This window comes from Pinus tabuliformis, chromosome 8 (genome assembly GCF_031772625.1).
Source record: "Pinus tabuliformis cultivar Carrire ecotype Pingquan chromosome 8, CPIR1, whole genome shotgun sequence".
Lineage (NCBI taxonomy): Eukaryota > Viridiplantae > Streptophyta > Pinopsida > Pinales > Pinaceae > Pinus > Pinus tabuliformis.
Window position 1 is genome coordinate 1,435,108,856 of NC_142294.1, and position 72,089 is coordinate 1,435,180,944.

Genomic DNA, 72,089 nt, shown 5'->3' on the forward strand with positions numbered 1-72,089 from the left:
GATGACGAGACCCCTTCCACCTGCTGTGGAGATAACACTCGTCGAGCTGCTGCAAATAAGGTCCTAGGACCTCTCTGATAGGTGACCCGAGGTGAAGAAGCCATATGTCTCGGAACAATAATCTCGGGCTGGTGTGATGGACCTCCCTCCTCATAAATGGTCTCTGGCTCTGGCTGTGGCTGTGTAAAGAACTCACGGGAAATGAAATCTGCCCATGAAATGCCCTGCTGACTCAGCTGATGGGAAACAATGAGCTGGATAAGACCATGATGGCACAAACTCCTATGCTGCTGAGCTGGGGTCTGCCTCTGAAACACGGACACCATCCTCTGAATGTCCTGGAAAAAGTAAACCGGGATGTTCATCATCCTCACCCGGGTAAAGTGCATCAACAGGCGAATGTGACAAGCAAAGACTCGTGAAAACCTTCCCTCGCATGTGAAGTAATGCATGATAAGCCGCATGATAGGAGCATACTCCCTCCGGAGGAATCTGAAAGGAAAGTTCCCTGACAAGTTATGTGTGAATGCTGGCCTGACATATGGCTCAAAATAGACAAAATCCAGCCACTTGCGCTTTGGCCACACCTCACCCACATTGGGTATCCCGGTAGCCTGTGAAATCACCTCTGGGGAAAACAAAAAATTCACCCCTGCAAGAGTGACCTGCCCATCATGAAGGTGCAAAACAAATAGTCGAGCCAACTCCCTGTGGTGCTGAATCTGGGCAAGCCTCTCACAAAACTGAAAACATGACATGTACTGGAAACAAGTCACTGCCAAAGGGCATGCCTGTAATTCTGCTAAAGATGTGGGCTCTTCTCTCCTATGATGACCACCTTTGCCACCCCTACGAGGCCTCTGCTGTACCTCAACCTCCGTAGAAGAAGACCGGTCATCACCTTGCTCATTAGTTTCAGTGGTTGACATGATGTTATTGAGCAAGGTGGAGAAAATAGGCAAAATTGACTGCTGCCCTGCCTGCAAAATGCTGAGAAGTATGTTGTTTTCAAGGGGAAAAACCATGAGGGAAATGCTAGGGGAGGGATTTTATCATAAGGAATGGGAAAATATATAAAAACAGGGAACTTTTAAGGAATAATTCACACAATGTCAAACATGCTATCCCATCTCTCATCATTGGGAAATCATTTGCAAAGACATATCTTTATTAGGGAAAACATGTAATAGGGTCACCAAGGGAAAGGACAATACAATTTTCAACAGGGGGTAAAGGATAGCATGATTACAGGGGTATAAGGAAACAATGATAACTAGCATCAACAGATTGCTTTTCAATTATGTCCTTTGACTGTACATTTTGAAACATACTCTGTTTTTCCAAGGGACTGATATGCTTTTGATGCTAAGGGGCAATAAGGGATTAATTTGCATTTGTCATAAGGGGAGGGGAAAGGCTTTATTTGACAAATTCAAAGAGAAAGGAGATATATTGCATCTAGGGGAATAGAAGGAAAAAAGATACATAGGTTTGGGTCTGGAAACACAATAATCTTCCTTTACAAACAGAATTTCAAGGCAACTTGTCCTTTAACAAATAGGTACAACTGTATTTACTTTGTTTTTGTTATGAATAACAACCTCCTTTTCACTGTTTTTATGAGGACTATACACAGCAATAAGTTTCTTTTGTCTTTGCAATAACTTGGCTACACATAGTAATCTTTTTTCTCTGTTTTTTGTCCTTTTGTTTTATTATTGCAATTGCTCTTTCATTTTCACATCACTATTTGATCTTTGCTGTGGTTTTACATATTTTTATAATGATATTGCTGTGGGGAATGAATTAGGGTTTTGGGACAGATTTGTATAGAGGGTTTAGGTTTTAGGGATGCATATGAGAGGGATTAGGGTTTTAGGTGTAGGGAATGGGGAATTGAGATTCATTCTTTGCAAATGAGATGAGATTGAGACACATGATGACAAGTGTAAATCTAATAGGAGTAATGGAGGGAATAAAAAGGAATTAAAAACCTTGAAATCAAACATAACCCTAGCAAAATTGCCTACAAGAACAAGCAATCACTTAACCTATTTCTCTTCATAATTTTGATGATAAAAATGCACAAACACAAGCTCATCATCCTTATTTTCAACATTCAAAACATTTGAGAGGCCTACCTCGAGCAATTTACAAGTCACAAGGCAATTCGAGTGAGTTTGGGCCGGTTCTGCAATTTACAGCTCGAGTGGTCGCGCGCAGGGTTGGAGTGGTCGCGCAAGTGTAAAATTTGCACTGCGGAGGAGGGCTCGAGTGGTCGCGCACCGCCCAGGTGGTCGCGCACCCTGCCCGAGTGGTCGCGCACCAGAGAAACTCTCCAATTTCACTGCAATTCGACCTCCTTCACTATTTTCGCCCTCTTGCTCCTCTTTGTTAGCTCATAGAGGCATAATGAAATGTTTAGAGGGAAATTTAGCTCTTGTAGGTTGAATTTGAAAAAATTTAAATTATAAAACCCACTCTCTAATGTTCTATTTTGACATTCACTTTTAACACTGCTTTTTGAGTTGCTTTGTCCTGAATTTAGCTTTTGAGGCGCTTTAACTTCATTCTTTTTGCAGGTTGACCATCTGATGGACTCTGGCGAGGAGACCAGGGTTATTGCCGGCATTTTGAAGACTTTTGAAGATTTTCCTTATTTTTTGCAAATTTCACATGACCTTGGGTTTAAAAACAGGGTTTTTAAATCCAAGGTATAAATGAGCTGTACCTGATGAAAAATGTTAATGAAGCATATGTACATACCTCCTTCTGGCTTGCTGGGGACTATTAGACCTCTGACTCATGACCTTGCAGTGTTTTTTGACCAAAACCCTAGACCTAAGACTTGGGACTTCAAGACAAAACAAAACAAGTATGACACAAGCTTAATACCTGACATGACCTGATGCAACAAAGCCAAGAAGGGGACAAGGACCAGCTCCTCCATCAGTGTTATGGCATGCCTAACGGGATGCAAAACTGACACTGATGAGACACCTACCTATGCATATGCAAAGAGCTTTTGATCACCGATGGAGGGCTCAAGACCGACACTAACACCACCTAGGACACATTTATGTTCCTTTAAGTGAGCGTTCCAACATGATTTGGGAGGCGCACTACAACGAGTCTCTAGACATTTCAGAGTAGAGAAAATAATGGCAATATTGCAAAAGTATTTTTATTGGCCGAAACTTCGTCGGGATGTTGGGAAGTACATTAGATCCTGCACCGCCTGCGCCATTGCCAAACCAACCATCAAGAATCAAGGCCTGTATACTCCTCTACCTACTCCTAGTTGACCTTGGGAATCTATCTCCATGTATTACATGTTAGGCCTTCCTTCTACTAAGCACGACAACGATTACGTTTTCGTAGTTGTCGACAGATTATCTAAGATTGCCATCATGGTGACTTGCAAGAAGAGCATCATAGCATAGGCTAGTGCTAAGATCTTCTTTGAGAGAGTGTGGGTACACTTTGGGATCCCACAGTCCATTGTGTCAGATCGAAATAGCATATTCTTGAGTGCATTTTGGTCTAGTCTCTTGTCGATGCTGGATACAAAACTTATTAAGTCCACGACTTTCCATCCCCAAAATTATGGCCAAATAGAGGTTGTCAACAAGATGACCATACACATTTTGTGCATGTACAACTCAAAGCATCCATGCATGTGGGATGAAAGTCTCCCTTATGTCCAACATAGCTACAATGAATCTCTCCACAACTCAACAAGCCACAACCCCTTTTAGGTAGGGCTATGATTTCAACCATTATGTCCCATTGAGGTGACGATATCATTTGCAGCCACTCAGGCATATTCGGCTCACATTCAGTCCAAAGCTGAAAGGGCTAACAACTTCATTGAGCACATTCAACATGTCCATGATATATTGGACATAGCCAATGCTAATTAAAAGTAGCGCCATGATCAACATCGAGTGTTCCACAAGTTCTAGGTGGGCGAAAAAGTTTGGCTACATTTACAGAAGGAGCGCCTCGCTGGACCCCACCACAAGATTCACCTGCTCCGATATGGGCCATATACCATCACCAAGATTGTCGGTGACAATGCCTTTGAGCTCAGCATCCCACCGTTCCTTGGTCCACACCCAATGTCCAATGTAGACTGCCTTTGACCATACTTTCCACCATTGTTTGACACATACGACATTGTAGAACAACTCACACCAATAGAGCTCAACCTAGACTACATGGAATAGGCCACAACTGACCAAATCATGAATACACATATTAAGAACACTCACCAACAGATGTTACAACTATATCAAGTTGTCAAAGAAGGCCAACTCCTTCACCAATGCAAGTGGTTCACCAGGGACCAGGTTCAAAAGAAATTTCCTCATCTCATGGAGGCTCTACACGCAATGGGTACCATTGCTTCATAAGGGGGGAGGAATGATTGACCAGGTGCTCAAAAAATAGCTCAAAATTCAAAGTTGTTGGATCGGTGTAGAACCTAGAAGACCACGTAGTGCTCATCATCCTGAATCTAGCGCAATTCGTTTTGCGCGAAATAGAAACCATATGCTCCCAGAATCATGTTCTCTTCACTTTCCCAAACATGCGATTTTTTGTAAAAACTTGACAGCCTAGTCAACAGTCTGTACTGTTGACGTGGTGTTGACTGGGCAGGTTTATGTGGCAGATTGACTGGTCAATATACTCTGGTGAATTGTATTGTGCCAAGTATCACGTTCTCATGGGTGCATTTGGCAGATTTTTAATGGTTGGTTGGTGGCCAACCACGGGCTGACACGTGGCCCAGCTAGAGGTTGCCACAATATAGCTCGCGGGCCACCAAAATATTGGGTCAACATCCGAGCAGCAGCAGCGGGGGTTGAACCGCAACCTCACAACACAAGTCCAAAGCCTCCACCAATACACCATTCCTCTAGAACTTAATATATATAGTTCTCAACGTATATTTAAAATATATGTGTGTGTCAATCGGAGGAGGAGCTAGCCCACATGGGCTGGTCCTTGGACATGCCACAACATGTGACCACCAAAGGAGGGGGATCGGGGGCTCGAATGGTGGGGGCGGGCCATTGGCCTTAGCCCCGGGCACGTGGCCCCCATATGGCCACGAATTTTAGATTTAAGGCATTAGCGGACATTTAAAGTGTACGACAATTTCACTCGAAATTCGATGAAATTGTCGCTACGTTAGCACGTTTTGGGGAAAATTTGTAGGATGGTGCCAGATTTTTGGGAATTTGCGGTGTGATTAGACGAAAACATGGAAAGGCCACAACTTCTTCAGTTTTTGACCAAATCAGGAGCAGAAAAAGGCTACACAGGCATTTTTGGGCATTTTGGAGCCATTAGAACAAGTTTCAGAGATTTTTGAGCATTTTAAACTGATGTATTCACATTTTTGAGCATAATAGAGAGGGCCAAGCCATTGGAAGTTGGACCAAGGAGACCTAGCCTAGGAGGGGTGAACTCCTTCATCATGTGCTGTTGTGATATTTTTTTTTGGTGATGTTCATGTCTGTTATATGTTATTGTTCAGTTATTTGTTTATGTTAATTTGCACATAAATTTTACATAAAATCACTCAAAAGCTCATGTTTAAACTTGAAATTAACCTCATGAATCCTTAAGCACTTTTAACATATTCTGAAAAGGAATTTAGCACAACAAAATATTTTTCCCAATCAGATCAAGTTTGGTATCAGAGATCTTGGTTTTCTCTGTGCAAGAAGGATTTAACTCTTTGCAAGTGAATGTCATGCTTACAATGTTGAAGCTCAAGAGGGGAGAAGTGAAGCTGGTTGAAAGCCATGAAGTTGGGTCAAGGAGAAGGAGTGCGAGGTTGCCACAATCTCCACCACCAGTTCTTCCTCAAGTTGCAGTTGAGACTTCAATGAGCATGTCTCATGAAGGGGAGCCTGCAAACATGACAGAGGGTGATAAGGTCTTTAGGAAGGCTTTCTTTGATATGACAGAGATGGTGAAGGTCCTCTATGAAGAGAGGAATACCAGATTGCAGGGTTGAAGCTCCAAGCCTCCCAAAGGAGAAGGTTCTTCAGGAGGAGGAGGTAATGGAAATGGAGGGTAAATCTCCACCATCTTATTTATATTCTTCTTCAATTGCATCTTCACCCTCTTCCACTAATACAACCCTTACTCATACTCATCAACATACCTCAAAAGGAACTGGTAAATCACCCCTGTTAAAACTTGATGTTAAATTTGAACTGCCCATGTATAATGGTGAAGTGAATGTAGTGAAGCTTGAAAATTGGGTTCGTTAGTTGGAGGCCTATTGTAGAATTCAAAACCTTCAAAAGGATGACAAAAAGATTCAGATAGCTTCCTTGAGGCTGGAGGGTGCAACACTAGTATGGTGAGTATCAAAGACACAAGAAGAGATTAAAAAACACGGTAAGATCTTGATTTCTTGGTCTGATTTCATTGCTACAATTAAAAGAAAATTCTACCCTCTAGCATATATGCATAAAGCCATCATGAATTGGCAGAACTTCACGCAACTCAGAGGTCAAAATGTGCAAGATTACACCCAAGAATTCAGAAAAAGGTCTCTAATGTTAGGTGTAGATTTGCAATCACAAGACATGTTGCTGAAGTACATAGGCGGTCTACACAATTACATTATGCATACTATCCTTATGTTTAATCCTAATAATCTAGATGATTTGTGTTTGCAAGCCACTCATCTTGAGGCAAGAGGGAAAAATACCCCATAAGAGGGTAGTAAAAATCCATTTAAGGATAAATAAAAAAAAGGGTTTCAAAGGAAAGAAAAATGCATCCATTAAAAAGGAAGGAGAGAAAACAATATGTAAACATTGTTCCAAAGAGGGTCACGATGAAGCTAATTGTTGGAAGCTTCATCTTGAGATGAGGCCTAAGAAATTCAACAACAAAAGAAAAGAAAATACAACTGCCATCATTCAAGAGGATTTGGGATTCGATTCGGGTGATGAAACTAAAATTATAGCCATGGGTATAAAAGGAAAAGAATCCATTGCTAGCACTAGTATATCAAATTGTCACACTAGCACTCCAAATGAAGAAACAAGGATTGAATTATTTAATGTGAGGGTAACCTCAAAACATACAAAAATCGACACACTATTTGATAATGGGTCTCAAGCCAACTTGATATCTGATGACTTAGTCAAGAAACTTAATCGTGAAACCATTTTACATCCCAATCCATATCCATTGGGTTGGATATGCAAGGAAACAAACTTACAAGTTACAATAAAATGTATTCTTCAGTTTGCAATCACAAAAAACTTCATTGACGAAGTTGAATTAGATGTTGTACTGCTTGATATTTCATGAATTGTTTTGGGTAGTCCATACCTCTATGATAGAAAAGAAATCTTCTATCATCATGAAAAAGTACCACTTGTTCAAAGATGGTGTGGAGTATATTGTGAGAGCTCATTGCAAGAAACTAAATATTTCATTAGTTAATGCAGGGAAAATGAAAAGACTAGTGAATTCAAGCAAGAATTTAGTGCTTCTTATGATCAAACCCAATGTTGATGTTGATTATGAAGCGTTTGATGGTTGTAATTCAAAATTGAAAACTGATTTGGTTGATGTAGTTAACCATGATGATGAGGTGTTTTAGAAAGCAAAGGGATTTCCTCCCAAGAGGAGAATCCAACATGAAATAACATTGCAACAAAAGTGTCTTCTTCCTAACATTGACATGCACCAGATGCCAAGAAGGAAAAGTGCACAAATAACAGAGCAAATCCAAGGGTTGTTAAACAAAATGATCATTCAAACCATCTCCTTCACCATGTGGTGCACCTATTGTTTTGGCGCCCAAGAAGAATGGAAAGCATTTCATTGAATGAGATTCAAGGAGTGGCTATCATCAAAGTAGAGTTGTTGAAGAAGACATATGGAAGATGATATTCAAAACCAAGCAAGGTTTGTGTGAATGCCTTGTTATGCTTTTTTGTATTTTCCATGCTCCTTCTACTTTAATGCATATGAAGAAATATGTATTGAAGCCATTTCTAGACATGATAGTCTACTTGGATGACATTTTCATTTTCAGAAAATTTCATTATGAACATGTCATGTGTGAGAAAAAAATACTTGATGTCGTATGTCAAGAACATTTGTTATTGAAGATGTCAAATTATGAATTGGGTAAAACTTCTTTGATGTACTTGGGCCATAATATTGGAGAAGGTGAGATAAAGTTAGACCTCTCCAAGATTGATACCATTATGGATTGGTCAACACTCAAGATAGTCATCTGGATAAGAGGTTTTTTGGGAGTAGCACAATGTTGGAGGAAAATTTTTGTTAAATTTTCTTCTATTATAGCTCATTTTCATTCTTTGGCAGTTGGGCAAAAGGCCTTCCAATGGGGAGGCAAACAACAAGATGAATTTGATGCTTTGAAACAAAAGACCAGTTCAACCTTTATACTTGCTATTATATACTTGAAAAAGTCATTTGAGTTTCAGGTTGATGTATGCAACTATGCCATGGGCGCACTCCTTATGCAACAAGGTACGCCCATCTCATTTCATTCAGCAAATTTCAATGGTGCAGTGATTAAGTTGCATCAACAAAGACACTTTCATTGGATGGGTTTTCTTCTACTATTCCACTTGGTGAAAAGGAATAAGAAAGATATAAGCGAAAAGTTTTTTGATATGCTTTCTAGGCCTATTGTTTGTATAACTACTTTCCTCAAGCATCATTTTGTTTTACATGAAAGTTATGATCAACAAAATACATACTTTCAAGATGTACATTCAAGCTTGAGTGAGGGGAATCAAGTAGAGGAATTTGTTTACCATTTGCATCATAATGTGTTGTATCATCTTGGTAAGAAGGATGTTGCTATTGATGGTAACATGGAAAGATCCAAGGAGTTCATTGAACGAATCCAAATGGTACATCAAACAGTGCAAGATCCGCTTGAAAAGAGCAAAGGCAAGTACAAATCAAGGCACGACAAGCATCACGTAGATCACAAGTTCCAAGTTGGTGATGAATGGATCAAGATTGGAAAGGTGAGGGAACTATACCCTCACCTGATTGACAACTGAAAGTGATATTTTGGTGTCCAAAAGGCTTCCAGTGGGGAGAAATGATCAGTGCTAAAAAAATAGCTCAAAATTCAAAGTTGTCAGATCGATGTGGAACCTAGACGACCACATAGTTCTCATCATCCTAAATTCGACAAACTCGTTTTGCATGAAATGAACACCGTATGCTCCCATAATCATGTTCTGTTCACTTTCCCAAAAAGGCGAATTTTTGAAAAAATTTGACAACCCAATCAACAGTCCATATTGCTGATGTGGCGCTGACAGGGCAAGTTGACTGGTCAATATACTCCAGCAAACCGTATTGTTCCAAGTGGAACATTCTCATGGGTGAATTTGGCAGATTTTTAATGGTTGGTTGGTGGCCAACCATGGGTTGACACATGGTCCAGCTAGAGGCCGCCACATGGCATCCCAGGGGCCACTAAAATATTGGGTCAAAGTTCGGGCAACAACAGCGAGGGTCGAACTCACGATCTCACAACACAAGTGCAAAGCCTCCACTAATACGCCATCACATTAGAACTTAATGTATATAGTTCTTGGAGTATATTTAAAATATATGTGTGTGCCAATCGGGGGAGGGGCTAGCCCATGGGGGTCGGTGCTTGGACACGCCACAACATGCAACCACCAACGAAGGGGGAGTGGGGGTTTGTCCAGCAGGGGTGGGCCGTTGGCCTTAGCCTCGGGCACGTGGCCCCCATATGGACACGATTTTCGGATTTAAGGCATTAGCAGACATTTAAAGTATCTGACAATTTTTCTTGAATTCGGCGAAATTGTTGCTCTGTTAGCATATTTTGGGGCAAATTTGTAGGATGGTGCCGAATTTTGGGGAATTTGCAGTGCGATTAGCAGAAAACTTGGAAAGGCCATAACTTCTTCAGCTTTTAACCAAATCAGGAGCAAAAAAGGCTACATAGGCATTTTTGGGCATTCTGGAGCCATTGGAACAAGTTTCAGAGCCTTCTGAGCATTGTAAATTGATGTATTCACATTTTTTAGCATAATAGAGAGGGCTAAGCCATTGGAAGCTAGACCAAGGAGACATAGCCTAGTAGGGGTGAACTCCTTCATCATGTGTTGCTGTGATACTATTTTTAGTGATGTTCATGTTTGTTATATGTTGTTGTTCAGTCATTTGTTTATGTTAATTTGCATATAAAATTTACATAAAAGCACTCAAAATCTCATGTTTAAACTTAAAATTAACCTCATGAATCCTTAAGAACTTTTAACATATTATGAAAATGAATTTAACACAACAAAACTAATTTTCCTAATCAGATGAATGATCGAGGTGGATATTGGTGGCCACCCACCTATTCCAGCTAGATCCTCCAGTTAGTTTCATATGATTCCTTATTTATTTCAGCATTTACTATTTTTAGCAGTTTTTTGAGTCCTTAACTTCTGGAGCAGTTTTGACCCCCTAAACGGTGTTTTTTTGATGTCCGTTGCAAGTGCATAGCAATGGGTAGGGTCTCGTGGCAAAAACTATAGTACTCGGAGAGACGTTTAAAACAAGGTATCGTATGCGCCAAGCAGAGATAATATGACCAAGTTACAACCCCGAGAAGTTGGCTTCCCAACTAATCCCAACAGGGCCCACAAACTCTTGGTGTTACATCGCCTGGGGTTATGGTTTTGGTTGTTTAGGGGTTTGTCATGTTTTTCAATAATAAATAGGCCCTTGAGCCTCATTGTAACACAGTTCAGAGACATGCAGCCGCCACATCTCTTCTCATAGATAAGATACCATCGCCCGAGCTATCTTATTTCCATTCTATTTGTAAGCATAGTTCAATATTTTTCTATTAATGAAATGAAGTGTTTTTCTGTTGCATCTCTGTATTTATGATTATATGTATAATTTGTTGCATTCCGTTTAAGTTTAGATCAAAAGAGCATCTAGGGTTTTACATTAAGAAACATTTTTTTAACAAAATAAATAAAAAAATTCAATTACAATGGGAAGTGGATCAATGGCCACAGATGAACATGCAACTCAGTGAAATGATATTGACAAACAAGAGAAGGTTGAAATATTAATGATCAAGATGACAACATGAATTAATGGATGACATAACACCTAAAAAAATAGAAAATAGAAAATAAAAAATAAAAAATAAAATATTAAATCTAAAATTAAATTTAATCAAATTACTGCTTTCTATGTTGTCACCCAGGACATGGAAAACTCCAACGTAAGAAATTGAAACAAATGAATAGGAGTTAACAAAAAAAGTATTTAAATATATTGATGCAGTCACAATACTAGGCAACTAGAACATATGGCGATGACTTTTGAGTTCTCCTTCATGTGGAAAAAATTCTTTGCATTTGAAGGGCAGCTAGAAGAAACGATGATGAGTTTTGTCATCTCCTTATTGTGGAAGACATTGTTTGCTTTTCTCGTTCTCAGGTTGCCCATATTTATTATTATAACAAAGACATATTGAATATATGAGCACCAAATTTTGCGGTGACTAGATTATCCATACATTTTCCACTACCTTGGGCACAATTACAACATTGAGAATAGTGCATAGGTTCAAAAAACTTCTAGGGAGTACATGTCAGGTGACTTCGTAGCGGATTTTATTGCTAAGTTTAGAGGGTGTTTAGACGAATCCATGATCAGGGCTTAAACTCGTGGTATCCTATGAGGAATCTATTACCTGCATGGTCAAGCGATTGTGCATTGTGATATCAAGGGGAATAATATTCTTGTGGGTGCTAATGGTGTGAAGATTGTAGATTTTGATTCAACTAGGAGGATTGTTGATGAGGAGAAGGATCAGGGGGGGATACAATTGAGGGCACACCTCAGGGGATGGCTCTAGAGGTGGTGAACCAGGTGGAGCAGGGGCCCGCTTATGATATTTGGTCTCTTTCTTGCACTGTGGTTGAGACAACCATTGGGAGGCCTCCATGGAGCTATGTTTCTAGTGCCCTCGCCGCAATGTATCAGATTGGATAAATAGAGGACCTGCTGTGTTGATTGCATTTATTTTATCTCATATCAAGGATTTCCTAGAGAAATTATTTCAGAGAGATCCTAAGAAGAGGTGGACATGTGCACAACTATTGAACTGTCCTTTCTTAAATGAGGACTGTTTTCCCATGGAAGCAAAGGAGGCCATTAGGGGTTTGGGGTTTCCAACAAATCATTTGGATTTTAGGAATTAAGTACGAGATTCCTACTCTTCTTAGACCACTCTCATTCTGTCACTTAGCATCTCGAGCCCAACTGAGGAATTCAATGCAAAGGTTAGTAGATCAATTGAGAAATACGCTACGACTCTCCTACGGATAGAGTGATGGCATTGGCTGCAACCTATAAATATATAGAAGTTTCTAACATGCCTAAGTGTAAAAAGCCCTCATGGTCAGTCGATTGTTGTGAAATATTTTAGAGGTGACTCTCCAACTTCACATAAACCTCTATCAAAACCAAACATTTCTAATGGCTCCTCCATCAAGGAGATTCCATTAAAAAAGGAAACATATAGTTCTAGCTTAGAAGCTGTCAATTGGGAAGTGTTGCAGCCCATATGTAAATTAGATGAATTCTTGGAGGCCGCGATCTCTGCATCTTGACGTGTTTTCAATGATGGCAACATCCGATTTGATTAATGAGGCTTCAGACATGTATGGAAATCCATCTAAGAGCATTGGTCCTGAAATTCATAACATATCAATGATAGGAGAGGCATTTTGTATTTTTGATGATAGGGGGGCCTTTGAGAATCATGCAGGAATAGTTTGTTGCCCCTGTTGGAGTATGTGCAGTAAACAATATTACCATATAAGTATCATAAAGATGTAATTGTACATTAGTTGCAATACTTATTATTGTATTTTTTTTATTCAAAATTAATTCCAATTGAGTTTATTTTGCTACACGATTTGTGTCAATCCTCCTGTGAAATTATATTTCCTTTCATTTTGAATAAATCGTCACATGTGGTTACTAGGATTATCATTTGTGAAAAAATTCCTTTTTCTAACTTTTTGCAAATCATCATATCTCAACAAAGATTATCACCTACCTTGTTATCTTGACATGTCACTAGAAACTACTCCAAGCTACTACGAAAAGGACTCCAAGTTACTACAAAATTATTTTTCTCTCACAACAATCAATTGTTTCCAAACTAATGCTTAATGCCTCTCGTTGAGTTTTTAATTTTTCTCAACTACATGTGTTTTTCGTAACCAACCCTCATAATTAAATTACCATTCACCCTGTCTTCAAAACATGTTTAAAAAGCAATTTTGATTTTACAAAACTCCATTCTCTCTAGAGCCTCTGGCTCAAGTGCGCTTAACTGTGGAGTTTTCCCCACAATCAAGCCCACTTAGATTGCTACCCCATTTGCAAAACCTTAGCAAGTATTGTGCCTCATGAACCATTCAAGTAGAGATGCCTTCACTCTTTTTGAATTTAAGTATTAAGGGGTTTACGCAGTGCATTATATTAGATATCATTTTTGGGATTCAACTGCGTTAAGTAAGTCATTCACGTATGTCCATTTCCATGAGAGGTTGTCATAACTGACTAATTTCTCATGATGTTTTAATAGTTCACTTAGCATTCATTGCATCAGGTGATGCTCACTGGGGTGAATAAGTGGGATTGAAACTAGTGAAACGAATCACATAGTGTCAATCATCACTTCCGGGGCTTGCACCTGGTAACCAGGACTTCGCGGGAGGTCACCCATCCCAGATCACCTCTGGCTCAAGTGCGCTTAACTGTGGAGTTTTCCCCACAATCAAGCGCACTTAGCTTGCTACCCCATTTGCAAAACCTTAGCAAGTATTGTACCTCATGAACCATTCAAGTAGAGATCCCTTCACTCTTTTTGAATTAAAGTATTAGGGGGTTTACACAGTGCATTATATTAGATATCATTTTTGGGATTCAACTGCGTTAAGTAAGTCATTCACATATTACCATTTCCATGAGAGATTGTCATAACTGACTAATTTCTCATGATTTTCGAATAGTTCACTTAGCACTCATTACATCGCGTGATGCTCATAGGGGTGAAGAAGTGGGATTGAAACTAGTGAAATGAATCACATAGCGTCAATCATCACTTCTGGGGCTTGCATCTGGTAACCAGGATTTCCTGGGAGGTCACCCATCCTAGATCGCCTCTGGCTCAAGCGCACTTAACTATGGAGTTTTCCCCACAATCAAGCCCACTTAGCTTGCTACCCCATTTTCAAAACCTTAGCAAGTATTGTGCCTCATGAACCATTCAATTAGAGATCCCTTCACTCTTTTTGAATTTAAGTATTAGGGGGTTTACGCAGTGCATTATATTAGATATCATTTTTGGGATTCAACCGCGTTAAGTAAGTCATTCACGTATGACCATTTCCATGAGAGGTTGTCATAACTCACTAATTTCTCATGATTTTTGAATAGTTCGCTTAGCACTCATTGCATCGGGTGATGCTCACAGGGATAAGAAGTGGTATTGAAATTAGTGAAATGAATCACATAGAATCAATCATCACTTCCGGGGCTTGCAACTGATAACCAGGACTTCCTGGGAGGTCACCCATCCCAGATTGCCTCTGGCTCAAGCGTGCTTAACCGTGAAGTTTTCCCCACAATCAAGCCCACTTAGCTTGCTACCCCATTTGCAAAACCTTAGCAAGTATTGTGCCTCAAGAACTATTCAAGTAGAGACCCCTTCACTCTTTTTGAATTTAAGTATTAGGGGGTTTATGCAATGCATTATATTAGATATCATTTTTGGGATTCAACTGCATTAAGTAAGACATTCACATATGACCATTTCCATGAGAGGTTGTCATAACTGACTAATTTCTCATGATTTTTGAATAGTTCACTTAGCACTCATTGCATCGGGTGATGCTCATAGGGGTTAAGAAGTGGGATTCAAACTAGTGAAATAAATCAAATAGTGTTAATCATCACTTTGTGGGATTGCACCCAATAACCAGGACATCCCGGGAGGTCACCCATCCCAAATCACCTCTAGCTCAAGCATGCTTAAATGTGGAGTTTTCCCCACAATCAAGCACTCATTGAAAATCATGAGAAATTATGAGAAATTAGTTAGTTACGACTACCTCTCATGGAAATGATCATTGATGAATAGCTTACTTAATGCAATTGAATCCCAAAAAATGATATCTAATATAATGCACTACGAAAACCCCTCAATAGTTAAATACAAAAGAGTGAAGGGAACTCTACTTGAATGGTTCATGAGGCATAATACTTGCTAAGGTTTTTCAAATGGGGTAGCAAGATAACTGGTCCTAATTGTGGGGAAAACTCCACAATTAAGTGTGCTTGAGCCAGAGGCGATCTGGGATGGGTGACCTCCCGGGAAGTCTTGGTTACCGGGTGCAAGCCTCGGAAGTGATGATTGACGGTATGTCATTCATTTCAATAGTTTCAATCCCACTTCACCCTTGTGAGCATCACCTGATGCAATGAGTGCTAAGTGAACTATTCAAAAATCATGAGAAATTAGTCAGTTATGACAACCTCTCATGGAAATGGTCATATGTGAATGACTTACTTAACGTAGTTGAATCCCAAAAATGATATCTAATATAATGTACTGCGTAAACCCCCTAATACTTAAATTCAAAAAAAGTGAAGGGATCTCTACTTGAATGGTTCATGAGGCACAATACTTGCTAAGGTTTTGAAAATGGGGTAGCAAGCTAAGTGGGCTTGATTGTGGGGAAAACTCCACAGTTAAGCGTGCTTGAGCCAGAGGCGATCTGGGATGGGTGACTTCCCGGGAAGTCCTGGTTAGCGGGTGTAAGCCCCGGAAGTGATGATTGATGCTATGTGATTCATTTCACTAGTTTCAATCCCACCTTTTCACCCCTGTGAGCATCACTCAATGCAATGAGTGCTAAGTGAACTATTCAAAAATCATGAGAAATTAGTCAGTTATGACAACCTCTCAAGGAAATGGTCATACGTGAATGACTTACTTAACGCAGTTGAACCCCAAAAATGATATCTAATATAATGCACTGCGTAAACCCCCTAATACTTAAATTCAAAAAGAGTGAAGGGATCTCTACTTGAATGGTTCATGAGGGATAATACTTGCTAAGGTTTTGCAAATGGGGTAGAAAGATAAGTGGGCTTGATTGTGGGGAAAACTCCATAGTTAAGCGCGCTTGAGCCAGAGGCGATCTGGGATGGGTGACCTCCCGAGAAGTCTTGGTTACCGGGTGCAAGCCCTGGAAGTGATGATTAACCCTATGTGATTGATTTCACTAGTTTCAATCCCATTTCTTCACCTCTGTGAGCATCACCCGATGCAATGAGTGCTAAGTGAACTATTCGAAAATCATGAGAAATTAGTCAGTTATGACAACCTCTCATGGAAATGGTCATATGTGAATGACTTACTTGACGCAGTTGAATCCCAAAAATGATATCTAATATAATGCACTACATAAACCCCCTAATACTTAAATTCAGAAAGAGTGAAAGGATCTCTACTTGAATGGTTCACGAGGCACAATCCTTGCTAAGGTTTTGCAAATGGGGTAGCAAGCTAAGTGGGCTTGATTGTAGGGAAAACTCAACAGTTAAGCGTGCTTGAGCCAAAGGTGATCTGGGATGGGTGACCTCCCAGGAAGTCCTGGTTACCAGGAGCAAGCCTCGGAAGTGATGATTGACGCTATGTGATCCATTTCACTAGTTTCAATCCCACTTCTTCACCCCTGTGAGCATCACCTGATGCAATAAGTGCTAAGTGAACTATTAAAAAATCATGAGAAATTAGTCAGTTATGACAACCTCTCATGGAAATGGTCATACGTGAATGACTTACGCAGTTGAATCCCAAAAATGATATCTAATATAATGCACTGCGTAAACCCCCTAATACTTAAATTCAGAAAGAGTGAAGGGATCTCTACTTGACTGGTTCATGAGGCACAATATTTGCTAAGGTTTTGCAAATGGGGTAGCAAGCTAAGTGGGCTTGATTGTGGGGAAAAATCCATAGTTGAGCCAGAGGCTATATGGGATGGGTGACCTCCTGGGAAGTCCTGGTTACCGGGTGCAAGCCTTGGAAGTGATGATTGACGCTATGTGATTCATTTCACTAGTTTCAATCCCACTTCTTCACCCCTGTGAGCATCACCCGATGCAATGAGTGCTAAGTGAACTATTCAAAAATCATGAGGAATTAGTCAGTTATGACAACCTCTCATGGAAATGGCCATACTTGAATGACTTACTCAACGCAGTTGAATCCCAAAATGATATCTAATATAATGCATTGCGTAAACCCCCTAATACTTAAATTCAAAAAGAGTGAAGGGATCTCTACTTGAACAGTTCATGAGGCACAATAGTTGCTAAGGTTTTGCAAATGGGGTAGCAAGCTAAGTGGGCTTGATTGTGGGGAAAACTCCACAGTTAAGCGCGCTTGAGCTAGAGGCGATCTGGGATGGGTGACCTCCTGGGAAGTCCTGGTTACCGGGTGCAAGCCCCAGAAGTGATGATTGATGCTATGTGATTCATTTCACTAGTTCCAATCCCACTTCTTCACCCCTGTGAGCATCACCCGATGCAATGAGTGCTAAGTGAACTATTCAAAAATCATGAGAAATTAGTTAGCTATGACAACCTCTCATGGAAATGGTCATACGTGAATGACTTACTTAATGCATTTGAATCCCAAAAACGATATCTAATATAATGCACTGCGTAAACCCCCTAATACTTAAAACAATATTATAATTTTAAAATAAAATAGAATTCTTGCAAATTTTTATATTTAAAAGACCAGAATAAACCTTCGAAGGTACAACTTAGTGTTTTGAAATTTAGTGTGCATGGATAGAAGTGCTTGTAAGAAGTCCCGTTATCGATATTTCATAGCCACTTCAAAAGAAGTTCGATACTTGCATTTAGTGGTGATAATTTGAAGCATCCATTTGGAAAAGTACTTTTCATATGTTTCCCGAGATGATATTAGGTTTTCCATAGACCGTGCACAACACATGAAAGTCCACACCAACATTGTTGTTAAAATACTACATCCATTTGGAAACTACATTTTACATCTGGCCGTCATGTAAAGCGAGTGTTATTGATTCATGGAAACATACATTTCACATTGTTCAAATTCAAGGTGACTCCAACTTTTCAATGTTTGTCCTAAACCGTGCCCAGACTCATGGAAATTGCCTTTGCCAGGATATTAAACAACAAAAAAAATTTGTTGTCGCTGTAGTGCTTGCAAGAAACTCTAATGGCTAGGGTTGTGTGAATTGGGTTAGTCAAGAGTTTTGTTCTGTGCATTTTAGAGGTCTAGAGGATGAAAATAGTGAAAGTTTGAGCTCGTTGTGCTGTGTCCCTCACTTTCAAGCTAGCTCATTGTGCTTCATCCGTTGATTTCAAGCTAGGGATGAAGCTTTCGAAACAAAGGATGTTGTTCCAAAGGAAGAAGGTGGAGGTAAATCCTCGTGATCTATTCTTAATCTTAGCCAAGGTAAGCGAGGCGTTGATAGAAATTGCTAACAAATTTTACCATAATGATATATATACAGGAATCATGATTTTTTAATGATAGGGTTGTCAATCAATGAACATTGCATGTTGTTGTTATGTAGCTAGCTCACTGAAAATATACATCAAGGCTTAAAAAATATCCTCTTCGAGTGGGAACCCTCCTTTACATTACATAAATGAACAATTATTGGATGATACAAATGGAAAGACCTCCTTTGTATATATAGGAGTCTAAGGGGTCACAATAAAATCAAAGCCTACCTAACACTAATAATGTAAGGGCACAACAATAACAATAGTGGGCTTCTATGCGGCACAACAATAACAATATGGCGGCTATATGGGCACAACGATAAAAATAAGGGGGATACACTAGTATTATAGGGACTTAACATGCCCCTCTTCTTCAAAAAAGTGTTGTCCTCAACGCTTGAGTAGTTATGGATGCTTATGTATAAAATTATCATCCTCCCATGTGGAATCTTCAAGGGGTAAGTTCTTCCACTTAATGAGATACTCTGAAATTGATCGATTCCATAGCTGTCAGGTTCTTTTTTCCATTACTGCTTCAGGCTCAAATATGTTTTTTCCTTCTTCATCAAGTTTTGGAAACATTGTTTGAAATGGAATCTTGTCACTGATAACCTTCTTTAAGCATGAAAAATGGAAAACTGGGTGTACTCGGGAATATGCAGGCAACTCCAATTTGTATTCCATAGTACCGATCTTTTGTAACACCATGTAAGGATTGTAATACTTGGGGGATAATTTATTATCCTTCTTAGCTTGCTTGAGAGACATTTGTTTGTATGGTTTTAGCCATAAAAATACCCATTCATCTACATCAAAACTTATTTCACTTCGATTCTAATCTGCATGTTGTTTCATTCGATTCTGCGCTAGAGTGAGGTTTTCCTTTAATAGTTGGAGAACTTGTTGTTGATGCTCGATGTGATCTTCCATTACTTGAAACTTAGAATTTTATCTTAAATATGATGTGATGGATGGTGGATGATATCCATAAAGAGTCATAAATGGGGTCATTTTTGCTGCAGTATGGAAATAAGTGTTATACCACCATTTAGATAGAGGTAACCACATGACCCATTGTGTTTGCTTATCATATACAAATCAATGAAGATATCCTTTTTTTTTCACTATCTCAGTTTTCCCATCAGATTGAGGATGATAAGACGAGTTATGAACTAATTGAGTACCAAGACAAGAAAATAATTTCGTCCAAAAATTTCCAGTGAAAATGGGATCTCTGTCACTTACTGTAATCTTTGGATTTCCATGAAACTTTTGAATTGATTCCATACATGCATTAGCAACTGTATTGGCTTTAAAAGGATGAGATACTGCAAAAGAGTGTGCATACTTTGTAAGTCTAGAAACTACCACCACGATGACACTCTTTCCTTAAGATTTGGGTAAACCTATGATAAAATCCATTGAGATCTACTCCCAACGCTGAATTGGAATGGCTAAAGGTTGTAACATACCTGGGGTCTTAATTGCCTCAGCTTTCTTTCAGGCAAACCAAACATTTAGCCACAAACATCTAAATATCAGATTTAAGGCCATCCCAAAAAAATCCTTCTTGACCTTACGGTAAGTTTTTAAAAATCATGAGTGCCCTCCTAAGGGAGAGGTGTGCAATTCCAAAAGAATCTTTTGTTTGAGTTGGGAATTCTTACAAATATATAAGCGATCTTTGTACCATAATGAATCATTTTTTCAGCTAAATTTATCAGATGTATTAGAATCTTGCTGTAACTTTTGAATGAGTGACCACACCTCTTCATCATTATTCCATTCATCCCTTGCTTAGGTTATCCAATTAGGTTGGATAATAGAAATGGCACAAAGAATTTTTTCCACATCCTCACCCTTTCTTGAGAATGCATCTGCAACAACATTTTCCTTCCCTTTTTGTAGATGATTTCAAAGTCATAACCCAACATCTTTATTACCCATTTTTGCTACTCTTTTGAAGATAATATTTGTTCCAAAAATTATTTAATACTATCATGATATGATTTTACCTTGAAGTGTCTTCCCATTAGGTAAGGTCGCCATTGCTTTAGCGCATGTAGTATTTCCAACCTTTCCTTCTCATAAATAGGTTTATGTGAATAATTTTCTTTGATTGGATGACTATCAAAAGAAATGTGTCTTCCTTCTAGCATTAAAACAACACCAATTCCATTTCCTGAATGATCACATTTCATAATATATTTTTTTATGAATTGTGGCGTAGCTAAGACCGGTGCTTGGCACATTGCCTCTTTAAGATGTTCAAAGGCCTTCGTTGCTTCTGGAGTCCAAGAAAATGCATCTTTCTTCAGTAATGATGTTAGAGGTGCCATTATTCTTCCATAATTCTTAAAAAATTTGCGATAATACCTTGTCAACCCAAGAAATCCTCGAAGATGGTTTATGGTTGTGGGGATTTTCCATTCCTTAATGGATTTAATTTTGTTAGGGTTTACCTAAACACCCTCATGAGATACAATATGACCCAAATATTCCACCTCCTATACCCCAAAGAAACATTTGGAGGTTTTTGCATATAATTGTTTCTCCTCTAATAGTTTGAGCACCCTGTCTATTGAAAATGATCCTTCCAAGACTTGTTGTAGATTAGTATATCATCAAAACATACTAAGACAATTTCTCTAAGGAAGGGTTTGAATGGAATTTATCAAACCTTGAAATGTGGAAGGTGCATTAGTAAGGCCAAAAGGAATGACAAAATTTTCATAATGACCCTCATGAGTTCTAAATACTGTTTTCAGGATGTCTCCATTCTTCATTCTAATTTGATGATATCATGGACGAATATCCAGCTTGGTGAAGTAAATTGCTCCATGTAATTCATCTAACAATTCATCAATGACAGTAATGGTAAATTTATCTTTAATAATGAGATTGTTGATCTCCCTATAATATGGACACATATGCCATGATCCATCCTTCTTGTGCACCAATACTACTGGAGCAAAGAAAGAACTTTGACTAGGTTGAATCATACCAGCCTCTAGCATTTCTGCAACCATACATTCAATTTCACTCTTTTGGGCATAAGGATATCTGTAAGGCCTGATGTTTAGAGGAACACTTATTATAATCAAGTGAATAGCAGGATCATGATCACGAATAGGTGGGAGGCCTTTGAGAGTCTCAGACACATTGGAATGGTTGTCCAATATTTTTTGCAGATTTATAGAAATAAATGATTTCGATGTTTGAACCTCTAGTGAGCATAATTGTGCAATTACGCTCCATTGTTCTTGTTGGGTTGTGTTATATTCTTTCCATGACTACCCCACATGTGGTGGGGTCCTGGGCAACGCCCCGAGATTTTTTTTTTGACTCTATATTAGGTGGACGGACCTGTGCATGGATTTCGCACATGGTTTTGGGCATGATGGTTTTCTGTCCATGGTATTTTGTAGATACGGTCAAGGGAACTATGATTATGTTCTAATCCAGGGTTAATGGATTTGGATTTATGGATGCTTCAACATGTATATATGTATTATAACATTGAAAGGAACATAATGAAAAATCAATTTGGTAGTCCCGGTTTTGGGATCCAGGGGAAAATCTTTGTGTATATATGTTTTATGCTCTTGCCATTGTTTATTTTCTACTTTTTAGAATTCGTATGTAGGTAATTTTTTACGGGGTTAAAACCTACATTTGGTATCAGAGATGTTTTGGCTTCAACGAGATGCCTTTGCTGCTAAGGGGGTTTTGCTCGAGCCTGTGGTAGACCTTGTTCATTGGGAGATTTGCGGGATCGATTCTTTTGGAGAAAGAAGATGGCGAGTAGTGGAAAGATAGAGATTGAGAAATTTAATGGTCAGAGTTTTGAGTTGTGGAAACTCAATATGAAGGATCTGCTGGTAGATAAATATCAGTGGATCGCGGTAGATTCGGGTACTAAACCAACATCAATGTCAGCTGAAGATTGGGCGAAGTTGGATCAGAAGGAAAAGAGCACAATATGGTTGTGTGTCTCAGATTCAGTATTGTTGAATGTGTCAGGGGAAGCTTCGTCAAAGGCTTTGTCGGACAAGTTAGGGACTTTGTACCAACCTAAGTCTTTGGTGAATAAACTGTTCCTATGGAAAAAGTTGTATAACTTGAGGATGAAATATGGAGACTATGTGACAGAGCAAATGAATGCATTTAATACTGTGGTAAGCCAGTTATTATCTATTTATATTAAAATTTTAGATGAAGATAAGTGCATCAGTTTGTTGTGTTCTCTACCAGATTCGTGGGATAGTTTGGTTATTGCAATAGGTAGCAATGCAACTGCCTTGCAGTTTGATGAAATAGTCTCATCCTTGTTGTCGGAGGAGATGAGACAGAAAAGTATGGAGGATCTAAATCTAGAGGGAGATCTAAATCTCCAAGAGAACCTGTAAATGATGGAAATACGGAAAGGAAGGGCACTTTAAAAGGGACTGTAAATCTAAAGCTCCTAAGAAAGGTAAGGGATATGATGATGCTCCTTTTGCAGAGGCGAAAACCACGTCAGATGAAGGTGGGGATGTGTACTTGGCTTCTTCTTTAAGTACACATGTAGATCATGATGAATGGTTGATTGACTCAGGTGCATCCTTTCACTTCACTCCCCATATAGAGTGGTTCGCGAGTATGAGAAATATGATGGTGGTGATGTATTCTTAGGGGATGATAAGAAGGCTATAATCGTTGGTCATGGAAAAGTCAAGTTAAAGTTGCAAGGTGGAAGGATTAGAACACTTCCAGGTGTTCTGCATATTCCTGCATTGGCTAGAAATATTATTTCTGTAAGCAAGCTGGATGATGCAGGTGTAAAAACAGTGTTTGAGAAAGATACCTACACGATGGTTCAGGGAGCACTGGTATTGATGCAGGGGGTTAAAATTGGAACTATGTACAAGCTTCAAGGTAGCACTATTATTGATGGGTGCAACAATTTTATGGTTCCTGAAAGTGGAGCAGAAAATCTAGTGGTCTCTAGAGAAAAGACCATGATATGGCATCAAAGGCTTGGACATATTATAGAGAACGGCCTTCAAATACTTCATCGTAATGGTATGTTAGAGGGTATGTCTAATATCTCTTTGGAGTTTTATTCCTGTAAAAATTGTGTATATGGAAAGTAGACTCGGGTGAGTTTCCCCTCTGGTGGTAAGAGGGAGAAATAAATATTAGAGCTTGTGCACATTGACGTGTTTGGATCGGTGTCGGTTCCATCTTAGAGAAATTCTGTGTACTATATATCATTTATAGATGACTTCTCAAGGAATACATGGATATATTTCCTCAGGAAGAAATCTGAAGTCTTTGACAAGTTTAAAGAATTTAAGGCTCTGGTGGAAAACCATACAGAGAAGAAGATAAAGGTGTTGAGGACAGATAACGGTGGAGAGTTTTGCAAGAAGGAATTTGAAGAGTTTTGTAAGAAGTGTGGTATAGCACGGAAAAAGACTACTCCATACACACCTAAGCAAAATGTAGTTGCGGAAAGAATGAACAAGACATTGATGGAAAGGGCAAGAAGCATGCTCAGTGGTGCCGGGTTAGGACAAGAATTCTGGGTAGAGGCGGTGGAGACTGCATGTTACCTGGTCAACAAATCACCTTCATCAGCATTGGAGGATAAGACTCCACAAGAGGTATGGACTGGTAAGAAACCTTCTCTTTCACATCTGAGGGTATTTGGATGTGATGCATATGTACATGTTCCAAAGGAGAAAAAACAAAGTTGGATAGTAAATCTAAAAAGTGCATCTTTATTGGGTATAAGGATGGTTTAAAAGGTTATAAACTTTGGAACCCAGAAAAAAGGAAGGTTGTGTACAACCGAGATGTAGTGTTTAGAGAGGTGAAAAATATTATTAAACATGAAGTCTTACCAAAGGAACCTGGGAAGATAGAGTTTGATCTAAAGGAGGAAGAATCATACTCTACAACAGAAGAGGAATCATAAGATGAAGAGCCACAAAATCTGGTTGTGAGAATATCAGTTCGAGAAAGAAGGTAGCCAGAAAGGTATAGTCCATGTGCTTTCTATTCAATTTTTGCTTTATTTATTATTGATGATGATCCCAGAATTGTGAGGGAAGCAATAGATTCAGAGGATGGAAAACTCTGGAAAGAGGCCATGGTTGATGAAATGACATCTTTGCACAAAAATGAGGCTTGGGATCTGGTGGAGTTGCTGGCTGGAAGGAAACCCATTGGCAGCAAATGGGTGTTCAAGAAGAAGATGAATGCAGAAGGAAATGTGGAGAAATACAAAGCTCGGTTGGTAGAAAAATGTTATTACTAGGTGCCAGGGAATTGATTTTGGTGATATTTTTTCTCTTGTTGCCAAGGTAGCTTCTATTAGATTAATTTTATCTGTTGCTACTGCTCTTGATTTTGAGGTAGAGCAAATGGATGTGAAGACATGATTTCTTCACGGGGATCTAGAAGAAGAGATCTACATGAAGCAACCTAAAGGCTTTAAGGTGAAGGGTAAGAAAGAACTGGTATGCAAGTTAAAAAAGTCTTTGTATGGGTTAAAACAATCACCAAGGATGTGATATCAGAAATTTGATACATTTATACAAGGACTTGGCTTCACCATAAGAAAAGAAGGTCACTGTGTGTATTTTAAATTAATTTGTGACCGTGTTATTTATTTGGTCTTGTATGTGGATGATATGTTTCTGGTTGGAAATAAGAAAGAAATTATCCAGAATTTGAAGACCCAATTGTCCTCCAAATTCGACATGAAGGATCTTGGTGCTGAAAACTATATTTTGGGCATGGAAATTAAACAAGATCGGGCAAAGAGGAAGCTCTCGTTAAACTAGAGGAAATATGTCGAGATAATACTACAGAGGTTTGATATGTAGGATAGTTAATCGGTGAAGGTTCCTATTCTTGTAGGTGTAAATTTATCTACTGAATAGTGTCCCAAGACACAAGAAGATGAAGAGGACATGTCCCCTGTTCCATATTCAAGGGCATTCGGTAGCCTGATGTATGCAATGGTCTGTACTAGACCAAACATTGCATATGCAGTGGGAATATTGAGCAAGTTTAAGTAAAAACCAGGGAAGGAGCATTGGACAACAGTGAAGCGGGTTTTCAGCTATTTGCATGGCACTAGTGATTATGGTTTGTGCTACCGAGGAAGACCATGATTGGAAAAAGTTTTGGACATACGTGGCTTTGTTGATGCAGATTGGGCTGGAGATCTGGATTAGAGAAGATCTACAAGTGGGAATGTGTTTAACCTATTTGGAGGTATAGTCAGTTGGATGAGTAAGAGATAGTATATAGTGGCACTTTCAACTATAGCGGCAGAATACATGGCAACCACTCATGCAAGAAAGGAAGCAGTTTGGTTGTAGAGATTGTGTTCAAGCATGGGGTTAGTACAACGAGCTATAATGATATACTGTGACAGCCAAAGTGCAATTTTCTTGGCAAAGAACCTTGCTTATCATTCAAAGACAAAGCACATTGATGTTCAGTATCACTTTGTGAGGGACATGGTTGAGGACAAAAAGGTGTTGCTGGTAAAGGTGGACACTTTGAAGAATACTGTAGATGCATTGACAAAGTCTGTGAGCACTGAGAAGTTCTCTTATTATAGAGAAACAATGGGCGTTGCAGGGCTGGATCAATGACTAAGCTCTCCTATGCCCCCCTGTGGAAAGAAAAAAACAAGTGGGAGAATGTTGGGTTGTGTTATATTCTTTCCACAACTACCCCATGCGTGGGGGGGGGGGGGGGGGAAGACCCCCCTGTGCGTTGCGCCGAGTGTTGCTGGGGCAACGCCATGGGAATTTTTTTTGGACCCTATATTAGGTGGGCAAACATGTGCATGGATTTCACACATGGTTTTGGGCATGATGGTTTTCTGTCCATGGTATTTTGTAGATCTGGTCAAGGGAACTATGATTATTTTCTAATCTAGGGTTAATGTATTGGGGTTTATGGATGCTTCAACGTGTATATATATGTATTGTAACATTGAAAGGAGCATAATGAAAAATCAATCTTGTAGTCCCAGTTTTGGGATCCAGGGGAAAATATTTGTATTTATCTGTTTTATGTTTTATGCTCTTGCCATTGTTTATTTTCCGTTTTTAGAATTCATATGCAGGTTAAAACCAACAGTTCTTTCTTCAGAAGCTTTGTCATGCCATTAGAGTTGATTATCTTTCCTGGGTTCCGTGCGATACCCCTTAATTCAACTTCCTTTCCTTCCCAAAAAAATTCAAGAAAAGTTCTTGAAAATTGAAAGCTATCGTCCCCAAAGATTGTAACCATTGGACTCCTAGTACAACATTAGCACCACACATTGGAATGGAAAGCATTGGAATATTCAATACATATTTGTTACACGTCATTTTGTCGCATTAGGCAAATGACCATTGGTTTGGATCTCTTGTTATCCACACGTGTTCTAGAGCATTCCCTTGCAAAGTTATAAACTAAATTATCCCAAAGAAAGTGGATTTCCTAGATCCTATGGTACAAAACCCTGATTTGGTTATATTCATAGTTTCCTAGTTGATTCCTGCACATACGCAGGGAAGACCATTATTATCTGCGCATAAGTACACACTATCTTCAACTTTGACTTGCGAACATGACTTGAAGTACATAAAAATAAAAAGTAAAGTCTAGAAGCATTGTTGGTAGTATTTATCCCAACCAATAAACTTCGAATGAATGCATATTCAACGTTGATCCCTCCCATCATGGAGTAACTCAGCTTCCTTTTTGGAACCTCTATCCCACTAATAATGGATCTTATCATTTGGAGAATGGATCCATAACTTTCCATTATTGGCCTATAAATCCATTACAGGTTTGAGGATTGGAGGAGGACTATTGGAAATAGGTTTATGATGTTGAGATTAGGTTGGAAGGGATTTTTTGCAAGGGAGAGGGTTGGAGATTGTAGAAGGGGATTACTACATCAAGGCTACATGGTTGTAAGTCTTTTCTCCAGTTTTATGAATATAAGCAATTGTTTTTCTCAATTACATCTTCATTGATTTAATTTGTAGGATTCCTAGATCACGTACATGAGTTTTGGTTGTTTAATTGATCAGTCCACATGTATAGTTGGTTAATTAGTTAATTTACCTCTCTGATTATATGCGATATGCTTTGATCTCTTATTTGTCTCTGTCTTTGCATATCTCTTTCAGGACATTGTGGAGAAGTTGTTGGGAGCAACAAGAGGACATTTAGAGCATCAAAGAGTGAGTGATAGAAAGCTTTGATGAAAATTCAATAGCGCATTTCCTATTCTTTGGATGGTTTCAATTTTAACAACATTGTTACAAAAGCAATCTTTTCAGATTTTTTGAAAGAAGATGTCATTGTGCAGTCCATTTTTATCATATAGGAACTACAATATGTCACTGCAACATAAACATCTAATATGAATTGGGAATCTGTGTTTTCTTGGAGGGTTATTTTTGCAAATTCATTTATCGAGATGTCATAAGGACTTCTTTGCAACAGTACAATTGGTCGAACAATGAAAGAGTGAAGGAGCAATATATATTGTTTGTTTGTAATACAAAGATAGGACAAGAAAGTATTAAACATCATGTTTTTTGGGTACAAGTTGTTATGGAAGAAAGTTTTTTTTCATCTCTTTATTGTCATTGTCATTATTACATAAAGGTTGCAAGATACAAGTTTCATGCCTTCGTGGAAAGGGAAAACCAAATCTACAAGCAAAATATCTATGTTTTCTACAAGTTTTTGTGTGATGATGGGTCTGTATTTGTACCATTTGATGTGGAAAAATTGTTGAATAACAAGTTAAATAGCTATTAATGAAAGAAATAACATTAGTTCCAAGATAATGTTGATATATTGGAGTATCTTTAATCCGAAGCACTCTGTTATCATGTTCTGTTCCTCTGCTTTGGAACTTTGTGATAAAAAAATAGTCTTGTACTTGTCCATATAGTTCATTATTTTTTGTGATCAAAGTACGCAAGGCTGAGATTCTATGTCTATAATACCGACTACAAATAATTAGGTGACTAATTATCAATTTGTTAATGCATTCATTAGAAGCATCATTAGGCGGGTTTGTTGAATTGGTAGTATTTTGATTTTTCAATGGATCTATCAATGGATCCTAGAGGTGCTAAACACTAGTGAATGTAACAAAGAATGTTGGTGGACCAAGTTGTCGTATATTTGCAAATATGTATTTTCAAATGTTTTCAAAGTAATCAGGAGATGTGCGTATGATTTTTAGACCTTGATATGCAACTTTTGATTGCAATTTTTTTTTGAAGGTTGTTTTGATATTTAACATCTTTGGCAACTAGCTTTTTTCCTCCTAGCTCTCCTTTGCAAATGGAAATCAAAGCTGAGCTAGAAACCTGGTTTATCAATAGATGAATTGCCTTAAAAAATAGATTTGTAACAAATGTTGAGAAGTATTCAAATCTATGCAATGGTTCCAGTTGTGCAATCTGTTGATATGAAAACCGATCTATCACATCAACAGGTCGACTAGAGCCATAAAATAGTGTTGGGAAATTAAACTCGTTAGAGAAATTTTCTTGAAAGATACCTAATGGTTGGTATCCTTTAGAAGGTGAAATTTGTATTACTTTGGTAGCAAGATCATTAATTAATTGGGCTTCTCAGTATCCATGCACAAGTGCTTCTGATTTTGGTTATAGATTGTCGTCAAGTCACGTATATTAGTTTCATTAATTTCTAGATAATTGTTCTCATTATTGTGTCTATGTTGCTCAAAGTGTTCTTGCCATTCATTTTTTATTACTATTTGTTCTTTTTGGTAAAGAGTTGTGTTGCACAAGTCACATAGGGTAGTCATTACTTTTTTTGGTCGAATATTTCTTAACAAATAAGCTTTTTGTATTCTATTTTTCTTTTCAGCATTATTGCAACTATCATGCAATCATCAATACTTCTAGGTAGGGAAAATTAGACTTTGTTCAAACTCGTAGGAACATTTATGATTGCGCCTGTTATTCTTATTTGTAATTTTTTGTAACCAAGTTTTTCGTATTTGTGCAAAGGTCATTCTTGGTGCTACTAATCTCTCTTCTCAAGATGTTAATTCCACAACATATAACAAATTTTGGTTTCAGCAGATATGTAAAGGTGATGTGAATTTAGGCAGTTTTCCATTGACTATTGCACTATTGCAAGATTTGTAAATCTGTTCATTGGCTTTAATTGGTTTGGCTTCAACTGTAGCTAAACGTGTATGAAAAGTTTCCAATGTGCTATTATTGGATAGCCTCATATGTTTCTCAAAATGTAGTCTATCACAAATACAACATGGATGTGTAGGTGTGTTTTGTATTGATTGCCAATATGCTTGGATCGATTTTTTTCATTGCAATTGTTTTCTTTCCCTGGGATAACAAAGCACCATGTGCACACATTGCATGCTTCAATTGATGCAATTGAATAGTTTGGTTGTTGGACATATTGGAAACAAGAACAAGCATTGGTTTGTTGTCTTCCTCACTCAATGATGAAGAAAGAGAATATTGTTTTGATAGTGTGCAATGTTTAGGCAGTTCAATAGAGATTTTTCTCATTGACATTTCACTAACAAATAACAAATCATCTAGTTGCAAACAAGATGTACTAGCATTGGATTGTTTTTGTAAAATATTTTTGCATGGAACACCTGACATCACATTTAGATTTCATGTTTTCAACATTGGCTACAAAGGTGTATCTGTACTGCATGAATCATTAGCGCTAGAAACACTATTTATTTATAATAGTGGAAAAGAGTGTTCATGTCATGTTGATATTGGAAGATACATAAAGTAAAGGATTTTTGATGCAATATTTGATGGGTAGAATCTTAAAGAGGTATCTCTGATACTTGCACTCAAAATGTAAATGTTAACATTGAGTATTTCACATATCTATTGGATTGAGAAATGATTTCCCTCTATTTGCCCATTTTCATGTGGCATAGATGAGTTGATAATATAATTTTTCTAATTGTTGATACAATGCTCATATTCAATTATTTTGGCATCAAGGTGAATTTCCAACTATTTGATAGCTCTAATATCATTTTTTGCATAACCAAGGTGCGAATGTGCAAATAGAGCTAAACAATGAGTCATGACAATCATTGACAATGTGATCATGAATCACAAATCCTTGTTCTAATAGGATATATTTAATGAACACCATGTCAAATTGTATAGGGAATTGGTATGTAAAAATGCATGGATCAATCCATCCAGAATTCGACGATACAATGCGCATTGTACAATATTGGAGGAGTGGTTCAAAGTGGCCACATCAAGATTTTGGTTATGAAACAAGATATTAAATGAATAGCCTTCAATATCTTGGTTGAAGCGTGGGTATGCATGTCCACTTATAAATAACCAAACATTTACTAGGATTAACAACCAATTAGAAAACCATTTGATACAAAAAACATCTCCCCACAAGCTGATTGTCAAAGAAGAAGCAGGTGTAGACAATCCTTCAAGTATGTTTCAATATTAGTAACATGGTGCATATCTTGAGGGTATTTAGAAGTCAATTCAGTGTGCAATGATTGCAAGGTAGCATCATGTTTATGATGTAAGCAATGGTGGAAATTATTTACAATTCCTTGTCATATTTCGGCTGATATATAATGAAAGTGAAGTAGAACGACAAATAAGTCAAAAAGACAATCTCCTAGATAATATAAAAAGTGTTTTAATCTATATAGATGGAATTTTCTCAATCTATGATCAATCTTTTCAAAACATGATTCATTTAATGCGAAGACATTTTTCATTGCCATGAATATTATTGTGCAATATGAAAATTGCTCAATGCAATTGTTGTTTTATTGTGCTATTCAACAGCCCCCCATTTATTAATATAATAACTAGTATTCTATCAATAAATGGGGACCCTTAAAAAATCATTCCAAAAAACAAATTTAGCATTTAGACACTTTCTTTTAAATTTTTGGAATAAAACAAGATATCAAGTCAAAACCCTTTGTGAAAGCTAGCAATACTCGCCTTTTCACATATCGCTGAACCGAGTGTGTCAAAAGCCTTATTAACAAGCAAAACTTGTGAAATGCGATCTAAAGGAATCACCACACTTAACCTAGCTATCATTAAGCTTTTCATTAAAAACTAGGTCCTAAGGCATTTCCTCTTGAAATAAAGCCCGTATTGCATATCGTAATTCACAAAGGGCGCACCCTCACGAAGTATGTTGAATCATGCGAAATGCGATATTGCGATGCGATGGTTAACCTTATTGCATTGCATCGGAAATACTTAAGAAAGGTTTGAAATCTTACAAACCACTGTTGCAAAATGCGATAAAAGCCCGTACTCAATTGGAGCGTATGTTATAAAGTAACACTTAAGTCCATTACGCAGATGAAAAATTATTTATAAGGTAAAATCCCATTAAATAAGCTACACTTTAATAAACAATAAAGAACGTCCCGCATCTCGCATCTCGCAGAAACCAAAGGAACTTTAAAGAAAGCGCATAATCAAAATGTGATAATGCGATTTGTAATATTGCATCGCAATCGCAAACTCGACATTTTCGTAAATCATAGCTCATAACCTTAAAAAGTTTTGTTCCCATTTTACAATGCAGAACATTAATGAGAAATACAGGTAATAATAACAAATCATTAGTGGGTATTTCACATGGGTTAATGGCATTTATGTTTGAAAAGCGGCTTGACGTGATACAATATCTTTTCATCTGCGTTTAACTAAAACTCCTTTCTTGTCACCTTTTCAAGGTTATTTGTATCATTCATTCTTATTTTCATTCTTGCTTGTGTCTATCCGATAGCTTCTGCTTTGCTTCATTTCAGGAAAAATCTGCAACAAGAGTTGTTAAGAGAAATGGCGAAGAAGGGAAAGGCATCCGCGTCTGAAAAGCCAGAAATGATCCCTCTTTTCTCTGATACTATGTGCAGTAGAGACGGAGGAACTTCAACATGGGAAGCCATGTATTATTTGTTAGAAGAAGAGAATCCAAGGCCTCTGGAGCAAAGGCCACATCCGATGCTCATATTTCCTTCGACGCCTCTTACTTCGAGACAACATGCTTGTTTCTACACCGCATAGCCGCAAGGCCGAAGATAATCCCATACACAGATATGATCAGGTGGATAATTGATGTGGTGGATGTCTCGGACATAGAGTTCAAGAATAGCAGGCATGAGGTTATGGGATCTTTTTTAGCAGATAATATACGGCTTATGTACAAGCTACTAGAGCCACAAAAGCTCTACAATAAACAGTTCCTTGAGAAATTTTCTAAGGAGAATGAAGACCCAACAGACGTTATGCGGGCCTGGATAGAAAACGAAAGCAAGATCAAACAGGATAAGATGGGTATGTATTCTATGACATCTATTTCTCCCCCTTATAGTTTTGCAGCAACCATGCTATGTAGATTGTTCGGTAAGCCCGATAGTACCAAATTTTCCTCGGAGTGGCTACCATTAATAGAAGTAGTTGTGAACACAACAATAATGAATTGGGCTCAAATTTTGTCTGATAATTTGGTGAAAGACATTATGGAGTATAGGAGAAAGAGGAGTCCATCTTTAAGGGTTTATCCCCAATTTTTCATGAGTGCCTTTGTAATGGACACAATCTGTTTTAGCTCCAAATTTCCTATTATGGGATGGAAGTGGATTGTGCAAGACCCGCTTCCTATCCATGTGTACCATAAGAGTTTGTGGGAGCCTCACTTTCACCCCCATTTTTACAATATTTTTCATGGAGTTATGCTGCCCATCCATAAACAAGTCTACATCACAACTGCCCCTAGGTTTTCCAAAGAAGCCGAAATAGATACTTTACCTATAGCCAAATGGTTTGGGGAGGATACATTTACCTATATCAGAGTATTTGGGAGCATTGATTCACATCATGTCCTCTAATACCATGTCCCCGACAAGTTAATGGCCAGGGAGATAGCCTACCAAACGGTAGGGGAAGGTGGTATGAGCAAAGGGTTGAAAGAACAGAAGATGACCATTTGGCCTACATTTTCGTTGTAATGTGGTGCACTTGCACTACATGATTTTGGACATGCATGCAAAGAGGCAAAGATTATGAAATATCTGAAATTAGCTACATTCCCAGGAAGGCAATATGACCCAAATGACACTGTTAAGGACTTCACTATGATGGTGAAAGTGAAACCATTCACCAATGAGGATGACACCTTCGATGACCTCTTCCTACAAAAAGAAACATTTTTAGATGTGACACATATGGCATCACTACTTTTTTCCCCAGATGATGTTGAAGCTTTTCATGTGTACAAAAAGAGGATATTAAAGAAGGTCCCATTGGACCTACTACAGATTGAACCAATAAGGGAGCCAATTCCCAGTGTAAGCTTGGAGGACAACTTCAAAGAAAATTTCGAAGAAAATTCTGAAGCAGAAACCCAAGAGAGATCTACTCATGAGTCAGAGAACTCAAAGCAGTAGTCTCAAAATGGGGGAGGCAATAAAAATAAAGAGTCTGAAAGGGACACAATCGGAACTACAGAAGAAATAGGCGAGCAAACCTCGGCTAAGAATCAAGAAAAAATTCACTCTACTTCCACTTAGTCAGCAAAACCCCCAGTTATTGATTTGGAGAAGGAATGGGAGCATTTTGATGCAGGAGCATCTAACCCCCTCCTTAATCAAAGAGGAATCCAAAGCGGAGCGAAGTTGACGTGGCCACAAAAACCATATTTTCGTTAAATTCATATTATTAATAGAGATTGTTGTTATTCGGTTGAGTAAATTTAGAGATCTTATGAGGGGAGATCGGATCTGGAACGATCCAATCTACTTTCCTCCATTGTTATAAACTAGTCTTCGTGCATTTGTAGGGGGGAGCCAGGCGCATGTATATCCAGCGCTGCCAAAGCAACCTGGCTCATAAAAAACGGATTGTAATTTGAATTCAGAAATAATATAAATCATGTGGTTTGTGGTTATGAGTTTCTTTCATTATGTATATGAGTATGTCAGTTCTTAAATTGATCCTGTGTGTTGGTGCAGCCGACGCAAGGATAGAATTATGACAATGTTTTTTTTTCTGAGGTTACAAATCGTAGTATTGGTGTATGGGCCTGTAGTCACTTGAAAACATCTTCAAGAGAAGAGCGCTGTGTGAACTTGGTTCATACATTGGGGAACTGCAGCTACGTTGGCTTATAAAGACCATGGTGATGAGATGAGCAGCGTTGAAAGGCATTTAGACAACGCATTGACCAAGATTAAACAGTAGCACAATTGTTAGACGCAGCAAAGGTAATGCGTATTCAAGATTTGTGAAGGACTGTGGTTGATTGTACGTTGGGGAGAGAAATCAATATAAATATAAAGTCACCGATTCTTACTGTGATAATCGATACAAGTTTCAATTCTTTGTTGTATGAATATGTGTAGCCATCAAATTGTTTATTGGATGTCGTCCATACTTATGTCAATACGGTAAACGGTTAGAAATTTATATATGAAAGGGGATTTTGGCAATACCCCAAGATCTCTTTTCATCAAAGTGGTATCAGAGTAGGGAAAGGATTTCCTATGAGAAGGAAGAGGAATGCAAGCTGAAGGGGAAAGAGGTACAGTTGTATTAAAGTTGGAGAGTTTATGGTCTTACCATTGTGCAGATGGCGACAACGAAAGGTGAGACGATTTGCAGCAACCTAGAGCAAGGTGTGCTCAATTGGTTCCAGAGAAGAGAACCAGAAGGATGCCAAAAGACCGAGTGAGGAGGGCTTGGTGAGGTATCGTGTAACAGAGGAGACTGTTACTACAGAGGTTGGTTGCAGCTCACAGAAGATCATAAAGGTAGTGCCACTGAAGAAATGCAGTGGGTAGAATTGCTAAGGACAAGGAGAAGCATATGATAGGAGGTCATAAATTTTTGTACCTCGGGAGTCTGATGCAGGAGCATCTAACCCCCTCCTTAATAAAAGAGGAATCCAAAGCGGAGCGAAGTTGACGTGGCCAAAAAAACCATATTTTCATTAAATTCATATTATTAATAGAGATTGTTGTTATTCGGTTGAGTAAATTTAGAGATCTTATGAGGGGAGATCGGATTTGGAACGATCCAATCTACTTTCCTCCATTGTTATAAACCTGTCTTCGTGCATTTGTAGGGGGGAGCCAGGCACATGTATATCCAGCATTTCCAGGGCAACATGGCTCATAAAAAACGGATTGTAATTTGAATTCAGAAATAATATAAATCATGTGGTTTGTGGTTATGAGTTTCTTTCATTATGTATACACGTATGTCAGTTCTTAAATTGATCCTGCGTGTTGGTGTAGCCGGCGCAAGGATAGAATTATGAAAACGTTTTTTTTCTGAGGTTACAAATCGTAGTATTGGTGTATGGGCCTTTAGTCACTTGAAAACATCTTCAAGAGCGCTGTGTGAACTTGGTTCATACGTTGGGGAACTGCAGCTACGTTGGCTTATAAAGACCATGGTGATGAGATGAGCGGCGTTGAAAGGCATTTAGACAACGCATTGACCAAGATTAAACAGTGGCACAATTGTTAGACGCAACAAAGGTAATGCGTATTCAAGATTTGTGAAGGACTGTGGTTGATTGTACGTTGGGGAGAGAAATCAATATAAATATAAAGTCATCGATTCTTGCTGTGATAATTGATACAAGTTTCAATTCTTCGCTGTATGAATATGTGTAGCCATCGAATTGTTTATTGGATGTCGTCCATACTTATGTCAACACGGTAAACGGTTCAAAATTTATATATGAAAGGGGATTTTGGCAATACCCCAAGATCTCTTTTCATCACATTTCAACAAGAAGCTTCATACATATGAACAAACATTTGAGATACAAACTCCATAGCACAAGTCAACTTAAGAAATAATAGTGGAGAAAACTGTAGGCACTCAGGATGTTGAGCTCATTCCTGCCACCCCCAATTCAGAAATTATTTTGAGAACTGAGGAAATTCCTCCATTAGATGTGTTTTATAGTCCTGCTCACAAAGTTGTCATTAAGAGATAGAGGAAGAAGAGGAAGCTAGATATTGCAACTATTACAACCCTCGACAATGAACCAATGGACATGTGGAAAGACTTGCCCATGGACCCATCTGAAAACCTCACAAGACTGTCGCAATTTGTAGGAGCCTATGCTACGACAACTATTGAAAAAGAGACAGAGGTCCAAATGCTACTTAGAGAAAAGGAACAAAAGATTTTGCTGTTGGAACAACAATTAGCTCAGGAGAAATCCAATCAATAAGCAAAATTACAAGTAGCCCAGCTCCAACAGGGATTTGAACAGCTGCAAATACAACATCAAGCCAGCCTAGCGGAAAGAGATGCGTGGATACAAGCCATGACAGATAAGTATAAAGACAATCTGCAAATTGATGAGTTCATAAAGGAAGCACTCAGTCTTAACTCCCAACTAATGCAACAAAAGGAAGCTCTGTGCCAGAAAATCTCACAAATAAGTCCTTAATGTGAGATCAGTGATAAGCTAACAAGCCGAGCTGTCGGCATGAGACCTGAGTATGAAGAAATCGATAAAAGGGTTTCTGAATTTATCACTTGGCAAGAATCAGAAGAAGGGAGAAAGTTTGATTTGCCAAAGTTGGAAGAATCACATAAAGACATCTTGGTCACAAATTGGGATTCATGGCTCAAGCAAGTGTAAAGGGCAACGACGGTCGCGACAACAGTAGTAAATAACATCATAGAAGCCATCAACGGAAATCTGCATGGCATTAATCTGGTTGCAGAGTCTATACCAGGATTTCTTCCAAATGCCAAATAGTTAGAGTAGTAGTGGAGGCATGCTGCAAAAGAAAAGGAGGAGGTAATCAAAAAATGGGCAAGCTGGAAAGAATACTGACAGTTCTTAGTGAAACCATACAACCAGTGGATGACCTTGCGATGCTTAACTACCTCCACACAAAAATTGATGTCAGCACTGACAGACGCTATATTTGTTGGGCAATTGAAATCTGTGATCAGCCAACCGACATAGCTCAAGCCTATGACAGATATTTGCGATCTCAAATATCGAACGCAAAGGAGTTAGTCACTTAGTTTATTTTTATTTTATTTTTATTTTTGCATAATCTGAGGCAGGTCGTTTAAACCTCCTCAGCTATTTTTGTAATAATATATCTTAGGACCTATAGTTTAGTATTTAGAACCCTCTCATGCATTTAAAGAGGGGTCCAGAAATTTTATCAGAAACATTCTTCAAAACATGCACTTCTGTACCTTTGAGGAGGTTCTGATGGAATGGATGTGTTGAAGCCTAAAAAATCATTGCTTCAACATGGGGTAAAACCACCCTGTCTGGACCTTGGTTGGCAGCTCCTTTTCCGTTTGGTGTAGTGGCTCCCACTGGGGATAATGGGACCAGTTTCCCAATCTAATTTATAATAGTGCTGATGGGGTGATATGTGATATTTTGGAGTAATGTTTAAGCTAAAAGTAATCTAATCTAAACTAATAATCACATGCATTTTATCCTAAATTAAAAATTATCTAATTATGACTATACCTAGGAATAAATTGAAGTATGCGAGCTACAATAATGTCCAAAAGCAATTGGTAATAAAGACCATTCAATTGCAATCAGAAATGAATTTGTTTAACAATAATCGTTTTGTATAAAAAGTTAGCCGAAACGATTGTTAAAGATATATCACATAAGAAATTATTCATGTATTCAGCATAAAATATAGGCCATCATCATAAAAGAAGTGCAATAATGCTAACCAAGATTCAAACTTTCATACATAAACAACTTGAAGAGAAATTATTGCTTAATACATAAGTAAAAGAGAATTACGAGATAAAAGTACTATTTATAATACGTCCTACTCATGTGTTTCAACAATATTGATCTACTTTCAATCCATCCAACACCATCTAAGAGTACAAAAGTGCAATTTCAATAGAAGATGCCAGATAAGATAAAAATAAATCCTGTTGCATTAATTTCACCAGAACTTCCTAAAAGGGATAGAAGTGCATTTTTTGAAGATTGTTTCTGGACCCCTCTCTAAATGCATGAGAGGGGTTTAAATACTAAATTATAAAACTAAAAATAGGTTATTACAAAAATAGTTGAGGAGGTTTAAACGACCTTCCTCAAATTATGCAAGATAAAACAAAAATAGAAATGAGCATGGTGACTAACTGTTCTACATTTGATCTTTTAGATCGCATATGTTCGTCATGGGCTTGAGCTGTGTCGGTTTGTTGATTTCATCTTTCAATTGCCCAGTGAACACGGTGTCAGTCAGTGCTGGCACCATTTTCTCTGTAGAAGTGGTTAGGCATCGCAGGGTCATCCACTGGCTGTGAGGTTTCACTAAATGTCGCCAATATGCTTCCCAATTTAACCTGGTCGTTTGCCTAATTGCTTCTGCTTTTTCTTCTATTGCCTGCCTCCACTATAGTTCAAGCTATTTTACATTAGGAAGAAAACCTGGAATGGACTCTGCCACAAGGTTGGCGCTATGTAAATTTTCATTAATATTTTCGATAACACTGTTTGCTACTGCTACTGTGTCCGCTGTTGCCTTTTCTGCCTCTCTAAGCTGAGAATCCCAGTTTGCAAATAAGATTTCTTTGTGTGACTCTTCCAGTTTAGGTAGGTCGGCCTTTCTCCCATCTTCTGAATTCTGCCAGGTGATGAAGTCAGAAACTTTTTTCAAGATTTCATCATATTCAAGTCTCATTTCCACGACTTGACTTGTCAATTTGTCGCTTGTTTTGCAATAAGAATTCCATTGCGAAATCTTCTAGCATAATAGTTCTTTTTGGTGCATCAGCTGGGAGTTAAGGCCAAGTGCTTCAGTAATAAACTGATCAATTTTTGGATCATCTTTATGTAAATCAGTTATTCCTTGTATTTGCGCTTCCTTCTCTGCTAAGCTAGCTTGATGTTTTATTTACATCTGCTCAAACTCTTGTTGAAGCTTAGCTAACTGTGTCTCTGCTTGCTGGTCAGATTTTTCTTGCTGGAATTGGTGTTCAAGCGATAGAATTTTATCTTCTTTTTCCTTAAGCAACATTTGAACCTCTGTTACTTTGTTGATGGTCAATGTAGCATAAGCACCTGTAAACTAGGATAGTCTAGTAAGGTTGGCGGATGGGTCGATGGGTGAGTCTTTCCAGACAACATCCATCGGTTCATTATCAGGGGTAGTAACAATAGTAGAATCCAACTTCCTTTTCTTCCTTTGTCTTTTAACAACTGCTTTGTGTTGTGGGTTATAAAACACATCTAGAGGGGGAATCTCCTCGATTCTCAAAATAATTTCAGAGGTGGGAGTAACAGGGATGTGCTCTACCTCTTGAGTATTTACAGTCTCCTTTGCTGTAATTTCTTGAGTTTCTTTCTGTTGTGGAGTTTGAAACTCTGTCGTTTGTTCCTCTATATGGAGCATTTTATTAAAGTTGTCCCATTCTTCCTCTAAATCAATAACCAGAGGTTTTATTGGCTGTGTGGAGGTGGAATGGATTTTAGCCTATTTGCTAGCTGAAGTTTGCTCAACTGTCTTTTCTGTAGATTGGAATGTATCTTTTTCTGACTCCCTGCTTCTGTTTTTCCCATTTTGTGATGACTTCTCTGACTCCCTGGTAGATTTCTCTTGGGATTCTTCTCCAGAACCAGTTTTAGAATTTTCTTTAGAATCTCCTTCTAGACTTACACTGGGAGTAGGCTCTCTTAATAGTTCAATCAATAATTGGTTCAATGGGACCTTCATTAGCCTCCTTTCTCTATACTCGTAAAAGGTTTCAAGATCTTCATGGTAAAAAAGTAATTGTGCCATATGCTTCACCTCTATGAAGGTGTTCTTCTGCAAAAAGATGTCATCAAATGCATCTTCCTCATTACTGAATACTCTTATTTTTACCATGGTGGTAAAGTATTTGACAGTGCCAAATGGGTCATATTTCCTTCTTTGGAATTTAGGTAACTACAGAGATAACGTAATCTCTGCTTCCTTGAATGCATGCCCCAGGTCATGTAATGCAAATGCTCCACATTGTAAAGGGAATGTAGGCTAAATGGCCTTTTTTGCTTCCTTTAATGCTTTTCTCATCCCTCCCTCACTAGCTATTTGATAGGCTATCTCTCTGGCCATCATTTTGTCTGGAACATAGTATGGGAGGACATGGGGGGAGGTAATGCTACCAAATAACCTGATATACGTAAATGTTTCCTCCCCAAACCATCTAGCGATCCGGGTCCGGGTGTGACAAAGGACCCTTCCAAGACCTTTTACTTTGGTGATGTGTTAAATTGCATTTTAAAAAGAACATAAATGAATACATCTGCATGCTGTAAAGAAGAGGAACATGACAATCATCAACAACATAAAATAACAAGACGTTGATAACGAAGATCGTCCAGGAGGGACTACGTCTCCGGGCCCCGATGTCAAGATGGTGTAGGCCGCTGTATTAAGTGCTCAATAGTGATGATGTACATAAGTGGTGGCGTCGCTATCATACAAGGAAAATTCCCTCACGCAGGAGTGGCTCCAAGAGATGTTCCGCTACAGGAACTCTCAGTAAAAAAGGACTCTTATCAGTGTGACCTAAACTCATGCATGATGATAATGAGCATCCTTCCAACATGGCATAAAAGGGATCTCAATGCAAACGTACATGGCAACAACATGAGTATCCCATCAATATGAAGACAAAGGGATCTCAAATAAAACATGACGAATCATGACAACAAGTACATCCCACAAATGATTCCGTGTCACATCAAGCAGGAATCATGAAACAAGTAAGAAAAACAAGATCCCAAACCAAACATCAGACAAGGATATGTGCAACACAATGCATAGCAAAAGAAGTACATGAACACACTGCATATACCTCACATCCTGGGGCCATCTGAAGACAAGGATGTCAAACTGCTGAAACTGGATTTACCATCAATCTCGCGGCATCAAATCTCATGGAAGGAACGCTCACACATTAAATGTTGACGCCTGCACTCCACTTTGAAAAGTGGTTGAAAAATGAAACGAGCAAATGAAAAATCTGAACATACCATCAATTTGTGGCGTCGAATAGTGCAAAATCCACTGTCAAATTTCTGAATTCTGAGAAAATGGAAATTTGGGGCCTAAGGAATCTTTTAGAATCCCCCTAGATTCCTCAAAGATTCCCTCCTCCGGGTCCTCTACAAATCTACTGCTTATATCAGGGAACTAACTACGCCATCGGGTTTGTGTCGCAGAGAGGTGTAAGATTGACATAAAGTTTGTCCAATTTGGACACTGCAAAAATTTCACCATCTTGAGAATTTCGCCCAATCATGGTTCCGCTTGTGTTTTTCTCAGGTTCATGGTTCCACCCTGCATTAAAAATTAATTAAAAAAATCCTCAATCTGTGTGCGCGCTCCTAGTTCCTCCATACTTGGGTGCACTGATGAAGTGAAGGTTTATATAAACTTTACTAGGTGGATTAATCCACAAAGAGGCCGTTCGATGTGATGGTTAAAAATATGAATAGTAAGGAGGAGGTAGGGTGGTCAAACCCCGACCCCTCCACATTTACACACCTTTTAGTTTTTGAAAAACTGCTTTAATATGTTTTGGGGGTCGGGTCTGCATTGGGTAGCCCGCCCCTTAACTCCCGCAGCACCATTGTTGGCGCATTAAATATTTGGAGGTGTATCATTGTTTGGAGGTTACGTGTTATATGAGGGGTGGTTGTTGGTTTGTACATGGTGGTTGCATGTGTGAGGGTGCCTGGGAGGCGGGCCGGCCGCACTGGCCGGGTGGGTTCGAGCCTTGCCACCCTGGGCTTATATATAGTGGTGCAGATAGGGGTGTGGGCTGGGTCCACTGGAGGTGGTCCACCCACCCCAACTTAAGTTTGTTTTTGTATGGTGGTTGGTTGAATGGTCGGCGGGGGTCATGGCCCGTCGATCTAAAATTTGATTATTGATGCAGATTTTTGGGAGGACGGGTGGCGGGGGTAATGGCCCGCCACCTCACAATTATATTTATTTTCAAATAATAAAGCGTTTTCAATTTTTTTCGAATATAAGGGATATTGGGCAAATTAAAGAGGCCACAATTTCACTCATTTTCAGGAGCCAAGTTCCCACACCAGTTGACGATGAATTTGTAGGACCATTAAACCTGGCCCACAACCCAACTTTGACCTGAACTTTGACTGGCTCGTTCTGCCTCATACGAGCTCGGCTTGACGAACCGTTCACACCTCCATGATTAGGACAACGAGATATATGCTCTGGTCCTCGTTCGATAGCATTCTGATCATTTTGATTTTTGACCTTCCATAAGCCCTCTTTGTCCTGTGTGCCTCTGGAGCCACCTGGATCAATCCTCCCCACTAAGGAGCTTTTGGTCCTCCGAAAGCATGAAAAAAATAATTTGCAACTTCTTTGTACCTTGTCTGCATCACAAGCGTCGTGAAAGGTCTCGCTTCCATTTCCTTCACCTTTATTCTTCAAAGCCTTAAGCGATGAGCCGACACTTATAACCTCTTCAACCTGTAATACATTGTTTTTGCAAATTACATGCTTGACTTTCATGACCAACTAATGACTCAAGCATCCCATACTTCCCATGAGTTTATAACACATACTCAGTGGTCAAGTTTACATCAAGCTGGACACAATACCCCAACTACGAAAACAAGGCCAACATATCATTGTTGCTTCAATAAGTGATGGAAAACACATCATCACTACAACACATGATTTACAAAAATAAGGCCAAACACTATTTTTTCTTTGACAAGTGATGGAAACACGACATCACTTTCACAGTTTATTATGCAACTCAAAATAAGACCAGACATCATTGTTGCTCAACAATTGATGGAAACACATCATCACTTTTACATTTTAAAATGCAACAAATGATTTACAAAAGAATGACCATGACAAGATAACATATCTAGAAACCATTTTTCACTTATCAACGTGAATGGGTCACCCTCATGTGGTGGTTTTTCTTGTCGAACAATCGTTTCATCTGGTTCATGCACCGACACTTTGTCTTTAAGGCGTTGCTCTAGATGGAGCCTCCAACAAGTGGCTCTTTGGTGGCCACTTCTGTCGCAATGACTGCAATACATCTTCTTCCTCCATATTTTCTTAACATGTTTCTTTACCTGTTGTTGAGAGGGTCTTTCATGCCTCCTCCTTTGGTGTGCTGCTATTCTTTTCCAACACTTAGAAAATGTATGGTTATGTAATCCACAAAAGGTACATGTTTTTCGATTCCATGATTTATGTCCATCATTAAATCATTAACAACATGATTAAAATTGAAATGAACATTCGAATGTTGAGAGTGGTTATACCTTTCCCTGCTATCTCTGGTGTAATTATGGGGATGAGAGCTTGCCTCATCCCTTTCCCTGCAATGGAAACTGCCATGGGATGATGGTGATGTGTTCCCATCATTCTCTTTCCTGGACAATTTCGATGATGTCTTGGAAGAATTTGACACCATTGAGCATTCTCCTTCAGTGTATCCCAAGCTTGCAAATTGAGGTCTCTGCACAACCTCCAATGGTTGAATTATGCCTTGGTTATTAACACCAAGTTCTTCTTCCTTCTCGTGCCTCGTCCTTGGAAGGAGCCTCATGTTTTTCCATGTAATTGGGATCTCCAAATCTCCAATAGAAATCATAGTATGTGAAGATGAAACCGAAAGGAAATCAACATCTTTTACCTCCTCTGTCGATTTGGAAAGAACCGATGAGGACTTCTCATCATCTATTGTTGGTGGTTCGCTTGCTATCTCGGCACATTCCCCAACTTCTTTCCTCACATATCCAAGTCTTGTATGACGGGGTAATTCCTCTACTTTGATGGGGTTGACAATAAATTGGCCATTAACGCCCAAGCCTTTTCCTTCATAACCCATTTTCTTCAACATTTTGGAGCCAATTCATGTGGCATGATTTTCAAAAACAACGAAATCATCATCAAGAAACATACATGAATTTGGAGAACTACTTTTTACCTCACATGGGTCACGCTGCAGCTCTTCCAAGGCCTCATCGTTTGCTTGCAGCTGTCGTAGCAAACTGTGTTTCTCATCTTTCTCTTCATGTAGAAGCATCTTCAATTCAACGTTCTCTATTTGAAGGTTTTGGTTGTTGTTCTTCAGTTCTTCCAGGGCCTCTTCTGTGGCTTGCAACTGAAGTTGCAATCGCTCCTTTTCTTCTGTCTCTTTTTGTAGAGTTTCGTACATTATCTCTACCCTTTGGGAAATTTTGAGCATGGTTTCATACATCGCTTTTTCATCCTCTGTCGCTACACGTTCCATTGTTCACGCTGCAATTCACATCCGCGTAAAGACCGCTCTGATACCACTTGATCTCTGTCCGGGTGTGACAAAGGACCCTTCCAAGACCTTTTACTTTGGTGACATGTTAAATTGCATTTTTAAAAGAACATAAATGAATACATATGCATGCTGTAAAGAAGAGGAACATGACAATCATCAGCAACATAAAATAACAAGACGTTGATAACGGAGTTCGTCCAGGAGGGACTACGTCTTCAGGCTCCAATGTCAAGATGGTGTAGGCCGCTGCATTAAGTGCTATCAATAGTGATGATGTACATAAGTGGTGACATCACTATCATACAAGGAAAATACCCTCACCCAAGAGTGGCTCCAATAGATGTTCCGCTACAGGAACTCTCAGTAAAAAAGGATTCCTATCAGTATGACCTAAACTCATGCATGATGATAATGAGCATCCTGCCAACACGGCATAAAAGGGATCTCAATGCAAACATACATGGCGACAACATGAGTATCCCATAAATATGACGATAAAGGAATCTCAAATAAAACATGACGAATCATGACAACAAGTACATCCCACAAATGATTCCGCGTCACATCAAGCAGGAATCATGAAACAAGTAAGAAAAACAAGATCCCACATCAAACATCAAACAGGGATCTATGCAGCACAATTCATAGCAAAAGAAGTACATGAACACACTGCATATACCTCACATCCTGGGGCCATCTGAAGACAAGGATGTCAAACTGCTGAAGTTGGCTGTACCATCAATCTCGCGGTGTCGAATCTCATGGAAGGACTATTCACACGTTGAACGCTGACACCTGCACTCCACTTTGAAAAGTGGCCAAAAAATTAAATGAGCAAATGAAAAATATGAACATACCATCAGATTTGTGGCGTTGAATAGTGCAAAATCCACTATCAAATTTCTGAATTCTGAGAAAATGGAAATTTGGGGCTTAAGGAATCTTTTAGATTCCCCCTAGATTCCTCAAAGATTCCCTCCTCTGGGTCTTGTGCAAATCTTCTACTCAGATCAGGGAACTGACTGCGCCAATTTGGACACTACAAAAATTTCACCCTCTTGAGAATTTCACCCAATCATGGTTCCGCCTGTGTTTTTCTCAGGTTCATGGTTCCACCGTGCATTAAAAATTAATTAAAAAATCCTCGATCCGTGTGCACGCTCCTGGTTCCTCCATGCTTAGGCGCATTGATGAAATGAAGCTTTATATAAATTTTACTGGGTGGATTAATCCACAAAAAGAGGTCGTTTGGTGTAATGGTTAAAAATCCGAATAGTAAGGAGGAGGTTGGGTGGTCAAACCTTGACCCCTCCACATTTACACACCTTTTAGTTTTTGAAAAACCTTTTTAATGTGTTTTGGGGGTCGGGTCCGCATTGGGCAGCCCACCCCTTAACTCTCGTAGCACCATGGTTGGCGTATTAAATATTTGGAGGCGTATCGTTGTTTGGAGGTTGCGTGTTATATGAGGGGTGGTTGTTGGTTTGTACATGTTGGTTGTGTGTGTGAGGGTTCTTGGAAGGTGGGTCGATCGCATTGGCCAGGTGGGTTCGAGTAGGCCACCCTCGACTTATGTATAGTGGTGCGGATAGGGGTGTAGGCCGAGTCCACCGGAGGTGGCCCGCCCACCCAAACTTAAGTTTGCTTTCGTATGGTGGTTGGTTGAATGGTCAGTGGGGGTCATGGCCCGTCGACCCAAAATTTGATTATTGATGTGGATTTTGGGAGGACGGGTGGCGGGGGTCATGGCCCGCCACCTCACATTTATATTTATATTTTATATTTTTAAATAATAAAGTTGTTTTGAAGAGGCCAAAATTTCGCCCATTTTTGGGAGCCAGGTTCCCACGCCGGTTGACGGTGAATTTGTAGGACCATTAAACCTGGTCCACAACCCAACTTTGACCTGAAATTTGATTGGCTTGTTCTCCCTCATACGAGCTCGGATTGATGAACTGTTTGCACCGCTGCAATTAGGATGACGAGATCTACGCTCTGGTCTTGGTTCGAAAGAATTCTAATCATTTTGATTTTCGAGCTTCCATAAGCCCTCTTTGTCGTGTGTGTCTTTGGAGCCACATGGATCATCTGGCCACTGGGAGGATATCTACCTTGGCTTCTTTGGAAAACTTGGGGGCATCTCGGTTGTAAAGCCATTTGTGGATAGGGAGCATAAATCCATGACAAATTTTATAAAAATGTGGTTGAAACTGAGATTCCCACATGTCTTTATGGTATATGTGAATGGGAAGTGGATTTTGGACAATCCACTTCCATCCCATGATAGGAAATTTTGAACCAAAACAAATTTCATCCATTACATAGGTGCTCATAAAAAATGGAGGGTAAAACCTCGAAGCAACACTTCTTTTCCTTCTATACTCCATTATTGTTCTTGTTAAATTATCAGACAAAATTTGTGCCCAATTCGTTATAGTAGCGTTTACGACTGCATCTATTAATGGCAGCCATTCTAGGAAAAATTTAGTGCTATCGGGTTTGCCAAATAGTCTACATAGCATGGCCACTACAAAACTATGAGGGGGACAAATAGACACAGTGATTTGAAAATCACCCTATTAGCGATCTCAGTTAAAGATTTATTAGATGAAGGTATTACAGATTCATGTGCTGGTGTGTGTCTATGTTATTTAGGCAACAGATCGATCAGATTGCAAATACACAGAAACTTGAAATGGAAAATAACAGAGAAACACAGTAAGCAAATACAAGAACACAAGAAATTAATGAGTTCACCCTATCCTCCAGGGCTACATCTCCGGTCCAGCTCTGAGTGGTGGCCTTCTTTTATTTTGTCTTGAAGCAGAGAATTGCAATGAAGGAGCTCAATATGAGTCTCCTGAAACAGAATTTTCTTGGCAGGGTGGTTCTTGGATTCCCCAAGCTACTAGAGTGCACAAACTTTATTCCTTACCAGCTCTTTGACCCCTTTGGTCTTTAATAGAAGGAGCCCAGTGTGGTGCTCAGTCTTGACAGATCATCTTAAGGATGGCTTGAATCTCTCAAGCTCTCTGGTGCTTGACACTGCCTTCGGTCAGCTCGGCCCTCTGTCTTCTTTCTGCTTTTTACTTCACTGTCTTCGTTTTCTATGTTTTCTTCCTTTTCTTCTCCGTCTTCCTCTCGGTGTTCGGTGTATTTTGCTTTGTCTGTGCATGGCTTTAAAACCATTTGAGCTCATGGCTGTTCGATTCCCCTTCCACTTCCGTCAGATCACCTACTACAGCTTCACTTGGGTTTCCCTGTTTCAGCGTCATCATCAGGCTCATAGGGAGTGGCCACTTGTCCTCCTACGACTGTGCCAGCTTGCTTCGTCGGTTCGGTTTTTTCAGTTACATTGTGGAATGAGTCATTTGCCACCTTGGCAGTCAAATCGGACGTCAAATTCTTATAGATCACGGCTTTATCCCATGTCGATTCCGGCTTTCCCATCGGGAGCGATCTCAGCCATTAGATATGGAGCCCCTAAATCTGACGCCATTCACTCATTTCGGCGGTTAACTTGCTCGACTGTTAGTGTGTGATGAGCAGTGGTTTTCTCTCTCCTCCGCTTGCCACGCATCGGGCGCTGAGTGGAATCGCTCCGTTTTTGCCAAATATGCTCACTGCCCAAGGGTGCCCTCGATAAATACTGCCGGTTTTCGGAGCGCGGGTCCCGCCTTAGCCTTTAGCCTTTTTCCACGGTTTTCCCGATTCCCATGCGACTGAGCGCTCGAGGCCTCTCCTTCTCGAGGGGTTTTTCCCAATGATCAAAAACTGCCTCCTTTTCCCGATTCGGGCTTCCCAGGGGCTAGTTTTGCCTCCTTCATAGTCTCCATGGGCCTCGGTCAGCGCGCTTTGACCGAGGTCCTTGTCATTCCACGCTGGCTGCTAATTGCCACTGTTTAGAGGTGTTTCTGATCGCTGCTCTTAATTATTTGAAGTCGAAGTTTTGTCCTGATTTGGTATAGTCATGGTTCTCTGGTTTTTCTTTAGGGATCCAATTCGGATCACGACCTTCCCACTAAAAAGCTTTTGGACCACCAAAAGTTGGTTTTCAAGCATCGACTAAGTAAGGGTACTGTTGTCTCACTTGCCCCATCTCAATCCACTTTGCACTACTCGGCTTTGAACCCTTGAGCCCTACTCTGAGGTACTCAACATCTCCTCTGCGCGCCGTCCTCACCTTCCTGTCCAAGACGGTGTCTTCCTACAATTCATTAAGATATTTAGGTAGCAGGTCATCAATAGAAGGCAATTGACTCTGCTCTTCAGGATCCTCAATCAGTGAGGGTTCAAACAGTCTCAAGCAATCTGCATTTATGACTGAGTATATGTGCATGTAAGCTGGTAGATCAAGGAGAAAAGCATTCTCACCAATCTTCTCAAGTATTTTGAAGGGTCCATACATGATATGATTTAGCTTCTTACCTTCACCTTGCATCCTGTCCTTGCTGATATACAGCCATACTTGGTCACCAAATTGGAAACTATGCTCCATCCGATGCTTGTCATGCCTAGCCTTGTAATTGGCTTGGCTCTTTTCCAGTTGTTCCTGTACTGCCTGGTGGATCTCCTGGATTTGGTCAATGAACCTAGTTGCCTTGTCGACATCACTGTGTCCCTCAACTGTGGTATCTTTACCAAATAAAAAATCCAAAGGAGACCTTGGTGTGAAACCAAAACAAGTCTCAAAAGGAGATCTCTGTGTAGAAGAATGTTTTTCTCTGTTGTAAGCATGCTGCACATAACACAAATGTTCATCCCAAAGCTTAGGATGCTTGCTGCAATATCCTCTAAGTAACTAGATCACTATCCTGTTAACTACTTCTGTTTGGCCATCAGTTTGTGGATGAAAGGCTGTGCTTTTCTTTAGTTTGGTGTCCATTAGTTCCCACAGACTTGACCAAAACTTCCCCACAAATCGGGTGTCTCGATTAGATACAATGGAAGTGGGTAATCCAAAATGAACCCATACATGTTCAAAGAACAATTTTGCAGTCTGTTCAGCTGTAATCCATTTACAAGGTATCAAAATACACATTTTGCTGAACCTATCCACAACAACATATAGATAATCATGACCCTTTCTAGATTTAGGCAGTCCCCCAACGAAATCCATGGAAACACTTTCCCAAGGGTGAGAAGGAACTAGCAGTGGAGTGTACAAGCCTAGTTTTCTGTTGCTGGGCTTCCTTTTAGCACACATAGCACACCCTCTTACATATCTAGAAATTGTCTTATTCATTTTTGGCCAATAACAAAATCTTTGCAGCTGTGAAACTGTTTTACTTACCCCAAAGTGACCTGATATCAGAGAACTGTGTGCTTCTCTAATTATCTTTATTCTCTTAGTTTGTGGAATGCAGAGTTTCCCACGATGGTATAAGAGTCGGTCCTTTACATGATAATCCAATTCTTCTACTCTTTTGCCTTGACTCAAAGTTGCATATACATCTTTAAAGTTTATATCTTGAGCATATTGTTCAATGTAGCTTTCATGTAGCACAATTATGCTTAAGTATAGTAGATGCATTTATAATGGGTCTAGATAACATGTCTGCAGCTTTGTTATGTATGCCCTTTTTATATCTGATGACTAAATGAAACTGTTGTAGAAAACCCATCCATTTGTAATGTCTTGATTGCTGCAACTTAGTTTGGGAGTGTAGATATTGAAGTGGTTGATGATCAGAATGTATTACTGTCTCTTTGCCCATTAAGTAATGTTTCCACTTTTTCACACTTTGAACTAATACATACAATTCTTTATCATATGTAGGATAGTTAACTACTACAGGATTAAAAGTCTCATAATGATAACATATGGGTTTACCGTGCTGTGTCAACACTGCTCCCATGGCATAGTCACTGGCATCTGTTTGGATCTCAAATGGTCTTTGTAGATCGGGCAGTGCTAGTACAGGTGCTGTGCTAATCTTTTCTTTCAAGGTGTTGAAGGCTTTCTGATGTTTCCCTCCCCACTGAAACACCTTGTTCAATACTGTTAAAGCATGTAAGGGAGCTGCAATTGAGGAAAAGTTAGAAATGAACTTCCTCCAATACTGTGCTGCTTCTAAGAAGCTTCTCACCTCTGTAACAGACTTGGGTTTAGGCCAGTTTACAATGATTGCCACCTTAGAGGGATCTATCTTCAATTCACTGCCCCCTACTATATGAACCAAATAATTTAGAGATGTTTTGCCAAATTCACATTTTGAGAGTTTAAGATGAAGTTTTTATCTTCTCAAAACATCTAATGTCTGCTTAACATTCTTTAAGTGTTCTTCCCACATTTTACTAAAAATCAGAATGTCATCCAGATACATAACAAAATCATCAAGAAAAGGTCTGAGTACATCATTAATTAATCTCATGAAAGTAGCAGGAGCATTAGTTAAGCCAAAAGGCATAACCAGCCACTCATACAATCCCTGCTTTGTTTTGAAAGCAGTCTTCCATGCATCTTGTTCTGCAACCCTGACCTGATGGTATCCACTGTGCAAGTCTAGCTTGGTGAAATAAACAGCTTCCTTCAATTGATCCAAAAGATCATCTATGCGAGGAAGGGGATAACGATTTTTGATTGTTATCTTATTCAGTGCTCGGTAGTCAATGCACATTCTCCACGAGCCATCTTTCTTTCTCACCAAAACGATTGGTGACCCACATGGTGATGTGCTAGGCCTGATGAACCCTTTCTCGAGCAACTCCTGCACCTGCTTCTTGATTTCAACATTCTCTAAAGCAGACAACCTGTACATTCCAATGTTAGTCAATGGAACATCTTGCTGCAAAATAATATCATGTACTATTTCCTTTTTGGGTGGCAGACCTTTAGGTTCTTGAAACAAGATATGATATATCATACTCTGAAACAACCTTTTCTATATCAGCTTGCTGTTTAACATTACAACCCTCAAATACATTGGTTTTATTAGGTTTCTTTTCCTTTACAACCATCAGTAAGAATTGTTTGCATGAATTTATCATTCTTTTCATCTGCCCTGAGTTTATGAGAGTATAATTATTCTTGAGATTGTAAGCTCTTACAAAGTATTCGATTCCATCTTTAACAAGTAGATACTTGTTCTCAGCTCTATAGAAAATAGCCTTTCTATCATACAAGTAAGGACTTCCTAAAACAATTCCACATATATCCAAAGGAATTATGTCTAACTCAACCTCATCTACAAATGCTGACCCAAAAGAAAACTTGAGTTTGCACTGTCTAGTCACTTTTAGTTGTGCTTTATCATTCAACCATCCTAATGGGTATGGTTTCTTGTGAGGTGTAGTTGCTAATCCCAATTTCTTTACAATTGCTTCAGAAATTAAATTTACTTGTGAGCCACTATCAAACAAAGTATCAATCTTTTGATATTTGGAAACAACTCGAATATGGAAAAGCTCATGTCTTTTTCTCTCATTTTCTTCATCAATAACAGATTGAGCAGAATTACTAGTAGATGCCTCAGAATTCTTACCTTTTATACCTGTGGCTGCAATAGTTGTTTCATCTCCTGAGTCTGACCCCAAATCTTTCTGAACAACTGCAGTAGTCTTCTTCTTCTTGCCCTCGAACTTCTTCGGTCTCAACTTTGGATACAAAATCCAACAATGCTCATCATCATGCCCATCCTTTTTACAGTGAGTGCATGAAGCTTTGCTTTTTTGTGCAGTGTTAGCCTTCCTTGCTTTCCACTTCTGCTTTCTTATCTCCTTGCTCTTGCTTACAGTGGGTTGGGATGGTCCCCCAACTTCTGGATTTCCATTCTTTCCTGTAGCTTCTAGATGAGTAGCTTGTATAGATACTTCATCTATACTAGTGGGGATTAAACATGAGGATGGTATGCCTCATGTAGCTGTGTAGACCACCAATGTACTTCAACAGAGTCTCTAGTGAGCCTAATGAGATTCTTAGAATCAATGCTCTCTTTCTGAATTCTTGAGTGTACCCTTGCACACTTTTCCCTTTCAACTGCCGAAGAGTTTTCCAACTCATCATGGCTTGTTGCATGTAGGTCAATGGATAGAACTATTTTTTAATTGCAGAAACAAATTCACTCCAGACAAAGATAGTCTTAACATGTATTTTTTCATATCAGGTTGGGTTTTGCCTTCCCACCAAACCAAGGCAGTGCCTCCTAGGCATAGGCTTGCCAACTGAATTTTGCTCTTATCTGAATCGATGTTCTGTACTCTGCAATAAACATCAATTTGTCTAATCCAATTGTCCAACTTTTCAGCGTTTAATTCTCCATCATATATAGGAAAATCAAATTTAACATCTAGCTTGATTAAATATGCCTTCTTATTATGCACAGGGCTATTAGGAGGGGTGAGAAAGTTTTCCTCTTTCCCTTTTCCTTTGGAGTGGTCATGGAAGTGAGACTCATCTTCTTCTTTGTCTTGTTTAGAACCAGATGAATCTTCATCCTTATGCTTTCTAAAGTCCCTATACATTTCTTCTACCATTGCTTTTATGGCTAGGAAACTTTCTATGAACTGAGGGTCTGGCCCTACAGAACCTTCCTCTGACATTGCCTTCCGAGGTTAGACTCTCCCAATTTCAGGATTAGTTTCGACCAAATCTCCTTCTCCTAATTTGAGCTTTGATCTAGTGAGCATTCAACAGCTAAACCAACACAAGCTTGTCTAACCTTACAGCCTAAAGCTCTGATACCACTTGATTTGAAAACCACCCTATGAGTGATCTCAGTTAAAGATTTATTAATGAAGGTATTATAGACTCATGTGCTGGTGTGTGTCTATGTTATTTAGGCAACAGATTGATCAGATTGCAAATACGCAGACACTTGAAATGGAAAACAACAGAGAAACACAGTAAACAAATACAAGAACATAATAAATTAATAAGGAGTTCACCCTATCCTCCAGGGCTACATCTCCGGTCCAGCTCTCAGTGGTGGCCTTCTTTTATTGTGTCTTGAAGCAGAGAATTACAATGAAGGAGCTCAATATGAGTCTCCTGAAATAGAATTTGCTCGGTAGGGTGGTTCTTGGATTCCCTAAGCCACTAGAGTGCACAAAATCTGTTCCTTACCAGCTCTTTGACCCCTCTGGTCTTTAATGGAAGGAGCCCAGTGTGGTGCTCAGTCCTGACAGATCCTCTCAGGGATGGCTTGAATCTCTCAAGCTCTCTGGTGCTCGACACTGCCTTCGGTCAGCTCGACCCTCTATCTTCTTTCTGCTTTTTGCTTCACTGTCTTCATTTTCTCTGTTTTCTTCCTTTTCTTCTCCGTCTTCCTCTTGGTGTTCGGTGTCTTTTTCTTTGTCTGTGCATGGCTTTAAAACCATTTGAGCTCATGGCTGTTCGATTCCCCTTCCACTTCCATCGGATTGCCTGCTGCAGCTTCGCTTGGAGTTCCCTGTTTCAGCGTCATCATCAGGCTCATAGGGAGTGGCCACTTGTCCTCCTACCACTGCGCCATCTTGCTTCATCGATTCGGTTTTTTTTTAGTTACTTCGTGGAATGAGTCATCTGCCACCTTGGAGGTCAAATTATTATAGATTGTGGCTTTATCCCTTGTCGATTCCGGCTTTCCCATTGGGTGCGATCTCAGCCGTTAGATCTGGAGCCCCCAGATCCGACACCATTCGCTCATTTCGCGTAGTTGACTTGCTCGACTGTTAGCGCGCGATGAGCGGCAGTTTTCTCTCTCCTCCGCTTGCCACGTGTCGGGCACTGAGTGGAACCGCTCCGTTTTCGCCAAATCTTCTTAGCGCCCAAGGGTGCCCCCGATAAATACCGCCGATTTTTGGAGCGCAGGTCCTGCCTTAGCCTTTAGCCATTTTCCCATGGTTTTCCCAGCTCCCATGCGACCGAGTGCTCGGGGCCTCTCCTTCTCAAGGGGTTTTTCCCAACGATAAAAAACTGCCTCCTTTTCCTGATCCAGGCTTCCCAGGGGCTAGTTTCACCTACTGCGTAGTCTCTATGGGCCTCGGTCAGCGCGCTTTGACTGAGGTCCTCGTCGTTCCATGCTGGATGCTAACTGCCACTGTTTAGAGGTGTTTCTGATCGCTGCTCTTAATTCTTTGAAGTTGAAGTTTTGTCCTGATTTGATACAGTCATGGTTCTCTGGTTTTTCTTCATGGATCCAATTCGGATCACGTAGTAGAGTACATACTTTTCTTGTGTTTTTTGATTTTGCCCTCATTATTTGACTAGGTCTAGGTGCAGTTAGCTGGGTCCTCGTTCTCTTTGGCAAACTTCTCAATGAACTTCTTGTTGTAGATGACTTGTGGCTCTAGTAGGTGGTACATGAGCCGCAAGTTGTCTGGCGTAAAAGATCCCATAACCTCTTGGCTTCTGGTCTTGAATTCTCTGTTTGAGATGTCGGCTTCATCAATAACCCATTTAACCATGTCTGTATAAGGGATTATCTTCGGACGCGCAAATATGAGATGCAAAAATGAGCATGCTGTCTCAAACATGGAAGTGTCTGAGGAATCACATCCATCAACTGTGACCTTCATTTCCAGAATCCTTGGTTTCTCTTCCTCCAGTATATTATACATGGCTTCCCACGTAGAGGTTCCTCCGTCTCTGCTGCATGTAGTATTCAGAAATAGAGGAGTTGTTTCTGATTTCTCAGAGACGACTGCTTTGCCTTTCTTCACCATTGCTCCCAACAATTTTCTCTGTGGATTTTCCTTGAAAGTGAATAACAACAACTATCGGATACACAAAGATGACAACGAACATGAAATAGAATAATGCGGATAACTTGTAAAGGTGATAAAAGGAGTTTTATTTGAACACACGTAAGAAGATAACATATCACGTTAAATGGCTTTTCACACATAAATGCAGTTAACTCTTACTAAATGCCCACTAATGCTTCGTTATCTCTTAGCTTTAATGCTCATAAATGTCTACATCGTAAGTCGGGAAGAAAGCTTCTAGGGTGGCGAGCCTTTGAATTGTGATAATGGCGATTTTGCGATTTGCGAAGCAATATCGCAGATCGCAATATCACATTATGCCTTTTCTCTTTTCTTACCCTCCCTTGCGTTTCTGCAAGATGCAAGCTGCTCGTTTATTGTTCAAAACATAGCTACTTGTCAGGTTTTTCTATGTAAAGACCCTTTGTAATAAGCGATGAACCTAAACATTTGTTCGTAATGTATTGAAGGAGTGGGTTCGGGTCTTGATCGCATTTCACAATATCAACCGATGGTAAGTTTGTGGTGTACTTTTGAATGCTTGAAATGCGATGCGATAAAGGTTACGATGCCATCACAATTTCACATTTTGTTTGTTTTGAGATAACCTTTTAAGGCAGGGTCTTCATAAATAGCGATATGCGATGCAAGACTTGGTTTTAAAGAGAAAACCTTTAGGACCTAGTTTATGTAAAAAATATGATAGTTTCGAGGTATAAAGCATAGAGTCCTCTTTTAATCGTTTTTCACTAGATTTGGTGGGTTAGCAAGGGTTTTTATGATGCTTAATCATGCGATATGTAGGTAGGCAAGCATTTAGTAGTTCTTTCGAAAAAGGGGTTTGATTGATATCTTTCTTTATTCCAAAATTAAATAAGAAAAATGCCTAAATGCTAAGTTTATTTTTGGAGGGATTTTTTTTAAAGGGTCCCCATTTATTAATTTAATATTAACTTCTACTATTAATAGATGGGGGGTTGTTGAATAGCACAACAATTGGCGATTCAATTGGAAGAACCAATTATCTCTGAGAGTTTTTTGAAATTTCTAAAACTTCCAAAATAAAAATAGTTTTGAAAATAAAAATAAAAATTACATGGAATATAAGGTAAGTAATACTGCTCATTAATAATAAAATAACATCTACCTAACTATCATTCTCTTGATTATTCTTTTCTCATAAGAAAGTCACTTTGTCTACACCAGTCATTACTTGGTTTTAAGGATAAAAACAAGAAGGCTCTTCTCAGATCAGTTTTTGGTATACTCAGTTGTCATAGGTAGAGCCTTTGCTGCCAGCAGGCATTCATAGCCTCGACAGGGTTACCTTTTAACCAACAATGATTCAGTATCCCACCTAGATCAGAATGCAATTTTAAAGATAATCTCATTTGTATACTTATTGCTTTCTTTATTTTCTGAAGTAATTCATTCTTCCTTCAAATTTTCATCTTTTATCTCTTAAAGGACAATGTCTTGGTTTGGTGACCAAAACTAACAATGCCATTCACTTGATTTGTAATTTAATTGAACAAGATGGCTCTTGATGAGACCTCTTATCCTTTAAGTTTAAGTATATTTTAGAATTACATTGTAAAAATGAAAGCTGATTAGGTGGGGAGAATCATTGGCTCCTTAAGAGCTTCTGGATGACAATTGAAGAGTTTTAAAGATGCTTTTATGTAGAAAGACTTTGCTTTGTTATTGACACTTTTCTTGACTGATGTAAAGGAAATATTTCTTTCTAAAGCTAAGTTTCATCAAAGATCAGATAATTTTGGCAGAGAACAGGCAGTTTTGAAGCAATAGAACTTAACTATATATTTCATATGTGAAGATTACTTTCATAACAATCTTTACTTACACAAGCAAAAAGTCAAAATTAAAAAGAGACTATCATTTGTAAAGCCAAAATTAAATGTTTTTCAACTTGTATTATTCTTTCTAAAAATAAACTAAAGGCAATAATATACAGTGAACAAAAGAGATAATCTTCTATGGAAAGTATTTCTTTAAAATCTGCCCATTAACAGGTAGAGATTCTCCCTTACCTGATAAATCTTGTAATAGAAAAGTTGATGGGCCTATTTGTTCCACAATCTGAAATGGGCCAAGCCACATTTGTTGGAACTTGGTATGCTTACCTTTCTCTTTGTGGGCTTTATCCCATTTCAATACTAGGTCTCCGATTTGAAAAGATTTTGAACTTACATAATTTGAATCAAAGGAAGCTTTGACTAACTGCTAATGATGTGCATGCGTGATCCCGGCCTTTTCTCTTTCCTCTTGAAGCTTAAGGATTTGTGACTGTCTAACTTGCATAGATGAGGAAGGAGTTTCTTCAATGAACTAAACTAAGGCTAAAGAGGGAATAGCTACGTTTGTAGGTAAGACGACTTCTTTCCCATAGACAAAATTAAAAGGAGAAGTGCCGATGGAGGCTTTGTAAGTTATTCGATCTGCCCATAGCGCAAACATCAAAGACTTATGCCAGTTCTTCTAGATTTGGTCAATTGTTCATTTAATAATCCTTATGAGATTCTTGTTTGTGGATTCAGCTAACCCATTTCCTTGTGGATAATAATTAGCAGAGTACTTGAGCTTAAAACCTCTTTTAAGAATAAATTCTGTCATAGCGTTGCCTGAAAAATAAGATGCATTATCAAACATTAAGGCAGATGGCAGGCCAAATCTAGTAATGATAAATTGATCTATGAATTCAATAATGTTTTTAGAATTAGCTACCTTGAGTGGAAGTGCTTCCACCCATTTGGTGAAATAATTAGTGGCTGTAAGGATATATCTATGCTGCTTATAAGAATGAGGAACAATCTCACCTATTATGTCCAATCCCTATTGATCGAATGGTTGGTTAATGTTGACTGGCTGTAATGGTAATGTGGGTTTCCTCTGTGTTCCAGTAGCTATCTAACAAATTTTACATCTCCTTACATAACTGTGTGCATCTTTGAATAATGTTGGCCAGTAATAGCCGACATGCAAGATTTTATGTATATCTCCTTCAAAGTGACCGCCCGCTGGTCCATCATGAAGTTCCTGCAACACCTTCTTTGCCTCAGTTTTTTCAAGACATCTAAGTAGAACATAATCATAATTTATTCTAAACAGCACATCATTGACAATTTGATATTGTCTAGCTTTTAATCTCAAAGCCCTTTTCTTTGTGTAATTTAATTGCGTTGGGGCATATCCATTTCTCAAGTAAAATATGATATCAACATATTTTGACTCAGTGTTATTAAGGCTTACCTCATAGACTTGTACATCATCATCTGAATGCTGTAATGCTGATAGATTTGATGCTCCTGCCAACATCCTGCAAAAACCTGGACCTTTTACAATTTTTGCTGGTCTAATTTCGACGTCATATTCTTGCAGAGATATAACCTAATTTGCACTTTTCTCACCTACATCCATTTGTATTAATATATTTCTCACTGCTGAGAATGGTACTATTAATTTGGTGTGGGTTTTGAGGAGAAAAGCTCTGAAGTGTTTATTGATTTGAAAATAACAAAAGCTTGTTTTTCAACGTTTAAGTAATTCAATTTAGCTCCCTGCAAATTGGACCTAAAGAAAGAGATTGGGGCTTCAAATTTTTCTTCATTTACTTGTGTCAATATGGCTGCATATGATTTCTTGGAAGCGAAAGTATATAAAATGAAATGATTTGAAAAATTCGGCGTTGCTAAAGATGGAGCATTTATGATTGCTTGTTTGATCAAGTTAAAGGCTTCATGTTCGGAGTGTCCCCATTTAAACATAGAATTTTTCTTTATCATGGATTGAAAGGTAAAACAATTCGTGAGAAGTCAGGGACAAATCTTTTAACAAAATTTATCTGACCTAGGAAAGATTGCATTGATTTTTTGTTACACGGTAAAGGTATTTCAGAGATTTCTCTAATTCTGTCAGGGTCAATATGAATCCATGCTTTGGACACAATGAATCTAAGGAGCTTTCCTTCACTTAACGTGAAAAAATACTTCTTGGGATTAAGAGAAATCCCATACCTTTGGAAACGTTCACAGATTTGCTTTAAATCCCTTAGATGAGTACTGCGCTTTCTGGAATATACAATTATATCATCTAAGTAGATTACTACTAATTTGTTTACTAAACATTTGACTACCTAACGGCTATATTAGACGAGGGAATGACTAGTTTGACCAGACATAGGGAGAATGGGGCAAAAGACCAAATTGTAACTTAATTTGAGGTTTTTTATTAAATTAATGGTTAGTTAATTTATTAAATTACAAGTAAATTTATACAATACATATAACTACTAAGGATTAATAATATTAAAATAATCATATTTTTAAAATAATTAAATAATATTTTAATTGTTTATTACCAAGATTGACTACCTAACAGCTATATTAGACGAGGGAACGGCTAGTTTGACCGGACACAGGGAGAAGGGGGCAAAAGACCAAATTGTAACTTAATTTGAGGTTTTTTTATTAAATTAATGGTTAGTTAATTTATTAAATTACAAGTAAATTTATACAATACATATAACTGCTAAGGATTAATAATATTAAAATAATCATATTTTTAAAATAATTAAATAACATTTTAATTGTTTATTACCAATTCGTAATAATGGTAATAAACAATTAAAACATTATTTAATTATTTTAAAAATATGATTATTTTAATATTATTAATCCTTAGTAGTTATATGTATTGTATAAATTTACTTGTAATTTAATAAATTAACTAACCATTAATTTAATAAAAAACCTCAAATTAAGTTACAATTTGGTCTTTTGCCCCCTTCTCCCTGTGTGCGGTCAAACTAGCCGTTCCCTCGTCTAATATAGCCGTTAGGTAGTCAATCTAGCCATTACCTGGTCAATAATTATAACTGTTGGAAGTTCTGCTCTAACTATTTAACATGCATTCTAGATCTGATCCTTCAACTTGTCCTGATGATGAACCACACTGGTTGGTTCAAAACGCGTCGACAAATATTCTATCATGTGATTTTAGCCGAAGAATTCTCTTATTCTTGTACCTCTTCAACAAACCTATAAAGGCTAATTTTTCGTTTGACGTAAGTCCAAGACCTAGATTAATATTTTGAGGCTTTAGGTCAATCCCAAGATTAATCAATTCAAACCTCAGAGTTGAACTCTAAAGTTTTGAATTGGCGGGTCGTTTAAATCCATCTTTGAGGTCATATAAATCTTCCAACTTAACTACAGATTTTGGTATAGCATTATTGACTGTTACTTGTTTAAGTTGGTTATCATGTTGGTCTTCATCAACTATCTGGTCAACATAAGAGCTTTCTGAAGTCAGGAAGCTTATGATATCCGGATCGTTATTAAATACTCTCTAGTTGGTGATATTATCGGAAATAGAAGGCCTAAAATCCAATTCAATGGAAAATCGATTAGGGCTATAATCCTCTGGTGGAATAAGCTTGGAAGTGACATTAGCTAGAAGATCAGCACTATCATTTTGGAGTCTTGGAATAGGGGAAATATTAAACACTGTAAAGTGAGAGGTTAGGTCTTGGACTAATGACTGATAGTGTTTCAAATGTCCTGACAAACAATGTATAGTATTTCTCACCTGTTTTGTTACAATTTCTGAATCTCCAAATACTTGGAGGTCTTTGATATTAAGGCCAATTGCCTTATACAAACCTTGAACTAGTGCTTCATATTCACCAATGTTGTTTGTGCAATCAAATTCAAGTATGCATGCTAACATAGTCTTTTCCCCCTCTGGGCTAATTAATATGCATCATGCTCCTGCTCCATCATTGGATTTAGATCAATAAAAAGATAATTTCCAAAATAAAGAGCTAACTATAGGTTTATCTACAAAATTTATGCACTTAGAAGTGTCTGTTTGGGAAATTTTTTTGACTTGAGATACAACAAAGTTTTCTAAGAAAGGTGAAGTGTGAGCATTGAAATTTCCTAGAAATGATTCTACCGAGTAGTTTCCGATGGTATTGTTACTATACATGACTGGTTCATTTTCTCCTTCTAGCTCCGTTACTATGTACTTTTGATGTTTCTCATGATCAATCCTAATTTGATTTGGCTTTCGATTATAAGGAAGCCACATGTGAGACTAGTCAGTTGCAAAATAACCATGAAGTTTTTCTAACCAGTCTCTACTAAGGATTAAGCCATAGAACTTAGGAATATCAGCTACAAGTATGTCAATGACTTGAAAAAATTTAGGATTTGATGAAAGTCTGATGGTTACTTGATTAAGTTCCCCAACAACTTCGACTTGAGATCGATCTAACTGTACTATACGTACAACAGATTTCTGAGGTTGAACATTCAACTTTGCACAAACTGTTCTAGGTAAGATGTTAGATGAAGCTCTTGAATCAACTAAACAGTTGTGTAAATTCTTATTAAATACTTCAAAAGTAAGAAGGAATGGAGGAGTATGATATTTAGATCTTCCTCCAATTAGAGAGATGTTAGTTGGATCAATCTTGTTTAAAGAGGTGTTAGGGGGCCTTCCCATTTCTTGGGCGGCTTGTGAGATCACGACAGTGGGAAGCAGTGCAATAGGTACTGCTTTGAGTTCCTTAAGGAGTAGCTTCTATTGATGCTTCAATTTGATAAGTTCATGAAAGCTGATGTTTGCCCTAGTCTTCTTCATATCATCAACAATATTATATTCCATTTCATCAGAAACTATCAGAGTTTTAGGTGAAGGTGAAGAATCCAATTGAGGAGTAGTTTGAGTGGATTTTGGTGAAGACTTCTTACCTATTGTTTTGTCCCTGGGAGGTGGCATTGAAGCCTTCTGCTTTGAATTTGTTTGTGACAAATCAACAGGGTTTTTACTTCGGGTAGCGACAAGCAATGCTTCTTGAGTTTCCTCATTGGGAAGGATAAAATCCCACATTCCTTGTAACTCTGCCACTTCTTCATCGTCCATTTGTTCTTCGTTTGTTGAAACTTCATCCTCCTCTCCATCTGATTCAAAATTTGATATAGCATTTGGACGTTTAGGATCAGCAGGGGAATTTCTTTTAAATGGTATAAAAGATTTCTTAGGGGAAGTCTGTGCTACCTATTTTTTGATATCAACCATTTCGTTAGACATGGTCTTGATGGTTTTCTGTAACCCTTTGAGATCAAAAGGATCTTTAGGTGGTTTCTTCTTGGAGTCATCCCTAAAAGTCACTTTCTTAGATTTTCGTTCTTTTAATGCGTTTTTCTTTTCTACAGCTAGAATGTGTTTTTCCACAGCGATTGCCTCTTTCATGTTTTCTGCCAAAGTCGGTTTAGCAGCTCTATCAGTGAAAATAACTGTGTTTGAAGGTAGAGCAGAAATATACCACTCATTTTGGACGTCATCGCTGGGTTTAGATGTCGTTGGTATCTTATTCAATAATTTATTGAAGCAAGAGTTGAAGTATTTAATGGGTTCTTTCGGTTCAACTTTCAAATTGGAGAGATTATTGATTAGGGTAGTTGTGGATCTATCATCTCCAAATTTAGTTAAAAACTGCTCTTGGAAAGCATCCCAACTATTAATAGAATCTGATGTTAATGAGAAGTACCATGATCCTGCTACTCCCTGTAAAGTATATGGAAATAATCTTACAACTGCGTCTACTTCCACTACTTCATTCAATTTAATGGACAACATGAAATTGTTTATATGTTCCTTAGCAAGTAGGCCATTATCAAGATTGAATTTGGGTAACCATGTCTTTGGATGAGTAGGTAATTGATGTAAAGGCCCAACCATCCTAACAACTCCTGGGTTTGTCCATGGCCTCGGAGTATTCTGTGCCATTGTTGGTATGTGAGTAGGAGAAGGTGTAGTAGTGGTTGAAGGTGATTGGGTAGAGGAGGATGTAGTCCCTGTACCTGTGTGAATCATGATCTGGGGTGGTGAGGCGAATGATTGATCTTGTGATGGTATAGAAGGAATGAATAAAGATGAATATTGTGTCGATGAAAGAACCTCGCTTTGAGATTTAGATGGTGTTTTCTTAACTTTCTTATGGCTTGGTAGAGGAAATTCGAATAGGGGGATTCCAAGTTTTTTACTCTGTGCTCTAGTTAATTGTTGAGATGGGGTAAATTGAGAGGTAACACTATCTTGGTATAACTCAGATTCTTCTTGAGATAATGAAATCCCCTGTAATTTATGAATCAAATATTGGACTTTAGGGGCTTCAGAAGAAGAAGAATGATCTGGCTTCTTTGGGATTTCAGCAGTGGGTTCTGTAATTTTCTTTGCAACTTCTCGCTTAGGATTAGGGGATTTGGAATGCTTTCGAGAAGTTGGAGGTGATGGTGAGGGAGTTTTACTCTTAGAATGGCCTGTTGATTTGGATTTACTTTCCATTCACAGTCAGGCCCTCCTTCTAGTGCCAAAATGTTGAAGCCTCGAAAATCGTTGCTTCAACATGGGGGGAAACCACTCGGTCCGAACCTTGGTTGGAAACTCCTTTTCTGTTTGGTGTAGTGGCTCTGACTGGGGATAATGGGACCAGTTTCCCAATCTAATTTATAATAGTGCTGATGGGGTGATATGTGATATTTTGGAGTAATGTTTAAGCTAAAAGTAATCTAATCTAAACTAATAATCACATGCATTTTATCCTAATTTAAACACTATCTAATTATGACTATACCCGGGAATAAATTGAAGTATGCGATCTACAATAATGTCCAAAAGCAATTGGTAATAAAGATCATTCAATTGCAATGAGAAATGAAATCATTTAACAATAATCATTTCGTATAAAAAGTTAGCCGAAACGATTGTGAAAGATATATCGCATAAGAAATTATTCATGTATTCAACATAAAATATAGGCCATCATCATACAGAAGTGCAATAATGCTAACCAAGATTCAAACTTTCATACATAAACAACTTGAAGAGAAATTACTACTTAATAAATAAGTAAAAGAGAATTACGAGATAAAATTACTATTTATGATACGTCCTGCTCATGTGCTTCATCAATATTGATCTACTTTCAATCCATCCAACACCATCTAAGAGTACAAAAGTGCAACTTTAGTAGAAGATGCCACATAAGATAAAAATAAATCTTGTTCCAATAATTTCACCAGAACTTCCCCAAAGGGACAGAAGTGCATGTTTTGAAGATTGTTTCTGATAAAATTTCTGAACCCCTCTTTAAATACATGAGAGGGGTTTAAATAATAAACTATAAAACTAAAAATAAGTTATTACAAAAATAGTTGAGGAGGTTTAAACGACCTTCCTCAAATTATGCAAAATAAAACAAAAATAGAAATGAGCATGGTGACTAACTGTTTTGCATTTGATATTTTAGATCGCAAATGTCCCTCATGGGCTTGAGCTGTGTTGGTTGGCCGATTTCAGCTTTCAACTGCCCAATGAACACGGTGTTGGTCAATGTTGGCACCATTTTCTCTGTAGAAGTGGTTAGGCATCGCAGGGTCATCCATTGGCTGTGAGGTTTCACTAAATGTCGCCAATATGCTTCCTAGTTTAACCTGGTCGTTTGCCTAATTGCTTCTGCTTTTTCTTCTGTTGCCTGCCTCCACTATAGTTCAAGCTGTTTTACATTAGGAAGAAAACCTGGAATGGACTCTGCCACAAGGTTGGCGCTATGTAAATTTTCATTAATATTTTTGATAACACTGTTTACTGCTGCTGCTGCATCCGCTATTGCCTTTTTTGCCTCTCTAAGCCGAGAATCCCAGTTTGCAAATAAGATTTCTTTGTGTGACTCTTCCAGTTTAGGTAGGTTGGCCTTTCTCCCATCTTCTGAATTTTGCCAGGTGATGAAGTTGGAGACTTTTTTCAAGATTTCATCATATTCAAGTCTCATTTCCATGACTTGACTTGTCAATTTGTCACTTGTTTCGCAATAAGAATTCCATTGTGAAATCTTCTAGCATAATAATTCTTTTTGGTGCATCAGCTGGGAGTTAAGGTTGAGCGCTTCAGTAATAAACTGATCAATTTTTGGATAATCATTATGTAGATCAATTATTCCTTGTATTTTCGATTCCTTCTCTACTAAGTTGGCTTGATGTTTTATTTGCATTTGCTCAAACTCTTGTTGAAGGTTAGCTAACTGTGCCTCTGCTTGTTGGTCAGATTTTGCTTGCTGTAGTTGTTGTTCAAGTGATAGAATTTTGTCTTCTTTTTCCTTAAGAAACATTTTCACCACTGTTTCTTTGTCGATGGTCGCTGTAGCATAGGCACCTGTAAACTGTGACAGTCTAGTAAGGTTGGCGGATGGGTCGATGGGTGAGTCTTTCTAGACAACATCCATCGGTTCATTATCAGGGGTAGTAACAGCAGTAGAATCCAACTTCCTTTTCTTCCTTTGTCTTTTAACAACTGCTTTGTGTTGTGGGCTATAAAACACATCTAGAGGGGGAATCTCCTCAATTCTCAAAACAATTTTAGAGGTGGGAGTAACAAGGATGTGCTCTACCTCTTGAGTATTTACAGTCTCCTTTGCTATAATTTCTTGAGTTGCTTTCTGTTGTGGAGTTTGAAACTCTATCGTTTGTTCCTTTGTATGGAGCATTTTATTAAATTTGTCCCATTCTTCCTCTAAATCAATCACCAGGGGTTTTATTGGCTGTGTGGAGGTGAAATGGATTTCAACTTGTTTGCTAGCCGAAGTTTTCTCAGTGGTCTTTTCTGTAGATTGGGCTGTATCTTTTTCTGACTCCTTGCTTCTGCTTTTCCCATTTTGTGACGACTTCTCTGACTCCCTGGTAGATTTCTCTTGGGATTCTGCTCCAGAATCAGTTTTAGAATTTTATTTCTCCTTCTAGACTTACAGTGGGAGTAAGCTCCCTTATTGGTTCAATTAATAACTGGTCCAATGGGACCTTCGTTAGCCTCCTCTCTCTGTGCTCGTAAAAGGTTTCAAGATCTTCACGTCAAAAAGTTATTGTGTCATATGCTTCACCTCTGTGAAGGTGTTCTTCTACAAAAATATGTCATCAAATGCATCTTCTTCATTACTGAATACTTTTATTTTTACCATGGTGGTAAAGTCTTTGATAGTGCAGAATGGGTCATATTGCCTTCCTAGGAATTTAGGTAACTACAGAGATAACATAATCTCTGCTTCCTTGAATGCCCCAGGTCATGTAATGCAAATGCTCCACACTGTAAAGGGAATGTAGGCCAAATGGCCTTTTTTGCTTCCTTTAATGTTTTTCTCATCCCTCCCTCACTAGCTGTTTGATAGGCTATCTCTCTAGCCATTAGTTTGTTCGGAACATAGTATGGGAGGACATGGGGGGAGGTAATGCTGCCAAATACCCTGATATACGTAAATGTTTTCTCCCCAAACCATCTGGCCACTGGGAGGATATTTACCTCGGCTTCTTTGGAAAACCTGGGGGCATCTTGGTTATAAAGCCATTTGTGGATAGGGAGCATAAATCCATGGAAAATTTTGTAAAAAGATGGTTGAAACTGAGATTCCCACATGTCTTTATGGTATATGTGAATGTGAAGTGGATTTTGGACAGTCCACTTCCATCCCTTGACAGGAAATTTTGAACCAAAACAAATTGCATCCATTACATATGCGCTCATAAAAAATTGAGGGTAAACTGTCGAAGCAACACTTCTTTTCCTTCTATACTCCATTATTTTTCTTGCTAAATTATCAGAAAAAATTTGTGCCCAATTCATTATAGTTTCATTTACGGCTGCATCTATTAATGGCAGCCATTCTGGGGAAAATTTAGTGCTATCGGGTTTGCCAAATAGTCTACATAGCATGGCCGCTGCAAATCTATGAGGGGGACAAATAGACGCAGTAGAGTACATACCGTTCTTGTCTTTTTTTATTTTGCCCTCATTATCTGACTAGGTCCGAGTGCAGTCTGCTGGGTCCTCGTTCTCTTTGGCAAACTTCTCGAGGAACTACTTATTGTAGATAACTTGTGGCTTTGGTAGGTCGTACATGAGCCGTAGGTTGTCTGGCGTAAAATATCCCATAACCTCTTGGCTTTTGGTCTTGAATTCTCTGTTTGAGATGTTGGCTTCATCAATAACCCATTTAACCATGTCTATATAAGGGCTAATCTTTGAACGCACAACTATGAGATGCAAAAATGAGCATGCTGTCTCAAACATGGAAGCGTCTGAGGAATCACGTCCATCAACTGTGACCTTCGTTTCCAAAATCCTTGGTTTCTCTTCCTCCACTATATTATACATGGCTTCCCACGTAGAGGTTCCTCCCTCTCTGCTGCATGTAGTATCTGTAAATAGAGGAGTCATTTCTGATTTCTTAGAGACGACTGCCTTGCCTTTCTTCACCATTGCTGCAACGATTTGCTTTATGGATTTTCCCTGAAAGTGAAGAACAACAACTATCAGATACACAAATATGACAATGAACATGAAATGGAATAATGCGGATAACTTGTAAAGGTGATAAAAGGAGTTTTATTCAAACACACGTAAGAATATATCATATCATGTTAAATGGGTTTTCACACATAAATGCAATTAACTCTTACTAAATGCCCACTAATGCTTCGTTATCTCTTAGCTTTAATGCTCATAAATGTCTACACCATAAGTCAGGAAGAAAGCTTCTAGGGTGGCGAGCCTTTGAATTGCGATAATGGCGATTTGCGAAGCAATATCGCAGATCGCAATATCACATTATGCCTTTTCACTTTTCTTACCCTCCCTTGCATTTTTGCGAGATGCGATATGCGAGCCACTCATTTATTGTCTCAAAACATAGCTACTTGTCAGGTTTTTCTATGTAAATACCCTTTTTAATAAGCGGCGGACCTAAACATTTGTTCATAATGTATTGAAGGAGTGGGTCCGGGTCTTGATCGCATTTCACAATATCAATCGATCGTAAGTTTGTGGTGTCCTTTTGAATGCTCGAAATGCGATGCGATAAAGGTTACAAAGCCATCGCAATTTCACATTTTGCTTGTTTTGAGATAACCTTTTAAGGCGGGCTCTTCATAAATAGCGATATGCGATGCGATACTTGGTTTTGAAGAGAAAAGCTTTAGGACCTAGTTTATGTCAAAAATATGATAGTTTCGAGGTATAAAGCGTAGAGTCCTCTTTTAATCATTTTTCACTAGATTTGGTGGGTTAGCAAGGTTTTTAATGATGCTTAATCATGCGATATGCGGGAAGGCAAGCATTTAGTAGTTCTTTTGAAAAAGTGGTTTGATTGGTATCTTGCTTTATTCCAAAATTAAATAAGAAAAATGCCTAAATGCTAAGTTTATTTTTGGGGGGGTTTGTTTTAAAGGGTCCCCATTTATTAATGTAATATTAACTACTGCTATTAATAAATGGGGTTTGTTGAATAGCACAACAGGATGGAACATGATCTATTTTCTCTTAAATTTCTAGGATGCTCTACTGAAATGCACTTGTGTACTCTTAGAATATGTTGGATTGATTAGAATTAGGTCAATATTGCTGAAGCACATGAGAAGGACTCATCATATACGGTACTTTTATCTTAAGATCTTGTTTTATTTATGTATCAAGAAATAATTCTCCTTTCAATTATTTTAAGTGTGAAAGTCTGAATTACAATTAGCATTATTACACTTTTGTATGATGTTGGATTTGACTTTATTCTTAATACATGAACGCTTTATATGCGATATATCTTTCATAATCGTTTTGGATAACTATTTATCCAAGACGATTATTGTTAAACGATTTCACTTCTTATTGCAGTTGAATGATCTTTATTACCAATTGCTATAGGACATTATTGTAGATCGCATACTTTATTTAATTCCCTAGTATATTTATATTCAAATAGTGTTTAAACTAGGGTTGTTGTTGACATAGATTGTCATTGATGTCAATATGGCAATATTCGAGGAGCCAAAGGAAGCAAACAGAGCCATCGGAGGAAGCAAATAGAGCCATCGGAGGGAGCAAACAAAGCCATCGAAGGAAGCAAACAGAGCCATCAGTGGAAGCAAACAAAGCTATCATAGCAATGGAGGAAGAAAACAAAGCTATCAGAGCAAAGTATGGCAAAGAATGCCAAAGAATACACTATCGGGAGCTATCAGGAGCAATATAGTGTATATGCATGAAAATACACTATCGGAGCAAAGTATGGCAAAGAATGCTAAGGAATACACTATCAGGAGCTATCAAGAGAAATATAGTGTATATGCATGCAAATACACTATCGGAGGCGCAAACCCATATATATAGGCTATATACACTATCAGAGGCCAAAACATGTACATATAGAGGAATACACTATCAGAGCAGAGAATTATATATATATATCGGAGTATAGAGGCGGCATATATATATGTGTGTGTGTGTGTGTGTGTGTGTATATATATCGACGACAGTGTAATCAGTGGGTTCTACTATCAGCCACCACTCGAAACCCCAGACTGTGATATACACGTGCGATATATATATATATATATATATATATATATATATATATATATATATATATATATATATAGATATATATATAATTATGATACATGCGGACTCGCTAGAACACTGAAATATGATTTAATATCATATCGCATCCGCCCTATCGGTAATCGCATATCGCAATACCCAAAGGGCTGTCCTCATGCAAGTGCAGATTACGATGAATGTTGCAGACCCGATGCAACAATGCAGTTTGGTCTATTGTTATGTTGCATTCGACATATCACAAGTGCTTAAGGCCTTGCTGCTTCAAAAGTGCCGATTTTGATATATGCTGCGGACCCAATGGTCCGATTGTAACACAACTCAATATTATATCACGTCCAGCAGGGCCATCGACCATCGGCGATGTTATGGGCCCAACTTATACAGGATCATGATAAGCTACGACTATCGATTGCGATTACACTGCAGATCTGATGCAGGTATAGATGCGGGTGTAATAAATTTGAAGTTTGCCCTTAACGTTTCGGCCGGTTGTTTTTCATATATTCCTGTGTATTTGAATATTTATATTGCACGGGGTTTGAAGGGCTAAAATGCATAAGAAATGCTCCCGATAGTTCAAGAGGCCTGAACAAAAGCTGATTATGATTGCGATTGGGACGTGGCATGTTCGTTAAACAATAAAGTCCTTTGTATGCCTATTATCATTGAAAAAAAGGGGCTCGGTTACAGTTTTAACATGCAACGGTTTTTTCTCTGTGTATTTGGTCCTCACCGTTAAATCAACGTGTCCCAAGAGTGTTGGTGAACATGAAGAGTCAGAGGAAGCTACAATGATTGAAAAGCCAGGAAGCCGAAGGGTAAGCCAGCGCAAAGAAAACCGAAAAGCCAAAGTAATGAAGTAGAGGGAAGCCAAAGGACAAGCTAGTGCAGAGGGAGCTAAAGCGAGCGTTGAAGAAGCCGAAGAGCCAATGGAAAGCGGAAATGAACAGTCAAAGGCATCAGGAATACATAAAACATGAAAAACAAGGAAAGGAGAGTGTGTGCATATAATCAGAGCGAGAGGAAGCCATAGTTCAGGTAGAGGCAGGATAAGCATGAGAACAGAAGAGAAGCATAAGCTCAACAGGCTTATGAGCTGAGAACAACAACAAAACATACTCTAACAGGTTATAGTAAAGGGTTGGAGCCTCAGAATTAAAAGGATTGGAGTCCTTGGGAGTTGGTGCTCCTAGGTCCAGGACTATTGTCTTGGCAGAACAGAGTTGGTGCTCTGGAGGTTGAAGCCTCACAAAGGTCCAAGTTGGTGCTTAGCAACTGAATGAAACCACTTATATATTGTATTTATTTCATTGCACTGATTATATTAATAAAAGCATTTATTTCAGCTATCTATTTTTGTGTTCCTTATATATAAATGTTTTGGTGATAAAAAGAACAATTAAAAAGAAATACTGATTCACCCCCCCCTCAGTATTTCCAACAATTGGTATCAGAGCAAGCTTCTTCATATTAGCCTAAAAACTTAAAGAAGGATTCATAGCCATGATGAGAAATCATGAAGCATCAGGAAGACCTCCTCTGTTCGAGGGCACTAATTTTGGTTTCTGGAAAAAGAGAATGACCTACTACTTAATGTCCCTTGGACCTGAAGTCTGGCATTTGGTTCTAAACGAGTATCCAATTCCTTCCACTTTTCCAACAGATTAAGATGAGTGGAAAGCGTACATTGCAAATGCAAAAGCCTTGAACTCCATCACTAGTGGAATCACTGATTCTGAGTTTACAAAAGTCATGAATTGTAACTCTGCCAAAGAGATGTGGGATAAGCTATTAGCTTATACGATGGGGACTCAAAAGTAAAAAAGGCAAAGCTTCAAACTCACAAAAGGTAATTTGAAAGTCTAAAAA